Raw genomic sequence first — 72,089 nt, 5'->3', positions numbered from 1 at the left:
GTTAATGGGCCCCTGCCACCCTAGAAAATTATTCACCTCCACCATTAGGAGCTGGCTGTGCACCTGAATGAATTCAGATCTCTTGGCTGCAAGCAATAGAAACAATTAAGAGGAAGAGAGGGGGAGAAAGAGCCTAATTATAGTGGTAGTTTGCAGAATCAAAAGAAGAACTAAGCCACCAAGCCTCAGAAAGGATAGGGACCAGAGTGGTTCCTGTGATCTTTGGTTCAGGGTTGTATGGGCTGTTATTTTTTTTTTAGAAATTAAAAATTTATATATATATATATATATTTTTATATATGTATTTATTTGTATGTATATATATAAATAATAAATCAAGCATTAATCTCCCCTCTACCAAGATTTAGCAACAGTTATAATTCATTTTGCTAAATTTGCCTCTGGTGGAGTTTTTTATTTTATTATTTTGTTCTTGTTTTTGTTCTTTCTCTGTTTGGCTAAATAAATGAAACAAATACAACTTAACTTCCCAGGCTCCAGTCTCATTGCCCTCTCCACTGCAAACCACACTGAGTTTGTGCATCCTCCCAGAGTTCTGGACTTATGTGTATCTCCTTAACCAATGGCAGACAGTCTCTGTCTTGGCCCTGCTGTCAACATAACTGATCTCCTTAGAGTCATGTTCCTGGGAGAGTGTCTGATGGGAGTGACTTCTGTCACATGCCTACCCTCAGGGCCCCATTTTGATTTTCATGGACATCTCACAGACCTGCCACAATTTTGCCTTCGTGGATCCCTTTCTCCACAAAAAGAATACTGAAAATTATATTTTATAATTGTGTTGGTGTAAAGATGGTTATAATCCAGCCTGGTTCATAGTCATTTTTTTCTTCTGATTTTCACAGAAATCAAAACATTTCCCTGGGCTCCTAAAGTATTGTAGGCCCTAGGCACAGTGCCTGTTGTGCCTAATGGAGAAATCGGCCATGCCCATTCTTGAGGTCGTTCGGGGAAAAGACAAGGCCTGTGATTGGCATTCCTAATAGAATCACATGAATGGCAGCTTCCCTGACATAGTGACAATGAAAAGATACAATCTGGAGTTTTCCACCATAAGCCCTTTAGTGTTCACGGTGGCTGGAGTCCAAGGTCCAGGTGCAGACACAGCCCTGCTATGCCACAGGCTCAAATCTTTCCTTAGAAATTCCTCCATGTCCATCTCTTGAGTAGATTCCAGCCTGGGTCAAGCTCCTGGAGGGGCTCATCTTTCCACCTGTGACTCTCAAACAGTCTTGGTCCCACGTGGTTGCTCTAAGGATTCATCCCTGGTGCTCTGGCTGCAGAATCCCCTTCTCCCTGTTTGCCTTTGGAAATTTCTTCACTGCTCACTAAGAGAGAAGAACTGTGGCTATGTGCTCTTTTCCAGGCCCTCTGTTGGGTCTCTCAGAGCTCTGAGATGAGTGAGGCCACACTGGCACACCGAAGGATATCGCAGTCTCAAGTGGAAACAGACACTTATTGGTGTACCTGCGGCACAGTGTAATGAGGACTGGGGGCGAGCTAGAAGCCATCCTTGGTTCTTCCTGTCACAGAGAAGGAGTTCTACACCCTTTTGCTCCTTCCAGCCAGCTCTGCCTCAACTCATCTTTGGGAGGCCATTTCCCTAGGACTCAGCCTATATCCCTTGACTTCTTATTCATCAAGTAATAACCTATATCTTATCAATTCTATGATGCATGTATTTTAAAAGCCATTTAACATATCTGAAAATGGGTTATTATTGATTGCCTCTTACAAACACTATTGGCCTGGTGACAGTTGTGACATAGTTGTCACTGCCTTCACATACATGAACTTGGTCTGAAAACTCTTTATTGATACTTTCTGATAAGATCGGGAGAGTGTCTGCAAGTAACTTGCAGAATGGGGCTCAGCAACCTGGAAGAATACCCAAGAAAGTGTAACTCTTAACCAGTAATATTGTATATAATTTTTTATGTATGCCAAGAGTGATAAAAATAAACCTAAAAGAGGTTTTTAGTAATTAGAAAAAAAATTTCTAAGGCATAAGGAAATACTGTGTCATGATTTAATTGGTAACATTTTTTTTCTTTCTTAATAGTGCATAAAATGATAATGTCTTTAATCAATGGTGACTTAGAGTTGATAAAATAAGTCATATCTACAAACCTCACAGGGGCTCCATAAGGATCACCCTATTTTCAACACATAGCACAGTGCCTGGCCTGGAGTAGATGCTCAATATATATGTACTGACTGTCTGGCATTATTATTTTAAATAATATGTACACAAGAAGGAAGAGAGGGAAAACAATATGCTGGTAATAGACCTAGAATATTTTCCTATTTCTCATGCTATGGCTGATACAGATATCATATGGCATTTTTTCAGAAAGGGATTGGAAAACTTTTTCTGTAAAGGGTCAGATAGTAAGTATTTTAGGTTTTATGGGCCATGTTCAACTCTGCTGTTTTAGCACGAAAGCAGCCATAGACGATACGCAAACAAATTGGTGTAGCTGTGTGCCAATAAAACTCTATTTACAAAAACAGGCAGCTGGCAGGATTTCACCCGTGGCCGTAGTTTACCAACTGCTCTAAAGCAGTGGTTTTCAAACTTGAATATGTACAGTAACAACCCAGCGAACTTGCTAAATTTTGGATTCCTGAACCCATCTCCACATGGCTCTATTAGAGATGGTGATCTTCTTTTTGAGAAACACTTCTATAACATCTTGAAGAATTAGGTGCTCTTAGAAGGTACCTGCAATTCTTCTAGAAAATGTCCCTAGAGTATGAGGCAAGAGCCTGACCAAGCAGAGGTCAGAATCTCTTGATGTCTTATTTACCCTGGCATGAGTTTGTATCTCATTTATTTGGATGGTGTCTGGGGCAGCCATATATTACTAGAAGTTAAATTAAATGGGAGGGCTAGACAATCTTTTTAAGAAGACAGATGTCTCATCACCCATCCAGGATAAAGAATAGATGGCCCTCAAATGAAATTATACCCCTTTAGTTTTATGGTCAAGAAGAGATTCCTCTCTCTAATGAGCAACAAGAGTCCCAGTGGCCAGGACTGGGCACAGGCTGGGCTTGTGCCCAGAGAAGAAACCACTGCAGGCCAAGTCTTGTCCGCCGATGCCAGAGTCTGATGTGGCTGCCACATGTGCATAACCGTGCAGACCTACATCAGGAAAACATATTGGATTCAAAGAACTTAGTCAGGCTTCTCTTCAATGAGCCTATTAGAATGGCCCTTTCAAAAGAATGACTTATTTTTTAGAAAATGAGGCCCTCTTAGATTTGTTTATTTGTTTAAGAGACAAGTAAATGGTTTTGAAATATCTGTGAGATTTTAATCTGGTTAAGTGTCTTCAAATATGTCTTGCCTGGGGATATAAACCTCTTCAGTACTACATACAGGAAAAAAAAATTGCACAGAATGAACAATCATTTGATAATATAATGATGATAATAATTTATCTGCTGGACACAAGGCAAAGACCTTCCATGCATTGATTCATTCAGTTCTTACAGCAACCCTCAAGGTAGGTTCTACAATTACCGCCATTTTTGCAGAGGAGGACCAGAGGCTCTGAGAGTTTAGGTAGCTACCCAACGTCACTAGCTAGGAGGCATCAGAGCCATGATCGAAGCTGAGGTATTCTGATTCTTGATCCAGAACTCTTCATTTCTACTTGATGGAACATTTTACTGGGATAGCATAGCAAGGAGTGGACACACCATAAGTCAAGAGGAGAAAAACAGGATTCACCGACTGACTGAGTTTGGGAGCATGCCCAACTTATCCTGAAGGACATGGCCACTAGGATGAGAGTGAATAAAATCTGGCTTCTGTTAGCAAGGAAGAAGGAGGAATGGCTGGTGGGTAGATAACCAACAGGGTTGCTAAAGGCAGGAAACTGTGGTATCCACTTTTTCAAATTAAAATATCGGGCATCATGCCTATTAGAATGAAAACAAAAAAACCTGAATACCAAGTGCTGTGAGGATGTGGAGCGACTGGAACTCTCGTACACTGCTGGTGGGAATGCAAAATTGGTACAGCCACTCTGGTAAATGGTTTGGCAGTTTCTTAGAAAGTTATACACTTGCCATGACACCCAGGAATCCCACTAATAAGTTTTTACCCAAGAGTAATGAAATATATATGTTAACACAAAAACCTGTATGTGAATGTTTATATAGCAATTTATTAATAATCATGCCATATTAGAAACAACCCAAATGTCCTTTACTGGTACATGGATAAACAAGCTGTGGCACATCCATACAATGAAATATTGTTCAGTAATAAGAAGGAAAGAACAACTGATATACACAATGACATAGATGAATCTCAAATGCATTCTGATAAGTGACAGAAGCCAGATGCAACAGGCGAAGCACTGTGTGATTCCAACTATGTGACAACTGGGAAAAGTCAAAATTATAGGAATAGAAAACAGATCAGTGGTTTCCAGGGGCTGGAGGTAGGGTTGCATTGTCTATAAAGGGACATGAGGGAATTTTGGGGGGTAATGGGACTGTTTTATATCTCGATTGTGGTGGTGGTTACACAACTATACATTTGTCAAATTTCATAGAATGGTATACAAAAAAGGTAAATTTTACTATATATAAAATACATCTTAATAAACTTGACTAACGTGAAGGAAGTCTCAGGCAGCAGTTGGGGTACAAGATGAACGACTGTCTCTGGGCTGTAATCTGAAGGAGATGTCCAGTTGAGAAGAGCAGACTAGGAGGGCTCCATGATATACAGCAGGTCTGAGATGCGCTTACCCATCAGGCCTCACGCCTGCATCCTGGAGTCCTGGGCCTACGGTAGCAAAATGAAGTCTGTACCCCACATGTGGTTGGTTGAAGCCTAGTCAAGGCTGGTTCAGCCCTGAAAAGGGCTGAGTCTGCAGATGGACGAAGTGAAAAAGTCCAGCTGAAACAGTTTGGGGAAGACAAAACCTGACAGCAGATGTTCTGACTAACGACCTCTATGTCCCAGACTCCTCAACGTGAGATACAAGCCACGCCATGAAATAAGAAACAGGTTGTACTGGTGACTCACGCAAAGGAGTGTTCAAGCAGGAGCTCTCCCTGTTGGGTCAATATTTCTGCAAGCCAACCAAGTGTGACCATTTCTAACAAGAAAATGCCTTTGGACAATGAACTATATCCATATGCGCACCATTCAGAGCGCTTGCTTCATCTCTCTCAGTTAAACACTTCCAATTTCCCCTTCCCTGGAAACTGGCAAGGATCTATTTTCTCTTTGTTCCACGTATAAGGAGAGGGATTTTGGAGGCTGAGTGTGGTATTAGTGGGATTTGATGTCGGCCTCCCCATGATTCAAAACCCAGACTTCTGTCCCCATTACTGCAGGGCCTTGGGCAAAACCTCTAACCTGGGTTTCCCCCAAATGCATAATGAGAAGAAGGGTCTTTACTTATTTATGATGGACTCTGTTACTTGGATGAGAGATGTTCCAATGTAAGTGTTATTACAAGGTCCAATTTACTGTCCAGAAAGAAGCAATCCTGATAGAAATCTTTCATTTAATTAAAATTGATTTTAAAATTGCCTGATCAATAGTGAGTTAAAAATTCATCCTGACTCAGTGGGAGGGGAGAGGTCTCTGAGCAGTCCTGAGAGGAACGGTTGCGGCTCAAGAGCCGGGCTGGGCCTTGCTGGCCCTGCTTGGCTGGCTGAAATCTAATGGCTTCCTCTGTGGTCCTGATGGCCAAACCTCCCTGAAAGAAGAAAGACTTGTGGAATACTCACTCTCATTTTTTGCATTTTGAGGAGGAAAGCCTTGAAAATGTAACTGGCCATGCTAACTAAGCGTGGGCCATTTAATTTACTAGGAACCGATAAAAACAGATACTCACTTTTTGACACATTTCCTTGAAAGCTCCTGCTACAGCTACTGAGGGTCTTTTCCCCGTGTCCAGTCACTCTGGCTGGAAAAACTGGAGCTGTGTCCCACCCTCCCAGACCCTCCGCTCCCACATGCAATCATCCGCTGAACTCTATCAGTTCAACCTCTGCATCTTCTGCCCTTTTCTATCCCCACTGCTCCCGCCCTGGGTCAAACTCCCTTCACCTCACCTGGACCATTTTAACAGCCATCTCACTGGTCTCCCTGGCTCTAGTTGCCCACCTGTCTAATCCATTCTCCATGCTCTTACTTGAGAGATCTCCTTAAGGCATAGGTCATCTTGGGTCACTGCTGCTCAAAAATCTTTGATGATGCCCATTTTAATACAGAATTAAGTCCAAATGCCCCAGTGGGCATTCAAAAGGCATCCATCATCAGACAACTTCCAAGCTAGTAATGTCCACTACATGTCTCCATGCAGAGGGCCCTCTCTATTCCCTCCTTCCACACTTCCATACTCAGCATTCTGAGAACACATGCTACTCTTCTGGCCTCCTCGCTATGCTCACACCAGTTCCCCTGAGTGCGACCTGCATTCATTCACTTGACAAATGCTCATTTGGACAATGCCTTGTGCTCGCCCGTGTGGTAGGCAGAGATGCGAGTTGGAGGGAAGGGTGTGTCTGACAGATGGGGTCTCTGCTCTCTTGAAGTTGACATTCCGGTGAGGAGGTAAGCTCTTTAAAAAAGCCAAGAGATAAAGAAATGAAGAAATAAAGATTGTGGTATGTGTTATGAAATACGTCAGTGGAGCCCTGTGGTGAAAATGACGCAGGCTGGGGTGGGGGATCCAACTGTGAAGCCAGGTATGGTCTTTCAGAGTGAGAGCCATTTAAACTGAGGCATGAGGATGAGGAAGGGGTGGATGTGAGGTGTGAGAAGAGTGGATACGGCGGACAGTGATTGTAAGAAACTGAAGTGAGAGAGACATCGATACACTCAAGGAAAGCCAGTGCATTTGGAACATAGGGAGACGTTTTTTGGTAAAAATGTCAAGAGATGAAGGTGGAATGCCAGGCGCCAGGTCATGTGCGACTATGTAGGCCATGTGAGGGGTCTGAATCATACCCCAAATGTGTTAGTTTCCTAGGACTTCCCTAACAAAGTGCCACAAACTGAGCAGTTTAAAACAATAGAAATTTATTACCTCACAGTCCTGGAGGCAGCAGCCTGCAGTCAAGGGATTGGCAGGCCCTCCAAAGCCTCTAGAAGAGGATCCTTCCTTGCATCTTCCTGCTTCTGGTAGCCCCAGGAGTTTCTTGGCTTCTTGTAGCATAACACCAATCTCTTCCTCCATCTTCGCATGGCTGTATTCCCTCTGCGTCTGTGTTTGTGTCCAAAATTCCTTTTCTTATAGAAACACAAGTTATATTGGACTAAGGCTCACCCTAATGACCTCATCTTAACTTGATTAAATCTGCAAAGAACCTATTTTTAGATAAGTTGATGTCACATTCACAGGTACTAGGAGTTAGGACTTCAACATATCTTTTTTTTGGAAGATACGATTCAACCCATACTAACCAATTGACTGATAGGAGAAGCTTTTAAAGGATTTAAAGAGTGGGCAACATTGCCTATTTTACTTAAAAAATAATCCCTTTGGTTTCTGGGGGAAAATGGAGCAGAGGGGCCAGGTGGAAGTCAGAGATCAGTCTTCCAGGTGTGAGATGATGGTGGCAGCTGAGCGTGAGATAAGTGGGTGTATTCAGATGTGTTTTGGCCCAGAACAGACAGGGCTAGCCGTCCACATTCGGAAGGTAATTTACACTCTGCATTCTCTATGTTGCCTTGCAAGCCATTCCTTTGCTTTTTGCTTTCATAGCCTTTAGCTTACAACTTTCTCTGGCCTGTATCTAGTTTCACTCTGTTTTAGAATGATATACGGGCAGGACTGTCAGGAATGGAGACACATGATATACAGGAGGGCTTTTGGGTAAATGAGAAAGAGGGAAGAGCTTACACACACAGCTATATTGAAGAAGGACTGAAGAAAAGAGTTTAGAGACGGTCCTGGGCCAAGCCCAAGGACTCCTCTCTGAGCATTGTGGAAAGGGGCTGCAGGCAAGAACTAGAGGGTCTGGAGCTCCATAGAAACCTGGGCAGGAGCCCAGGTCATGTAGGGTTCAGCGGACACAGTGCTACTCAAAGTGGGGAAGAGAGATGTCTTGGCCCCTCTCTTGTTTATAGCATAGCCTGCCTGTAGAGTATGTAGGATTCCACAGATGTGTTAGTATCACAAGTATTTGTGGCTTTGGGGTCATCACGAGAAGGCAAATGTCTAATAGATTCCAGCAATCCTAGGGCAGACAGTGGCCAGAGTGGTTGTGGTAAGACACTAGCCTAAGCACAATCATGGAATCCTGATGAGCAATCAGGTCAGAATTATGAGAGAGATCTGCCTGTGGGATTATGCAAGAAACTTGCAGATGCCCAGAGAAGATCTGGGATTGTCTAGTGGATGTTTGTCATTTTCTGTGTCCAGTACATGAACCCCGTCCTGTGTTGGGGGATTCCCCACGATATGGGACTTGAGGAAAGGCAGAGCTGCCTCTGACTAGAGAGCCACAAAGGACGGAGACCCACTGTCCCTGCTTCCTTTGAGACTAGGACCTGGGTGTATGACCTAGGCTCAGCCAATCAGACATACTGCTTCAAGACTTTGCCTTGGGAACTGGGGAAGCAAAGAAGCAATGACAGTGGAGAAACTATCTCGGGGTGGGTGGTGATGGCAACAGCAGCAGCAGAAGCACCCATTTCCAAGAGCAGTGGTGGCAGCATTGCAATGCTCTGTGTTTGGAGGAGATGCTGGTGGGGTCACAGTAGAGTATCACTGTAGGGTAGACTGAAAAATTGCCCCCCAAAGATAGCCACATCAAATCCCTAGGACCTGTGGACGTTGCCTTATATGGCAAAACATGTGATTAAGGATCTCAAGAAAAGGCGTTTCTCCTGTATTATCCATGTGAGACCTAAATGCAATCAGAGGCACCCTTATAAGAGAGAGGCAGAGGGTGTTTTGAGAGAGACACAGAGGAGAAGGCAATGTGCTCAGGAAGCAGAGACTGGAGAGATATGGCCACAAGCCAAGGAGTGCCTGGAGCCGCCAGAAGTTGGAAGAGGCAAGGAAAAGATTCTCCTCCAACACCTTTGGAAACAGTGTGGCCTCATAACACACCTTGATTTTGGACTTACAGCCTCCAGAACTATGACAGAATAAATTTCTGTTGTTTTAAGCCACAAAGTAGTGTGTTAAAGCAGCCCAACTTCCCAGCAATTCTGTGACTGTTTTTTTCTTTTTCTGCTGAAATCAGAGGCAGTTTCTGTTGCTTGCCACTAAAAACCCAGATTGCTGGAGTCGATCTTTGTTGAGGGAGGGGTGACAATGTTCAGAGAGAAGTAACGATGTCCCACAACATGATCTGATTTGGACCCACCAGTTGCTGAGGCCTGGAGAAAGCCAGATTGTATTTGCTGTAGTGCCTCTGTCTTCTTCACCGGCCACTGATGGAATGCTTTGTGCACAGCACCCCAGGGAGGTCCAGAGTATAGAACTTTGTTTAACCTTAGCCATCAGAAGGGACATTAATTTTCTCCGATGTGGGAAAATAAAGAGAAAGGAAGCTACAGAGAAAAAAAATGGGAAAGAGAACAGATTGAAGGAACTCATCCTGAGAGATTTCAGTCTTTTAGACTGCTGAGTAGTTCCGTAGAATGTGAATGTCGTAAGTTTGGGACCAGAATGGCAAATGAGTGGCTCACGTACAGCCACTTACCTCTTACCTATACCTGTGGCAGACATGATTAATCAATTCTTGCACCCCTTCCCTCAGCCTGGACAGAGGCCTCACAATCCGTCTAAAACGGTGATCTGGACAGCAGTTCTCAATTGTTTGGATGTGGAATAGGATATAAAATCTATTGGAAGGCTCTGGTTTGTAGGCTTGAGGACAGAGGAACAAAACAGCATAGGGAGAGCAATGAAAGCTGAAGGCAAGAATTACTCAGCATCTGTGAGGGCCTGAGGGCCACATCAGGGCATTGTAGTGAATCTAGTGGGCACATAGTTACAACTTTCTCCAGCATGCTGATGGGCCAGAAATTAAGTCCACATGTGGTCCGTTGGTTTGGGTAGGAGGGTGACATGGAAGGACTGAGAAGTAAGGGACACTTAAAGTCCTCTTGATATAGTTCACCGTGAGTTGCCTGGACTTCCATGGAGTGAATGGAGAAGGAGAAAGTTTAGTAGGGGTTTACTGAGGCAATGATGAGAGAATGTGCAGGGTGAGTAGAGGAGAGATGAGAAAAGGTGGAGTGCAAGAGGATACTGCAGTCAGAGAATGGATTTCAAAATAAGCTATCAGAGGCAGGGCAGTTCTGAGAGCTGGCCGCACCACAGTCATGGCCATTTGGAGGATGACTGAGGTGGGATGGGCAATGGAAGATGCTGGACTTAGGAGGTCAAGGAGAGGCGAGAGCAGTTTGTTGCATGAGTTTGCAAGCGGACTTTGAGATAGAATTTGTGTTTAAGAAATTTCAGTGTGTATTCAAAATTCAGCATTGAATATTAAAACATTGCATATATCATTTGAGGGCTTTGCTGAGCATCAATTTTTTTATTCCTTGCATTCACTTGACCCTGTTTATTGTGATAATTGAAGTATAACTGAGGTGTTAATTTGGTTGTGTTCTCATTGAATTTTCCTCTCCCCCAGATCCGAGAAGGTAACCATGCCTCTATGCACCTTTGCTGCTCTTGTGTTATTGGGCAAAACCGGAAGATTCCTGAAGGTCCTCTTCCAAACCTACCCGCTCACACAGCCATTTAGCCTCTTTGATTTTTGTTTCAGAAAGTTATGACTCATTGAGGTGGCTGTGTTAGAGAGAGGAAAGAATGAAGTATGATTGAGGGTCCCAACAGAAAACAACACACTCAGAAGAGGTGAATATAGAGCTTCTCCAGGAGATTTTTGTACTGCAAAAACTCCTTGTATATCCCTAGGGGTCTTCTGGAGGAGAAAGAGTCTTTATAATGTTTAAGATCAAATTTACCACAATCTTACCAGCATGGGGGTTAAGAATCAAAATTACTCTGAATTTAGAAAAACAAAGTAGCTACATTTCCTGCATGCTCAGGATCCTAGAGTGAAATTCAGATTCATTACTCTAATAAATGAATTCAAATGGACAGAGTATGTCTTAACAGATAATTCAGACTGAGCCAAGCGCAGGGAGGCTAAAGCATAACTCACTCGTGTCTGACACCCTCCAATGACTCCTGCAAATGTGAATGGCAGAGTCTGCAGGTTTGGGTGCCCCCAACTAAGTGGGAATGGGTCTTCAAGGGGCATGGTCTGCCTGAGTCTCATAGGACAGTGAGACTATAAGTTATTTGCTGAGGAAAGTGTCCACACTGGTCTCAGATTCATCCAGAAATCAGACTACCTCAGATGGAGACCCTCCCATCAGGCTGGTATTTTGTTAATCATCTGACATGCTCTTGATTCTGTCTTCCCTGGTTTGAACAGAGGCAATGGCAGCCTCAAGTCCCTGTGCCTTTGGCTAAAGTCGGGCATGGGAGTCTGGAGAGCTCATTGTCTGCCCCTCAAGCTGGGAGTCTATTGCGTGGCTTCTGGACTGAGTTTGGAGTCCTCTACTGAGATGTGAGTGTGGTCTGAGGGTGTGAGCAGGAAGAACTGTGATTGTGCACTGCGACAGCCAAGAGGAGGTCATCATGATAGAAGAACTGGGCTGTGCCACCAGAGTATGTGGGTGCAAGACCCTGCCCCAGCGCTCGCCAGCTGTGTGATATTGGTCACGTCACTTAAGTTTTCTGAGCTTCTCCATCCATGGGAGATATGTGAAGGGGCTTGCCTGAGTTTATGTAGAGAATAAATGAGGCAGTCTAACTTGGCTCTGCCTGATTTATTATTCACTCATAGAAAAATACTTATCGAACAACTATTATGAGCAGGTTATTGTGTCAGATATGGGGGATATCTACTCCTAGTGAGTCATCAGGGAAGAGAGCTTAAACAAATAATCACAAGTGTGGTTATAAAGGAGAAGCAAAGGGGTCTACTGGAGGCACCTAGAAGGGAGAACAATAAATGAGGCTCAAAATAGAATAATATAAGATCCACTTTATAGCTATTATTATCTAAAATGCATAAAAATTTTATGTACAAAGCTATTAACGACAGTATTATTCATATTAGCAAGAAGTTGGAAACAAACCTAAGTGCCCAACCACAGGGGAAGGGTTAAATAAATTATGTCAAATTGTTGTGGAATAGAATAGAGTCATTTAAAATGATGTTTATTATGTTTATGTTATGGGGAAAATGTATAGTAAATCTGTAAAAAAAAATACAGGTTGTTTATGCAGTGTGATCTCACATATATTTGGGAGGATGAGAAGGAAAGAACCTGAGTTATTTCTGAGTGGTGGAGGAAATTATGGGTTATTACTTTTTCTTATTTCTTTTATTTTCACACATTTTCTAAATTATCTAGAAAACCAAGGCAAAGATAATAAATAAAATCTCATGAAATACTCACATATTTGTTGGATACCTGCTCTAGTGCCATGACCATCCGTGCGGCACTAACAGATACAGGAGGGAATCCTAAGACATGTTCAGGACTAACCTAGAAGGACCCTATAATCCTCTTGAAACACAAAGATAAGCAAATGCTGTAATAGGAAACAGGATGGCGCTAAAGCATAATAATTCAGGCAAATCATTGCGAGTTTGAATACTAACAACTTGTCTTCAATGAGCACTTACTACCTGCCAGATACTGCTGTAAGTACTTTACATGTGTCATCACCTTGTATGGTGGGGACCAACATTACCCCACTTTACAGATGTGATAATTGAGGCTGAGAGAGTTAAGTAACAAATAAGCAGTGGAGTGGGATTCCAACACATGTTTGTTTGATATCAAAGTTCATGCTCTTCATTATGACACTGCAGTGCCTGTGAACAGCTTTCTAGAGAAGAAAAAAGTTGAAGTAGGATTTATAGAGACACACAGGAACTACTGCAGGGGATGGAACATGGGGGGTCCATAAGAAGGTATTTTCTGGACATTTATTGGGTTCTACTCTGAGCTAGCTGCAAGGAGAGATGTATGGCATCATCTCTGCCCACTGGGTACGTTCATTCAGTGAATGTTTGCTGAGCTCCTGCCGCATGCCACGCACTGTGTGCAAGGAGGGTCATGGCCCCTGATCTTAGGGAACTTGCAGGCTAATGGGCAATATTGACACTAAATATTAAACAAAGAAATCTATGAAGGAAAGGAACATTCTAGTTGGGAAAAGTGAAATGACCATGAAAATGTCAATAACACACACGTGTATCAAATGATGACAGCAAACAGAGGCTGGGAACTGACTCTGGGGCCCAGGTTAAAGGCTGACTTTCAACTTGACTGAGGACATTTGGGTTCCACTTATAAGCAACCTTCAGAGCAGATCAAAATATTGTTAATATGAACTGGGACTTAAAACTTTCCCACTAGACAGTTTGCTTAGCTTCATCTGAGTCTCTATTTCCTCGTCTTTTTTAGGTGCGCAGGTCCATGTGGGGATCCGAACCTGCAAACCCCGGGCCACCAAAGTGTAGTGCACGAACTTAACCATTACGCCACCAGGCCAGCCCCTCTATTTCCTAGTCTTTAAAATGAGGATAACAGTACTTTTGTTGTGGGGTTGTCCCATGAATGAGAGGGGATACAGCACATGAAGAACTCAGCACAATGCCTGCCTTATAGAAGGTGTTCAACAGTGTTGGCTATTATTATTGCTTGAGGAGTCAAGGAGCAAAAGGAAAGATGAGATAGAGGGATGGGAGGTATTGCAACTTAGAAATCTATCTTTGCTCTCCTCTTTGTTGATATGAATGAGCTCTTTCATGTTGGTCTTTGGTTCCTATGGGGATGATAAGTGGTGGATCCATTCCCCACAACCAACACTGCAGTGAGTTGGTATCCATTGAGAAGACTTGGTGCTCGTCGTTATGTTTTATTATTATTTTACTGTATGTTTACGAACTTTTATCCCATTCATGTATTCTCTGCCCTTCTCATATTCCACAATTGTCTTTGCAAATGAAAGCACACAGGTAACCACAAATTCATAAATATTGCTGTAGCCAGAGCATCATTCCTTGTCCTGGCCTGACTTGGGTAAGGAGATAATGGGGACTACACACCTCGAGGCATTGTCTGCCTTTCAAGGGGCACCAGGATCCTGTTTCAGCTTGGACAAGCATAAGGCCTGACATAGCAGGCATTCAACAAACGTTGTCTATATGGTTTGATCACAACTAGATAAAACAAATAAACCAAAATAGCTTCCATAGCAAAAAGACTAGAAAGAAATGTGGCAAAATTATTATCTACAGTTCATCATGTCTAAGAATTGCTTTATAACTATCCTTATATTTTTTTTTTCTGAACTTTCTAAGATGAACCTGTTTTATATTCATCATGTGGAAAAATCCCTTTATGTATAAAACAAACTTTTGTTAATTGAAAGAAAGTGTAATTGTCTTCCACTGCCCAGAGAAAAATGCGAGAGCTCCCTGGAAGAGGTGAGTAGAGAGAAGAGGAGGTACCTGATGATTTTTGGTTCTCGGAGTTTGATTTCTTGGTTTAACCTTTTGAGAATATTGCATCAACCTCTGTGACCTATATCCTAAAGCCCTGTTCACCTCCCACCAGCAGAGGGACTTCAGGAGCAAATGACAGAGGCTACTAGGCAGGTTAATAAAATCCTAAGTGTGAAAATGTTTTTGGACCACGAATGCCATGCAGGTGTTGGGGTTGTTGGATTTCTTCCCATGCCCTCCTTCCTGCTCTCCCTAAAGAAGGTGGGTTTCTAACGGGCATCACTCTCTGTTCCCGTGCATTCTTTTGGGTTCTCTACTAGGAAGGAGGAAGCATCTGTAACAGAGGGCAGCCGGAGAGATGTTGCACCGGGGATGTTGCCAGGGGTCAGAGCAAAGCAGCTGAGCTGACTCAGCCTCTGATAAGACATCCCCTATCAGCCCATTTACTTCTCCTACAGACTGCCCCCCCGGGGCCACAGTCCTGACTCCAGGCCTCTCGTGAAACCCTAGGTGGGGGGGGGGGCAGGTTTACTCAGTACCCCTGTGGGAGATCAAAATTTGGCCACCCTGAAACATATCTCTCTACCTTGATTGTTTTCTCTGAGGGACATTTGACCTCCCCCACTAACTGCCTAAGGAATTTGACATGGTGGCTCCTTCCTGGAACAGATCTTCTATCATGATGGCTATAAAGATAATGTAAAATAGATGTTACAATGGGAGGGGCACCAAGCCCCTTTTATCAAAAACTCTGTCTCTCCCTGACCACATTATCTATAGATGACCCCGAAAAGAATTGTCCTCCTGCCCTCTGAAGTGCCAGGCCACTACCCACCCCCAACACGCTCCTCACCTTTAGCTGCAATACTTAAGCAAGCAGCTTAGACAGAGGGACGAGTTGCTCATTTCTGAGTTTCTCCCATGTATACATGTTATTAAACTTGGTATTATTTTCTCCTGCTAACCTGTCTTGTTGATTATTTGGCCAGCCAGAAGAACCTTAAGGGAAAGGGCAGAGGGAGATTCTCCCTCTTCCCCCGACACCCCCAAACCTCAGCCTGATCCTCTCCTCCCCCATCCCCACCACATAATTCTTCATGGTGGGAAAGCAGGTTGTGTTTATTTAGATAAAGATATATCATTATAATAGAATTACTAATTATGTCCAACAACTTTTTCCTTAAACAAAACATTCCACGGTTGGGACTGGAAGGCATTTGTGAGAGGAGGAGGAGGGGGGAGGAGGAGAGGGGAAGGCCTGTTTTTCTTTCTGCATGATTGATGATGGCGTGATAATCTTGGCCTGCTCACAAGTTGCTCTTTCCCGTGGATAACTGGATCCTGCTTTGCCAGCTCTAATTTGAAGCAAATTTTGCTCTAACCAATCTCCTCCTCCGCATTAATGTTTATTACAAGTGGTCAGAGCACATACAGATGCCTCCAACACCCCGGCCCCGGCCCCAGGGTGAGCTGCAGGTTATCGCGAGGGAGGTGGAGTGCCTACCTCCGCTTTGCCTTCACAGAGCATGCGTGAAACGGGAGGCTGGGCGGGAAATCTGTTGCCCTAATGAAGTCTGCAGACAATGCTGATTTGGAAGTTATTGGGAGTGCAGATGTCACATAAGGACACAGCAACACCAAGATTCTTACTGAAATTTGGGGGGGGATGTGAGGATAAGAGGCTGATTACTTAGGAAGCAGGAAGCACTGCAAAGCATTGTTAGCTTTTCCTCTTGTCTCCTGCCTACCTCTTCCTTTAACTCTCTCCACTGGGGAGGTTATCCTTACCGTCTTTCCCTACTCAATTTAGCTAACTGTCTTAGCTTGGATTGCCCTGGAAGCAAATCCCAAGACGTGAATGTGCGTGCAGGCAGTTGATTGGGGAAGAGGTCCCAGGAACAGGGCTAATGGAGTGGGGAGTGAGAAGGGAAGACAAGGAAGTCAAATAGGATCCATCGATGAACAGGTTACTGTTGTGGGCAGCTGGGCTCAGGCTCACTAGAAATCTCTGAGAGGTTGTCTATCTCCTGCCTCCGAGCACCTAGGATTGAGGACTCTGGGGAATTCATCCACTAACTTCCATCCATCACTGGCAGAGGGCTGTTCCTGAGGTATCAACTCCTTGGCACCCCTGTCCTGTCCCGCACATGAGGACACTCCTGCAGTGGGAAGATGGAGTGTACATCCTTGTCCCTATTCCTGGCACTAAGCACAACTAAAAATCCCAGACATCACATATAAAACAAATATGAGAATATTCTGAAATGAGGAGTGAATGTTGACTGACTAGGACCTGAGGATTTGAAGAGTGATGTGGTGGTGAGTTCCTGTGAGTTTTCTTCACATATCCTCAGCATGGCACTGAAGAAGCTGGAAACCTGGAAACGTCAACACCTGCTCTTCCTGCCAGAGGACGAGGAAAGAGGCAGCCTGTGAAGACAGAAAACTTTCAGACAAGAACTGCTCTACTTCAGTCAAGCACCACAGAAAAAGCTGTGACTACACCCCGTCCATGCCAACTAAGGCTGAGTGGGGGACCTAGACTTCCATCCGTGGGAGGCTGTCATGAGGTGCCCCAGCGCCCGCACTGGAGTGATGACAGGGGAGACCAATAGGAAGCTGGTACTTTCATCCCTGCCAGGCGATAATGGTGCCACACCCCTCTGCTGCAATCTCAGTGGAGACCCCATCGGGAGTCAGAACTCCCACCCCTGCCCGGCGTAATGAGGGGCTCCTGAACTTCTACTGCCACTGGGCAGAAGTAAAAAGCCAGAAAAAGCCCCAGACCAAAATGGCTTACTGACGTTTTTTAATTAAAATTTTTAGTCAGATAATGTCACGTTCACATGCAGTTATAAAAATAATACAGAGAGATCCTTTGTGAAATGTGTGCAGTTTCCCCCAACGGTAACATTTGCAAAGCTATGGTATGATATCACAGCCAGGAGCTTGATATTGATACAATCTATTGATCTTATTCAGATTTCTCCAGTTTTACTTAGACCCGGTGGTGTACGTGTGCATGTGTGTATGAGCATGCATGTGTGTTAAGATTTATACAAATTAACCCCTCTGTAGGTCTGTGGGTCCATCACTACACTTAAGATACAAACAGTTCCAACATCACAAGGATCCCTCGTGTTGTCCTTTTATAACCATATCGCCTCTCTCCTGCTCCCCAGAAACTCCCTCCCTCCCAGCCCTAACTCGTGGCAACCACTAATGTGCCCTCCACTTAGACAATGTCATCATTTCAAAAACGCTAAATAAAGGGAATCAATCATACAGTAAGCAACCTTTGGGGATTGGCTGTTTTCACTCAGCATTCCTCCCTGGAGTTGTTGCATGTATCAATAGTTCATTTCTTTTTTATTCCTGAGCAGTATTTCATAGCATGCAGGTATTACATGTTTAACTATTCTCTGTTGAAGGGCGTTTAGATGGATTCCAGTTTTTGGCTATTATAAATAAAGCTGCTATGGGCATTCATGTACAGCTTTTTGTGTGAACACAAGTTTTCAGGGAAAAGGAAGTGAGAAGTGGCATAAATGAGAATGCTTGAAAAAAACTGCCTGACCCTAGAGCCAGCTATATCTGAAGCCATCTACACCCCCTTAAACTTCTTGGTTATTAGGGGGGTTTACATCACTTGTTTTATATTGCTAAATAGTATACTAACACATCAGATATTAGTAGTGGGTCATTTTATATGTCTATGCCCTCAACACTACAACAAATTACTTTTTCAAGAGGAGGAAGTTGTTTGCCCTTAGAAGCCACAGCAGAATTTCATCAACATAAGTCTGTTATATCTAACAGAGGAGGGAGGGTTCTATTACATTGTTTACTCCATTATATAGTTAGCTTCTGAAAACATTTGGCCCTAAGTAAATACTTAATATATATTTGGTCTCAGGCTGAAGGTTCTTGGTGTTCTCTGAAGTCTGTTGTGCCCAGCAGGGTTCAGGAAACCTGAGGCAAGTCCACAGTGGCCTCTGGGCCATGGAGGGTCTGCTGATGGCCATGATGTTTTGTGCCACCCTGGTCCTGGTGACACAGGGCCAGATGGTGGCAGTACTGTAAGGGACCTTAGACCAGATCAGCTTTCCATCTATTGCTATGTGAGATGGAAGTGTTGACGACCACAGTAAAATTCATCATTATTACGAGCCAACTTCATTTAGGGAAAGACAAACTGGCACATGGAGTTTCTGCCCTTTGGAAGAAAGACAACACATTTTTGAGAAGCTCAAGATAATTGAAAGCAAATTTGCAGTCAATTTCAACAGAAGACAGTTTGGAGACCATAGTATCAGATATATGAAAACTGGAGGCCATCGATGAAGAGCCAGAAACATACAATTCTCTACTTGAGTATAGAGTAGACATTTTCCAAGAAAGTTCAAAAGAAGATGAATCTCAACATTTAGAACAAAAACATATAAATTGGACTATATCAAAATTAAAAACTTTTGTGTATCAAAGAACACTATCAGCAGGGTGAAAAGGCAACCCATGGAATGGGAGAAAATATTGGCCAATCAAATATCTGCTAAGGGGTTACTATCCAGAACATATAAGGAACTGCAGCTCAACAACAAACAATACAATTAAAAAGCAGGCAATGACTTGAATAGTCGTTTCTCCAAATATACAAATGACCAATAAGCACATGAAAAGATACCCAACATCACTAATCATTAGAGAAATGCAAATCAAAGCCACAATGAGATACCACTTCACACTCCCCTCGACCCCCCAAAAAACCCCTAAATAACAAATGTTGATGAGGATGCGAAACCATTGGACTCCTTGTGTGCTATTGGTGGAAATGTAAAATGGTGCAGCTGCTATGAAAATCAGTATGGAGGTTCCTCAAAAAATTAAACATAGAATTATCATATGATCCAGCAATTCCACTTCTCAGTATATACCCAAAAGAATTGAAAGTAGGGACTTGAGCAGATATTTGCACACTCATGTTCGTAGCAATATTAGTCACCGTAGCCAAAAGATGGAGGCAAACCAAGTGTCCATCAATAGATGAATGGATAAACAAAATGCAGTATACACACACAATCGAATATTATTCAGCCTTAAAAAGGAAGGAAATTCTGACACATGCTATAACAAAGACAAACCTTGAAGACATTATACTAAGTAAAATGAGCCAGTCACAAAAGGACAAATAGTGTATGACTCCACTTATATGAGGTCCCTAGAGTGGTCAAATTGGTAGAGACAGAAAGTAGAATGATGGTTGGCAGGGGCTGGAGGGAGGAGGAAATGGGGAGCTATCGTTTAATGAGTATAGAGCTTCAGTTTGGGAAGATGAAAAAGTTCTGTGGATGAATAGCAGTGATGGCTGCACAACCATGTGAATGCACTTAAAGCCACTGAACTGTACATTTAAAAATGGTTAAAATTGATGTTGTGTGTGGTTTACTACAATAAGCAAATTGATAAAAAAAGCAAGCTGACATTTCCAGAAAGATCTAGTCTTTACAAGATAAATCAGAGTACACCCAAAATCAAGCAGCTGCCACCATGACATCTTTCAAAATCCATCAAAAGAATGAAGATCAGTTTCAGGCAGCTCAAAAAGATGCTTTGAAGAAAAATTCCCATCCTCAGTGATGTTTAAAGCTCCTTTCATGAGAAGCTGAAGGAATGAAAGGGAGAGTGAGAAAACGTATTAAACAGAAGAGAAGACTATTAGAAAATTCTAAAGAAAGTCAGGCCAAGTCTCTGGGTGGACATGGGTGGAATATGAGAGATTGGGCTGCTGCTTCTAGAAGAGACAGCGTGGATGTCAGGAACTTAAAATTCATCAGAAAACAGAGACCATGTAGAATATGACTCAAGAAAAGAGTTTTGAATGCAATGATTGATGTGACTGAGTTAAATATTTATTTAAAAACTCCTGAAGAATAAAGAAATGAAATATACACTAAGTTAACTGAAGAAGATACAATAAATGATGCACTTAAAAATCATATGAAGTCTCCAAACTGATAGAACTTTAACTGTAGTAAACAAAGTGAAAAACAAAAACAAAAACAAAAAACAGCTAGAAAGGAGAGGCAACAGCTCCAGTGGAAACTTCAAGTTCTCTTAGAACTGCATCAAGGGAAAAAAAAAAAAAAACACAAAACAGGAATTCTCACCCAAGAGCTGATTTAGAGAGAATTTACCCTGTAAGGTAGAAAGGAATCCTTCAAAAGCAGATGACAAGATCAGCAATCAGCAAGTGATGAGCTGGAAACCTATAAAATACAAGCTAAAATTCTTTCAGAAAAATTTGAAAGAATCACTGGCTATTCTGGAAGCCAGCTTATTTCCCGTGAGAGAAAAGCTCATGCTAATGAGAGCTCTGTTGGCTGAAAGACATCTTCATAACTTAAGAAAAGAGAATGCATCCTGGAGACAAAAAAAAAATATTGAGGAAGATTTAAAGCTTTTGAAAAGTATCTTTATGTCCTTGATGTTGCAAATGGGGCATTTGGCAGAGGCCCCTAGGACCACGAGGGAATCCTCTGGATGACCACATCCCTGAGGAAGAAAGAGCATTAGGCTGTGATGGGGTGGGATTCAGAGTCTGGTGCCTGATGTGGGATGGATGCTACCTTCCCAGATCAAGGGCCTGGAGAAAGAGCCTTCTATCAGGTCGACTCCATCCTGACACAGCATCTCCTCCTCAAGAGCACGAGAGAGCGTGTCCTGGTGCTTTGGATTCATCCGTCCCACTAGAACAGAGTCCCACTGGCCCAGGCTCTGGTCTTTCACCTTGTCCCCTTGTCAGACATTAGATGTACCAGAGGGGCCACAGGGGAGAGCTCCTGAGAAGAGAACTCTCTGTCCTTCCCTGTTCTAGGGGAGGAAGAAACTGCCTAGGGTTCTTGCTCACCGAGGTACTCCCCTGGCTCTGCATATCCTCCACTGGTGGCAAGAAAGGCCTCTGTACCAAACATGTCCACACAGCCTGAAAGCCGAAGTGAATCACCTCCGAGTTGATCCTGCTCTCTAATGAGCTGACTTCTGAAAATCCAGGACCACAGCAAGTTGCTTTTCTTTCCCAAATAAAATAATTTTATTTTTTTCTTTTAGTTTTGTTGTTTTTAAATAATTATTCAATGGCTCAAATGGAAACCTGGTAGGATTATAATTCTAAAATAATGTCCTCTAACTGTGGATTATTTAAATACGACTCTTATAAGTAGTTGCTTTCATTTTATTCTATTTGTAGGTAGTTTTATTACAGTACCTTTGTTGTTAACAAGTCCACTAAAATAATCCAGAAATACAGCAAAAATTTTGTCCTTCTTTTATTATAATTTTTTTCTCTTTTGGTTTTGTTGCTATATTTATGTGATTAAACAATATCTCAAATGGAGACTTGGTAAGATTATGGCTTTTAGGGTAGTGTTTTACAAATGTACATTATATACACGTGAATCTTGGAATTGGAAGGACCTCAGGGGCCAAGCTGCCAAGTCATGTCCCTCGTCTTGTGTCACCTCCATCCTCAGCACTTCCCAGCCGTGTCCGGTGACGGCTGGAGCTGATGACAATGGACAGGTTAGAACTCTTCTTGCTTTCAGGGCAAAGCCATGTGGCCCAGGAGGTACAAGTGTCCATTGAGGTCCAGACTGTCATGGTTTGACCTTGGGAACCCGACCTCTCTTGGGCTCAGTTTCCCCTTCCCACTGCCCCTGGCAGAGCTGCTGTGAGACATAACAAGGTCATGGGCATCTAGCTGTCCTTCAGTCCAGAACCAGGTACAGGAAACAGAGACAGACCCTGGGGAATCTAAGAGTTGTCAGGCAGCACTTCCTACTCCTGCTCCTTCTCTGCTTCCTCTCGCATCCTCCTCATCCTCATTACCACCACCATCATCACTTTCTTTTTCGTCCCCACTTCTCTCTGGCTGCACCTACTTCCTTCTTTTCTCCTGTTTAACACACACCCTGGACAAGTGGCAGCCGCATCCCCTGGGGGTTGCTGGATGTCTGTCCAGCCCACTCCTGGGTCAGATCTGGTGTGGTCTTCTCAGGCCACCTTTCTAGGCCTGGAATCTGGATCTCAAACCCCAGAAGTGCCTGGTGCCAAGTTCCTACCTAAATCTAACTGCTTCTAGATGCCTTTGTCCAGACTGCCGTCATCTCCCGTGAAACTCGACCATGGCATCCTGCCGCGTATCCCTGCCTGTCTCACCTTCACAGCAGTGAAGCCAGAGTAAACCTTCAGAAACGTAACAGAGATCAGGAGACCTTGCTGTTCAAAGACTTTCACGCCTCCAGATCACGCTGAGACTCAAATATAAACTCCCAATAGGGTCCATGAGGATGTGCACACGCTGGTCTTTGCTTGTCTCTGCCTGTGCCCCTCCAGTCTAGCTACTGACCTTCTTTCTGTTCCAATCACATGTCAAGCTCATGCCTGCCTCGAAGACTTTGCACTGCTCGTTTCCTCTGCCTAGACTGCTTTCCCCCAGATTTGTGTGCGGCTGCCTCCTTCTTAGCATTTAGATATCAGCTCAGCTCCTATCTCTATAAGAGGCTGTTTCTGACCACCCCAGCTCTGTGACTGCCTTCCATCCTATTCCCTGGCCCTCTTCATGGCTTCCTAGCACTCATCCTCTCTGAAATCCTTTTAGGTCCACATTTTTCTAATTTGTATCATTTCACCCCCTTTGTGGTAATCTTCTAGATGAAGATTGTTTATTTTAGAAGAAAGACAAAATTCTTGCTGTGTTTCTGGAACCTTTTAGTGGACTTATTAACAACAAAAATACTGTGTATTGTCTGTATGCCCTCTGAAATGGAAGAGACAAGAGTTTATCTTATTCACCACTGACCCTTTCCTCTGTCTAGCACATGACAGTTACTCGCTAAAGATTTGGAGAAGGGAGGAATAGATACAGTGAATCCAGTGGGAAGACCTCCTGAGATCTCAGACCTGTCCAAACATCTGAGTATGGCTCCCCTGGGCCTCCCAATGCAGGTTCCACACACATGTTCCACACACACCTCCTGGGAGCCCCACCTTGGATCCTGGTCTTCATTGCCACACGTTCCCTGAGGACCTCTGGCTTTGTCCTAGAGATTGCTCCATCCCTGTACATGTGTGGGTTTCAGGCTGGTCCCTGTCTGACCACTCCATGAATCCTAAGTCTTCACATTAATGTGAATCACAGAGACAGCCAGGGCATCCCAGGAAAAGCAGAGGGAGATGCTAAGGAAGGAGACACGGTAGGGTGGCCACTGGCCTCCCCTACCGCAGTGTTGAGCAGCAAAGGGTTGGGAGCTATTGTGTTGAAGGGAAAGCCACTGGACCTCAGGGACCCAGGTCATTTTATTGGAAAGCCCCTAGAGCGGAGACAGGAACATGCAGCTCCTACATGGGTGTAACTAACACTTGTGGGGTACTCACGTTACAGAGCACAGAGTGCTATGTCTACTCCACACCATCTTCCAGTTTATCCCATTTCACCCTCCTTATGGCCACCCTCTAGGACAGCCATTGCATTCAGAGAAGAGGAAACTGAGGCTCTAACAAGTTCTGAATCACACAATATAGGGGAATGGCTGACAGCTCAGGCTCTGAGCCAGAGTGCCGGGAAACTAATCTCACCCCTGACGCGTCCCGGCTGAGTAACTTGGGACTCGTTACTTAATGCCTCGGTGCCTAGACTTTCCCATCTGTGAAATAGACGAAGGATGCTGAGCGACTTCAATGAAATGAATGCATGGAAAGCGCTGAGCACATAGTAAACCCACCATATAAGTTGCTGTTTTAATTGTCACCCACAAAGTAAATGACGTACCCGACACTGAATCTGAGACCCCTGCTCCCAAATCTATTCACTTTCCACTCTTTGAAAAACTGTTTTGTCTTTGTTTTACCTGTGTTTTGTTTGCTGATTGCTTCTAAATTTGCCCTTGACTTTTTGTTTTAGGGTCTGCTTCTGGGGGAACCAAACTAAGGCACAGTCCATCTTCTCTGAGCTTAGCCAGTGGAAGAGCGTGCTTTCCTAAAGGGCTAGGGATGAGGTGAGATAGTGTCAGAACTCCCGACAAGCTCTGCTTAATTGCAGCAACAACACTCAAGTCCCTGTTCCCAGTGAGGCTGGCTATTCCCGGGGAAATTTGACTCAATTCTACAAACGCTTTTCTCCTACTCATTGAGACACCTACCACCAAAACATCTGGTCAATTAAATTTAAAACATTAGTCAAACCAGTTGTTGGCATTATATGGTCAGACATCTGGACAAATGAAATTTTAATTGAATGTTTTGATGTCATGTGGTCTCCGTTTCAAAGCCAGTACCCAAATAGAAGTTACGTACCTTTACTTTCCATGCCAAATTGCGTGGGCTGGGTTTGCTAGATCAATTTACTTTTAGAAAATTTACTAAACTCTAATGCTATAGATTCAGTGATGGTACATCTTGGATTTTCCACAATAGCCCTGATTTAAAAAAAAACTCCCTTGCTTTGCATGCCCTGATTTTTTGTTAGGCAATGCGGTCCATAGCTGCAGAAGTCTTGAATAGAATGCAGGAAGCCTACATTGACATTTTGGATCTGGTTGCATTTGCTCTGAAATAGCCAATGACACATCTAACAGCTTTTTCCTCAGATTTCCCATTGATAAAATGGAGGCGTCACTTTTGCATTTTCTACCACAAGAGGAGGGCATTCTGTGTAAATCTACATTTTATATATATATGAGCATACATGTTTACATACATGTGTGAGCCCACATGTGCACACACTATTATAATGAATCCTCATGAATCCTTGCTCGCCAACCTCTCATGTGGATGAACAGTAACAGTGCCTTGGATTCCGGTTCTAGCAGTGGACACACAGAGAAGTGGACACATAGGAGATTTGTTCTGGAGGCCACATTGACTGTGCCTATGGACAGGTGGGCTAAGGGGGTTGGCAGATTCTGAGGAGGTATTCCCACTGCTGCTAAGGGCAATGATGGAAAGAAACTCTTGGTCAACTTCTCAAATTCCAATAGAGCAATCCAGATTCTTCTGACATTTCTCTATTTTTCACCCCAAGAGCCCACACGAGCACTGGTAAAATCTCTCTTGACTAGTCTTGCTTCCCTGACCCATTAAAAACCTTTATCTTGGCACAAGAAATCTCTGGCACAAGGTCATGTAATGCTTCAAAAATATATATCCCCTAACAAACAGCAGCAAAAAACAAAAACAAAACCCCTCTCCGGACATCTGTTCTGATGCTGCAGCCAAGAGCGGGGTCCACATGGTGCCAGCGTGGCAGCTCGGCCGCATGTTGCAGTCGGAGTGTGTGTGGTGCCAGCGCTAATGATCCGGGCTTCCTGGGGAGGGCCGCACTGCCAGCCTCCTAATTAGGATCTACTCCGAGCCGCCTGGGCTGGGGCCGTCAGGCCTTTTCTACTGCCCTCTTCTCTCTCCCTTGTCTTCTTCCTACACAGCAATTAAGCATTGTGAGCATTTTTCATCGCGGGCCATTTAAAACAAAGGGGAAAGTAAAGCTGGCTCCTCTGGAGGTGCTGGACAAAAGCAAGAGCAGCAAGCCGGTGGGCAAGCCCCCTCCTTGGGAGGGTGCCAACCTCCTTTAACACCTCATCTGTCAGGAGCCGGTGGAAGACCCTGCCCAGAGTGTGGCCCAGAGATCCAGCCACTGCTACAGGAGGCTCAGCCCAGGCTGTTTCTGTCCCTTTGTCCCTGGGAGTCATCAGCAGGAGGTGACCTCCAGAACTGATCCTTGCTGGTCAGCCAGATGTGGCAAACACCCACGGATGGAATGGAGGGGAGTGGGTCAGGCTGTGGCGTGTCAGGGAGGAGGATGTTCCTCTGATAGCCTAAACCTACTCATGGAGGAAGTTTGGACAGTCATGAATTTTCCATAAGGGCATTAATTCTGGCAGGGTGGGGAGGGGACAGGCTTTCAGAAAAAGAGTATGGGGTGGGGAGGTCACTTGGAGGAGCTTCCAAAAGGTGAGAGGTGAGAGTAGCTCTGGGCCGCAGCTCAGAAGACTTGAATCAGCAAAGAAAGACTGGAAGCTGACTTGAGGCAGAGGTGGTGTCTGCCCTGCTTACTGTTGTGGGCTCAGTGGCTATCACGGAGCCTGGCACACAGAAAGTATTCAATAAATAAGTTAGTCAATGGAATGGGCATCACCACAATGGCCACCTTCTAGGGATGTGGTGAGGATTAAATGAGATAGTGGGCCTCAAGTGCACAGCATCCAGCCTGCACAAGTCACTACAGCTACTGCCACCCAAGTTAAGCACTAGAGCAGGAGTCCACAAATGTCTTCTGTGAAGGCCCAGTTAGTAAGTATTTTAGGCTTCGCAGGCCGTGCAGTCTCTGCCACAATTATTGAATTCTACTGTTCTAGTGTGCAAGTGGCCACAGGCAATATACAAATAAATGGACATTGCTGTGTTCCAATAAAAATTTATTTATAAAACAGGCTGTGGATTGGATTTGGCCTGTAGACCATAGTTTGCTGACTCTTATCCTATGAAATGCAAAAGTTAAGGATGTTCCTCTCCACAGAGAGAGCACAGATAAAAGGGAAGTTCTTTATAACTACGAGGAGCAGCTCTGGCCCAAGTGAAGCGGGTCAATTCAAATGCAGCTAACAGAGCCCCTCGTCCGGGAGACTGATGACATGAAGGATGCGTGGAGCATCTTCCAGTCTCCTCCCCCACTTCCTGAGCGTCTGCCAGAAACAGAATCTACACATACGTAGTCTTGACTGATCCACATGGGCTCTATGAGTGAGCAGCGTTCTTATTCATGTGTAGAGACAGCAGAGGGTAGAATAATTAGAAGCCTGTATTGGCCCTTGATGTTCCCTGATTTGTATATTCATACCTCTGGTGGTGTTTAATGTCCCAGCTAACTCTAGTGAAAACTGGAAGTTGGGAGACTTTGAAATGAGGTTAGATCCATGTGTACCCACTCAACAAACATTGCCTCCTACCTACGAGGTGCCAGGCATTGTGCCCGGTGATGGAAGTAAGGATGGGGATAAGATCTTATCTCACACTGGGAAGAGCTCTTGGTCTAGTTGGGGAGACAGGCATGAACAGGGAATTAATTGCAACACCACGCAACTAATGAGGTGGTACACACTAGACTTACTAGTGTCCACAAGGGAGGGAGTGGTCATCTGGACTTCGGTTAAGAAGGAGTCAAGAACTATTTCCAAAGAGGTGATGTTTGAGCTCCCTGATGGGGGACGATTGCACTCACATGCACACACTGCCTTTAGAATTTATTTTTTCTCTGCAAGAAGGACACACTCTGGGGAAATACTGAGAGAACAGTTTTCCTTGGTTCTCCCACTGGGGATTTTTGAAGATAAAGGAGAAAATGCCAGAGAAACGTCTTTTCTCTCACTTTAGGTTGTTAGTCTGGCTCTAGGCAGGCCTGGCATGAAGAAGTGGGGAGAGTGAAACTCTACGAGTAGAAAGTGACACTCCTCTTGTCTCATGACTTTTCCGTTGATTTGTAAGTCCACTCTTCCATGTTGGGAAAGAAATTCAGATATCAAGCAAAATATGCAACGGGATTTTTGCTGCCACCTTAAAGGCAGGTGCCTGCTTCATGATGGGAAATAAAGATTGTGTGATTGAGGGCTTATATTTAGAAAATTTACCCTCTGCCCCTCCTGCAGTTCCTGCCCCACTAAACTGATAATAACAGGCACCATGTGATGAGTGTCCACCATGGGTCACTTTCCTCTCAGCCATTTGCTTATGTGAGCCATTTGATCTCCACCATAATCCTAGGAAGCTCAATTAGCTCAGGTTTATAGAGGAGGCACCTTAGGTTAAGGAAGATGGAGTAACTCGCTCAAGGTCAAACAAGTAGTCATGTAATTACCCAAAGATCTGCCTGAATTCAACTTCTATGTCTCTTCTCCAATATTCTTCTGCCTAGAACATTCTTCAACCCATTTTTCTCCTAAAAACCTGAGCCCCTTTAGACCTTAGTTTGAACATTTCCTCAACTCTGAAGCCATTCCCAATTCTCCCATACCTCCTTTGTAGAGTTCCAGTACCATTTTGTTTTGTCATCATCACAGCATTGGGACCATCATATCATTCCTATTTCTTTGCCTCTCTATTTCTCATCATAGACTGTGAGCATCCTGAAGGTTTCATCGATATATGATCTCTCTTTATATTCCTGGGCCTTGTATAGAGATGGTGCCTTGAATATGGAGCCAACGAACAAATGACAAGAACAGAATATTTTGGGATGTGTGTATTCAGACCAGACCTTTCAAATGCAGAAATAACAACCTTTAAAACCATCTGCTAATGGAGACTGGATGCTGAATCTAGAATAAAGGAATATTCTTCTCTTGTTTATGCAGTCTGAGTGGTGGCTGGAGCGATGGACTGGTTGTGGCTGGCTGTGCTGTCCAGGCTCTCAGAAATCTCTGAAGTCCATCCTAAATGTTTAAATGAAGTAAAGTGGTTGGCTTTATAAGTAATAGAAGTCAATTGTGTTTGCAGCATCTAATGCAGGAACGGTATTAGATGGTTGAGATGGGGCCAGCACGGAGAATTGCTGAGTGGGCAGGAGGCCTGGTTCTCAGCCTCCCTCTGCATCCATTTGTGATAATCCGAGTCTGGCTTTCAACCAGTCACTCTCCTAACGAGACTTGCACAAGACAGCCTTTGCCCCGAGCACAGACATATCTTGAATCAGGAGTTCACTTATACAGACTTTTAAAATCACCCACACATCTACACGCACTCACTCACATTCTTTCTAAATACATTTTTTATCTTCATTGTTACCAACACTCTCCTCACAGGCTGGCAAACATTCAGACAGAAACTGAAATATTTAGATGGATGGGGGCGGCTTAACTCCCCTGCAAAATGGACTTTCAGCTGAAAGACAGAAGGAAGCAGATATTCTGCCTGGATCTCATGAAATCTGAGTTATTGATAAGAGCTTGCCTTTTGGCTTCAGGGTAGGGCCCGAGGGTAGAAATAATAGTCACATTTGTTCTGTCTTTCACAGGAGAACCCTTATCCTCTCCCAGCAGGAGGCAAGGCAGTGATCAGTGTTAGGATAATAATAATGAAGACATTAAAAATAAAGATTAACATTTATCATCTCAATACATTGTTCTGAGCATTTACGGCATTATGCAATGTAGCTATCATGATAATCCTAAAAGATTGGTGTTTTTATTTTCTCCATTTTATAGACGAAGAAACTGAGACTTGAGGATCTCACAGTTTGCTCAAGATCACAGTCAACAAGAAGCCCAGCCTGGAATCGGGTTCACATATATCTGCCCCCAGAGCCTGAGTTCTTAAATGCTATGTTTTACAGAACAGAGAAATCGGGTCAAATCTATTTGAATGAGATGCTGAGGAACCTCGTGGGAGCAACACCCTTCCATAGAAATAGAATACCAGGTTCAGCAAGCTTTGTGCCATAAAACCCTTAGAAGTTATGAGTTGGGGGAATTATTTGAGGGTGCATTCCTGGTGTCATAGATTTGTCTCCAGGCTCATTTTTCTGTAATCGTGTGTCACGAACCTATGATGAGGACGAATGGAAAGAATTGTTTTACTAGAAAATGCCAGGAGACGCAGAGGACCCAGCAAAGTGACTGTGGGGCTCCCCTGGAAGAAGTTGATAATAAAACTTCTGATTTTCTGGGACCCAGGAAATCAGAGTGGGATCTCATGGGGCTAGGGGTAGATGGAAGGGCCCCGGGAAAGACATCATTGTGTCCGGCAGAAGTGACTGTGCTGTGCTGTTGACAGAAGCATTGCAGTTCAGTGGGAAGCAGCAGTCACTGAGGACCACGAAGAAATTATGTGGGGTGGAGGACAGAGCTACAGAAGAGGAATATATTTGCAGATATCAGTAGCTGATGGGTCCTTTAATTAGCACATGGAAAACACTTTCTTCTGGGATCCCCAAAATGCTTTGGAGGGGTGTCTTCTTTTCAGGAGACATGGGTTTTCTCATATCAGGTTACACTGGTTCGTATGAAATTTTCCCAAATATCTCACTTGCCTCTTCGGCTGGAGTGTAAACATGGTCACAAACTTTTCCCCTCCTTTCTGTTAAGCCCTTGCAGTGTGAGGTTGCTGTGCTCCCACTGAGAGGTGGAGCCAATTTGCCATCTCTTTAGTCTGGGTGTGGCTTGCTTTGGCCAATGAGATGTTAGTATACATAAGTCGAGCGGAAACTTGAAAGACTTATAAGGTCTTACACTGAGGTTCCTCATCTAAAAGTTACTTACATAGGGGCCGGCCTGGTGGCGCAAGCGGTTAAGTGCACGCGCTCTGCTGCGGCAGCCCGGGGTTCGCCAGTTCGGATCCCGGACGCGCACCAACACACTGCTTGGCAAGCCATGCTGTGGCGGCCTCCCATATAAACTGGAGGAAGATGGGCATGGATGTTAGCCCAGGGCCAGTCTTCCTCAGCAAAAAAAGAGGAGGATTGGCAGATGTTAGCACAGGGCTGATCTTCCTCACACACACACACAAAAATTACTTACATATAATAGAGTTGTCAGGACTAAAGATAATGCAGAGAAAGCATTTAGCAGGTGAGCATTGGAGATTACTCTCTTGTGCTTGGAAAGCTGAAACCACCGAGTATGAGCCTGAGCTAACCTGCTGAAGAACAAGAGGCCATGTAAAGGAGAACCCAGGCTATCTAGCCAACAGCCTGGTTGAGATGGAGCCAGAGGCCATGTGTGAGGCCATCCTAGGTCAAGAATCTGCTGGCCTATCCCCAAGCTGATCCTAGACTGGCAGCCCAATGACAGAGCTATGAGATAAATTAAATGGTTGTTTTAAGCCAGTAAATAGTGGAATGGTTTATTACACAGCAAAAGTTAACCCATACATCCTTTAAACAACTGCAGAATCCAGGAATGCAAGTATTACAAGCTCATTAGTCAGATGAGGAAACTAAATATCTCAGAGGATTAAGTGTCTTTCCCAAGGTGCCAGAGCCAGTTAATGGCAGAATAATGACTAGAACTCAGCGCAGTTCACAAGGGCTCTTCTAACCCATGCAGTTACTTTGAAGGAGTTATTCCAGTGAATTTCTAGATAATAATTATAAAAAAAAAAATCACTTCTTATTCCCTACAATTTCAGGGTTGCTAAATAAATAGAAAAGCAAATCCAGGCAGCTTTTCCCAGATCCCCCCACCTCTAATGCCATCACCACCACACATTCATCTCTCTAACCTGGTCATCCCCTAGGGATGTGATCTTGTATGGATTCCTTGCAAACAGAGGAGAGTAGCACATACTTCAAAACATGTGCAGAGCCATTATTATCCTTAACCTGGTCTCAAAACTTATGCAGAGGGAAAAGTAGCCCCTTCTTCTAGATGAACCAATGAAAATATATACTGCCATCATGCCATCTTCATAACTAGGGCAACTATAGGATTTAAACTACAAATGGAAACTTTTATGAGAATAAAAGGGATGCTACCAATAACTACACCAAGACTATCTAAGCAAGTTGAGGTGTATGGTCCCTCTTTCTCTAACAAATATGGAGAGAGCACTTTGCAGGTGGCAAAACCTTTTTAGATAATTTGTTTCATTTTACATAAAAATCCTAGAGATCATCTAGTTCATCTTAACGTCCCCATTTTACTGAAGGAACTTTCATCTTCAGAAAAGTGAAGTGACTTTTCTAAGGTTCTTGACACTAAGTAGGCATTCAATAAATGTTTGTTGGATTGGATGGGTGGTTCGATGGATGGATGGATGGATGGATGGATGCGTATAGGGGAATAAACACAAGAAAAGGGAGCAGCAAGCCTAATCACATCAAATTTCATGATGTTTTCAGGGAAGTGTGACTAAAACATAGTTAGATGGAGGATTATGAAACTAGGCTCCCCAGGACAGAAATGTTCTCCATGATGTGAGTAGATGTTCTGGGGTCATCATTCAAGGCCAAGGTCTTAGCCTCAGGTTCCTAATCTATAAAAATGGAATAAGCCTTCATATAATAGAGGTGTGAGGACTACAGATAATGCAAATAATGCGTTCAGCACAGCAAGTGACACAAAGAAGAAGAGGAAAAATAATAGCAAGTATGTATCGATTATTTATCACATTCCAGGCATCATGCAAATGCAGTGCATGGATTAATCTCATTCAGTCTCCCCCATGTCCCTCTAAGTCAGGTACAATTTATTATTCCCATTTCCTCGATGAAGAAATTGAGGCTTAGGGAGGAAAGGTTCTTGCCCAAGGTCGCTCCACCACCAAAAGGAAAAGTGATGCAGAGTCTCTACTGTTAATTACGGGGCTGTGCAGTCTCCTGCCCCGAGAAGGGCAACCATCGTTAATTTTACTATTGTGCTTTTTTAAAGGAAACACTCCTCACTGTATCTGCAGCATTTTTAATTTGAGTGAGTCTCAACTTTTTTCAGCCATGTGATCCTTAACAAAATCAAAACTAAATCGTATTTGAAAAGCCTAACATGTAAAACACAGTCAAAGCAGAATTGCTCTGATTGCACCAGCTATGGGGCGCTGGAGCCCTCCCTTCCTGTGGCAGCTGGGTAAAACCTTTTGCCCTCTGTTGAGCACAGTTGGAAAATATTGGTCTAAAGCACAGTTGAGTGGATTTGCTGCTGGGCACATCTAGTCTTACTGTCTCCAGGGACCCTGGCCTGTTGAATGATCTGAATGCACATTTAAGCTCAGATGAAGAGGCCCAGGAGGATCACGGAGGGTGGGGCAGGATGAAACGGAGCAATCATCTTTTTGAGTCTTTGTAGGTAAGGTCTAGGCAATATCCTAGACTACAGTAGGGTTCCTGGCTAGTCTAAGAAAGACTTCCAAGAAAACTCATTCTTACAAAGCCAGGACTTCTAAAGATAGTGCTGGCTCAATGGCAGTGAGGAATGACCTCCTCTTCCATCCTCCTCCCCCCAGCTCCAATTAAGTCTTTTTCCTTCCTCTCCACCTGTACCTGGGGTTCTCTCCAGGCTGGTGGCAAATGTGTGCATTAATCACACATGGATCAGCCAGTGCCCTGGGATGGTGGGGAGTGGCTGATTTATGAACCAGCCAAAAGTGTGGGGAGGCTGGGAGTGGGCAAGGCAGGCTCAGCTCAAGGAGCATATGGGGGCCCTTCTCTAGGACCAGACCCATATGCTCCACTGCAGATCCATATGCTGTGTGGGCTGGTCCCTCCCTTTCCCAATGTTGAGACTGCCTATCCAGTGTACTATGCAGGGAGCTGGATCAGCCACATGCCCTCCTGGCCTTTGAACACGCTCTCTCTAACAGCATGAGACCTTTGGGGTGAGGTCTTGGACCTCTTCTTGTAGACAAGAAGAGAGCTACAATTATGGCCTTGTCCATATGAGTTATTGTCATTTGCTTACTTTGGGACAGTCCGCAAAAGACGGGTAAGACCAGATAATTTTTTTTTTATTTACTAAAAGAGAAAATTGAGACATAATAGTAGAATCACAACACTATTACTATCAATAATAATAATAATAACTAATATCTATTGCATGAACATCAGGTACCAAGCTCTGTTCTAATCATTTTTATATGTATTAACTAAGGCATGGAAACATAGTTGCCCAAGATAATAGATTGAATGATAGCATTAGGAGTTGATCTCAGACCTATATTTGCTAATACTCCCTTTGAAATGTCCATTCACCATTCATTCATTCATTCACTCAATGAGTATTTACTGAGCTCTTACCACGTGTCAGGCCCTATAGGAGGTGCTTAGGATACAACAGAGAATAAAATTGTATATCATAAAACATGATACTGTCTCACATGGAAGACACATTTTAGTGGGGCAAGCCAGACAACAGCAAAACTTTAAAAAGAAATTAAGAAAATTTTTAGTTACAAATTGCAGTAACTTCAATGAAGGAAGTAAGCAAAGGGCGTGGACAAGAGTGGCAGGGTACCCGTGACAGCGAGGGTGTCAGGGAAGGCTGAAGCCTTTGGGATAAGATGGGGTTAATGCAGAAGAAGGAGCTCCCTGCTAAGAGGGCAATATGTGCAAAGGCCCTGGGGAGGGAATGAGCCTGGCATGTTTGAGATACCAGTCTAGAAGGGTAGAGCCAACCAGGGGTGGCAGAGAGAGGGAAAAGATGGGATGGAGAGGGAGGGTTTTGGCAGATCACGAAGGGCTTATGGTGCACGTTGAGATGTGCACTGGGGAGTCATTGCAGGGTCTTAAGGAGCTTAGCAACACTCACTAGTTGTTAATATTGGTGAGTAATAGTTTAGCCTGCTCATTAATAGTTAATATGTGACCCTCACACATGCCACCACTTGGAATCCCTTAGTGCCTTCCCCATGCTCAGATATTTCCCAGCAGTGGAGGCCAGCTCAGGGAACAGTTGTCTGAACAGGGACATGCGCTTAACTGGTCTCTATAGGGAGCAGGCACTAGGTGCCCAGCATCATACTGGAAACACGGTAGCATTCACGCGACGTGGGTACATCCTTAAATTTAAAAACCACTACTGATTCTTTAAGACTGCGTTTGCCTTTTAGTAAGCTCTAAAATGATATCGTTACTCCACCCCATTAAGTTTTACTATACTATTTTAGCATTATATTTTGCACATTATATTCCTTTGCACATCTTTTTCTTTGAAGATATCAATAGCTTTGGAATATTTTATTACTTTCTTTTATCATTTCAGAGTTTATAAACTTTCCATTCCAGCAGGCCTGACCTCAGGGATAAGATCTAGTAGCTTGCAAAGATTAGATTTTATTTAACAAGGTTTATGTAGAGATTTATGTGCACAATACAGCTCTAAGTGCTTTACAGGAATTAACGCATTTCATCCCATAACAAGCCTATATGATGGATGGACACTGTTATTATCATTTCCATTTCACAGATGAGAAAATTGAAGGACAGAGAGATTAAGTAAGGTCATACAGCCCTGAACATCTGTCCCCAGTATCTATGCTATTAGCCATTTCATTCTGGTGGAAATTTCCTTGTCTAGAAGAAAACTACAGAGCTCCGAGCCTTCTCCTTCCACTTGACCACTGAGTAAGGTTCTAACTCGTGCTGGTCTTCTCTCGTCCTTCATTTCCAAGGAGCCTCCTGTCAGGCAGGGTGGGGTATGAGGTTTGGAACCCAGTGTCAGGAGAGAAGCGCAAAGGGAGAGGGGAGAGCTTGGGGAGGAGTTTGCCAGGGTTGGAGGAGGTTGCTGGGAGAGCCACATCACTGCTTCAATGTGTGGCTGAGGGATGTGTGTGAGGACTGAGGGATGAGAGAATAAAAGGAGAATTTTAAGAAGCATGGTTGAAAATTATGTGACTTTTGTGTGTGTGTGTGTGTGTGTGTGTGTGAGGAAGACTGGCCCTGGGCTAACATCCGTGCCCATCTTTCTGTACTTTATATGGGACGCCACCACAGCATGGCTTGGCAAGAGGTGCGTTGGGGCTCACCCGGGATCTGAACCTGCGAACCCCGGGCCACTGAAGCAGAGTGCGTGCGCTTAACCGCTGCGCTGCTGGCTGGCCTCCTTATGTGTCTTTTCGATGAGAAGTTGGAGAGGAAAAGGCAAAAGGCTTGCAGGTTCTGTGTTCTCTTTTGGTTGTTGTACTGCGTGCTCGGCTGGGTACAGCTCCAGACTGCCCCCGAGAACCACGGTCTTACAACTCTTATAACAGCAAGGCAGCCAAACACAGTGGGATTTTATTTTCACTCTCTCTCCTGCTCTTGTCATTTCCTCGGCTCTTCCTTTCCTCTTTCTCTCCTTTCCTCCATCCTTCTATTCTTCTTTCCTTTCAAGATCCTTTTTTTTTTTTTTTTTTTGCTGAGGAAGATTTGCCTTGAGCTAACATCCACTGCCAATCTTCCTCTTTTTGTATGTGAGCCGCCATCACAGAATGGCCACTGTCAGATGAGTGGTGTAGGTCTGAACCTGGGAACTGAACCTGGGCCGCTGAAGTGGAGCATGCCAAACTTAACCACTAGGCCACCAAGGCTGGCCCTCAAGATCCAGTTTTGGAGCACCCATTCCGTGCCAGACCTTGTCCATAGCCCCTGACCCTCAGAAGTCCGCAGTCTTGACATCATCAAGGAGAACATCTAGATGATGACATACACTTCTGTAGTGACGTGAGGGCATTTACCTCCTGTAGCCTCCTGGGTGCCTGTTACTCTCCCGCCTGGTCCATCAGCAAACCCTGTGCTTTATCGTGCCTATGATTTGAGGATCTGGCTTGTTTCATGTGGCATCTCTCCTACAGGGTTCTTGTTCACTCCTTTCTCAGGCTTGGGTGAAACACAGGTTGAGAAAGTACTCATAGGGTTTACCAACTTCTTGAACATTTGTGAGTGCCGCCAGACCTGGTGTGAGAAGGATCAGCAAACTTTTTCTGTAGAGGACCAGATGTTACATATTTTAGCCTTTGCTGGTCATTCAATTTCTGTCATAACTACTCCACTTGCCATTGTTGCACACAAGCAGCCACAGACAATATATAAACAAATGTGCACAGCTGTGTTCTAAGAAAACTTTATTTACAAAAGCAGGTGATGGGTGGATTTGGCCTGCAGGCTGTAGTTTGCTGATCTGTAGTAAGACTTTGATTCTTCCAAGCAGAGACACCATCCCTGTGGGTGTTGTGACTCAACAAGAGGATCACTGGATGCCTGCAGGGCTGGTGTGTGAGGTGGTGGTGTCTTCAAACTTCCCATCAGCAGGGTTTTTCCAATATTGGTGGTCATGAGGTAAGAGATGTTGTTGCTCTAACCAGAACTGGGACACAATCACTCTTACCATCACGGGCATCCAGTGCATCAAGGGAGCCAAGGAAAGTGTGATACTTATAAAGGAGTTTGGGAACAATGCTGGATGTGAAAAGAGACTTATGTACAAATAATTCTTCAACGTGTTAGGTATTTTGTGAATCTTGATTGAATAAATGTTGATGATGGTAATGCTGGCTGATCTCTCTTCTCCTGTTCACTTCTTTGGGAAAGAGAAAGAGAAGTGAAAACAGGGGCATCCTGGAGGCCAGAGCTGAATAAGATGGATGGGCGGTCATTCAAAGAGCAGATGAGTGACTGCCAAGTCTCTCCTGGGAACGTAGAGACCCAACTAAGGGAAATGCTTCCTGTGAGCAATATGACACAGAGATGGCCTATGTGCTGAGTCCAGATGCTTTTATTTAATGCCTATGAATGCCATCAGCTAGGGCGTGTATCTCTAGTCTCCTAGCACCCCCATTCCCTTATTGTTCTTCCCTGTGTGCTCTGAGTTTGTACTCCATGCTGATGCCCTTTGAAACTTTCGGCACACCCTCTCTCTGGTGTGTTTTCTCTCCAAATGGCCAGCACTGGCAGCTGTTTCTCAGTGGACTGCCTTCGGTCTCCTGGAGCCCCTTGGCCCACACTGATGTGAGCCTGAAGTGCCTTGGAACTTGCACCCTCCAGGTGGCCCTTAACCAATGACTAATGGGTGCAGAAGCAGAAAGCTCTGGTGCCCAGGCTGGGGGTGACAACTGTGAGGGGTCGCTTATGCTCCAGAGTCTGCTGGGGGATCAGGCTGCGGGACTGGGCCTGGACTCGCACCCTTGTTTGGCTTCACTCCTTCTCTGTCCTGCACCCCCTTCCCTTCCCAGTTTCCCCTGGGAGGGCTGCCTTCAAAATCACATGTATACACACCCTCATCTTAGGGTCGGCCTCTGGAGACCTCACCCAAGACTCACTCCCTGAGCAGCTCTGTGAAGAGCCCCTACAGAGAGTGTGAACCCAGACAGCCGCCTGGGCGAAGAAAGGAAAGGGTGCCTTGGTGAGGGGAAAGGAAAAAGAAAGCACGGTAGACTTAGAATTGCAAGTCCCCACCATTTGTCTCCACGCGGTACACTCAATGACTTTGTAAAATAAGGACGGGTAGGTGAGAGAATGCCCCTCATGTGCCTGCAAGTTCACCTTACTGGACTCTTGCATCAGCCCACCTCTCTTCTTCCCTAGCCTGAGGGCCCAGGGGTGGTGGGCGAGTAGTGCCACCCACACGGTTCTTTCACTGTCTGGTGTCACAGACTAGTAAGTGCTATGTCACCTTACCTTCTTCTCTTCTTGGAATTTTCCCAGTTCTGTTCACTATGAAACAGTTAGTCTATCATCATACTCAAAAGTAGGTGGAAGTTGCACACCGATTCAAAAGGGTTACTAAAAAATTCATCCCTTTTTAATAAGGGGGGAGATAGAGAAATGTGGATAAATATTTATATTTTTAACATTGCATTTTATTGCTATAGAGCACGTGTTTTGTGGGGTGAATGATATTTGTGTGTTAGAAATGGTTCTGTAGTGCTGAGCTGGGTTATAGAATTTAAAGAGAATTTCTGGAATCCCATTCTGTGAACGCTTTATCCGCCCAATAGCCCTAATCTATTGTTGCCTTGAAAGGGGTACAGTACCCGGTGTTGTGCTTGTACTGCCTCACGAGAGCTCGGTGGTAATTTTTCAGGAATTGTGCAAACTAGTCAACGTCACATTGGTAGCGTGAAAATGGCCAGTTGGGGAATATTTACACAGAATGGAAATTGGAAAATGCTACAAATCAGGGCACGCCTTCCCCACCCCTCCCCAAGAGAGCCAACTGTTACACATTTACCAGCACACCACTGGCAGTGCCCAGCCCTCGTCTGCCCACCTGCTGTCGGCTGGTACCTGGTGCGCTGACTGGGCCAGCAGAAGGATGCCCAGGTATGCGTCTGAACCAAGATTGCTGCAAAGAGCTTTTATACTCTATCCATCGTGATCTGCATCATATTCATGAAGGCTTTCCTCCTGCCAGAAGGTCTGTTCTTGCATTAGAAAAGAATGTGTCTGGTCATCTTTCTGCATTGGGAAATACAAATTTCATGAGATAAACGAAACAATATTTGCAACTGGCATTTTTTTCCTCCCAGCGTATTTGAATATTTTGAAGCTGTGGTCTCACTATTTTGCTGAAAGGGAAGAGAAAGCCTAACTCCTGGCTTACATGTGAATGCTGAGACTCATGATAGACAGATTGAAAAATACCCTCCCTGCCAGGATATGAGCCTCATCCTGTGGTGAAGATGATAGGGGTGGCTTTAAATTAGGCTCTTATCAGTGTGCCTATGAATATATGTGAATGCAGCTAAGTAGCTTTCATATTCAGTCAACAGACATCAGGTTTATAATGTGGGCTAACAGCACAGTGGGAAAGACTAGCATGTAAACAACTAATGACGATAAAATAGTTTGGTAAACCCTGTGACCCTGTATTATATGCCTATTATATGAATGGGGCGTGGTGGGAGAAGGAAGTTGGGGTTTTAAGTTAAACCGATCTGTGTTTGAATCTCAGCTCTGCAGTCCTGTGTAACCTCAAGCAAGTCATTTAACTTCAGTTTTGTCATCTGCAAGATGGAGGTAGTCATACTCACGTTTCAGAGAAGGACTAGGTACTTCACTGGCAAAGAAGTGGGATGAAGTCATTCCAGGGAGAGGGGAGAGCTTATTTTGCAAAGCCATGGAGAAATACTATGGGATAGAAACATTAAAATTGGGCAGGTAATTAGGAGATAGAGTATTTGATTTTTTTTATTTTAAGAAATAAATGAATTTTTTATACCCTCTGAATCTCCAGGCTACACGCGGAGAAGAGCCAGATTCTAACTTCTCTAACTGTAAAATCCTTGTGCTTGTTCTCACTCACTCAGGCTTAAGTCCTTTGTGCAAAGTGGAAGTGGCCTCCATTCTCTCCTGTTCTCTCCATTTCCACTCCTTCAAGGTCCAGGCACAAGAACAAGGAAATGCCAAGGGAACACTAGATTCTTCCTTCTCTTGGGCAGATAAATGGTAGTGCTCCCAGAGGCAGGACTGGGTCTTGCTATGCATTCCTGACTTACCTTTTACAGCCAGTGCTTACGCAGAGTGAATACAATGATGGAAGCCACCCATCTGTGGCCCTAGATGGGAGACCAGGAGGGGACTGGATTATTTGAAGAGCTTTTCCCGAGTTCAGGGACTGGGTTCCAGAATCTCCAGTGGCTGGAGGGATGGGCCTGTGTGTTTATGAACAGCTCCCTGGGAGATTCAGACACATCCTTCATCTCCCCCTCTCCCTCCAACTCGCTTCTCCCATGCACTGAGCCCACTGGTATGGACTGTTCTGCAGGGAAACCTCACACTGTGGTATGTGGGGGTACCACCTTGAAGGGGCGAAACCTGAGGTCCTTCTTTAGACATTTTATTCATCATTTTAAACATAATCTATTCTCCCAAATGGAATATTTTCCCCTGGATATAAAAACACAAATAAGGCATTCAAAATAAGTGTTTTCCCTCTGAAAATTGCTTCATTTTTGGTTGAACTCTTTCATCTTTTCCTTTTAAAGTTTTTTATTTACTGTGCAACAGCACTATAGTGACAATCCCCAAATACAGCTGTTTTCATTTTTCCTGTTTACTCCAGACCCTGTCCACATGCAGACATCATTTTTATAGTTTTACTCATGGTGTACATACAATTTTGTATTCTACTTTTTTCGCTTAACATTATGTCATAAACAAATGTTGAGTTTCTTTGTCATATTGCTAATTAACATTTTTATTGGCTACATACTATTCCATCAAGTTGATGTAATGTTATCTGCTTAACCACTTCTCTGTTGTTGGATATTTGTGCTGTTTACAATTGTTTTTAATTATATATTAAACTAACACAGAAATAAAGCCAGTGCTGGTGGTCTAGTAGTTAAGATTCCATGCTCTCAACATCATGACCCTGGTTTGTTTCTGGTCAAGGAACCACACCACCCATCTGTTGGTTGTCACACTGTGGCGGCTGCATGTTGCTGTGATGCTGAAAGCTATGCCATCGGTATTTCAAATACCAGCAGAGTCACCCATGGTGGACAGGTTTCAGTGGAGCTTCCAGACTAAGACAGACTAGGAAGAAGGATCTGGCTACCCACTTTAGAAAAAATTGGCCATGAAAACCCTATGAATAGCAGCAGAGCATTGTATGATATAGCGCCGGAAGGTGAGAGGATGGTGCAAAAAGACGGGGCAGGGTTCCACTCTGCTGTCCACAGGGTCCATAGGAGTCGGAATTGACTGGATGGCACTAACAACAAAACACAGCAATAAACATGTTCACACACAGTGCTTTTACCACTTTTTTGTGTGTTTGTTTTTTAAAGGATTATGTTCTTTGAATAAAATTCTCAAACTTGGCAAAATGATCTAAAAATGTTTCTGGGTACAAGCTTACAGTGTGACCAGCCATGTTTACCAGCTTGATCAGACATTTGTCCCTGTTGGATTATTGCCTCTGTTAAGAGGTGTTATTTCTAACCGTGATTGAACTAGGAAGAAAATCAAAGAGGAACTTGAATGGGGCACATGCAGGGCCAGGCATATAAACATGCACACCAACCTCTCCACTGCAGGACAGAGGGGTGGCACTCACCAAGTACCTCCATTTAATGGATGTGAAAAGCCTGAGTGTAGCTTTGGGATAATCAAGGGGAGCCAGGAGGGTCCACTCACAAAGAAGCAGCATGAATGCCTGGATTTAGGAGTTTAGAGTGAGCTGACTAGAGCATTGGAAGCAGAGGCCCCTGTGCTGCCCAACTCTACAAGGCAACGTTCATGTCATATCCAAGGCAACTCAAAGGAGTTCATGGAGCAATGCACACTGGGAGGGCATCCCAGTCTTGAGAAGGGGCTGTCAGCCCCGTCAAAGCAGTTCTAGGCCAGCAGCTGGGAAGGCACCTGTCCTACGGGGCCAGGAAGCAGCAAGAGAAAACTGCAGACATTGTTTGACCCTCCAGCTGAGCTAGCTTCTCTGCACCCCTATCCTCCAGTGCCGAGCAGGAAAATGATTCCTTCCAAACCCAGTTAGGTTAGGAAGGAACTGCTAATTTTCTGCTGGCCTGTGGTCTCAGTGACTCTGGTCCTGTGAGAATTTGATTGCATGTGGCTGAACAGTCATGATGCTGGGACTTGGTCTAGAATTGTAGCTCATCTTGTGTGTATCTTACCTTCACTATCCTTCTTCCCCATACTTGTTCTTTCTGCACTGCTCAAGTGCTCGAGTTTCTCTAACCTTAAAAGATTAAACAACAACAACAACAACAAACACCATGACCCTGCTTCTCTGTTTCTTTGACTTTACCCTTGAATTGTCAACATTTAGATTATTTTTTTCAATTTGTGTTCCATGAGACTGGGCAAAAATAAACAATTAAAATTCCCTTTTGACAGAGAGATGGCCAATTAGATAGTAGAAAGAGGGGCAAATTCTGTTTATTTCTTATAGCAAAAATCTCAGACTATCTTTTTCTTCGATCTCTTCTTTCCCAAGTCATAAGGGTCTCATGTGCTGTTTCCTGTCTTCTCTCTCTGATCTGATAGCAGCCATCTACTAAGCAGAACAGCACCATGTGGGTGCCATGTGACAGTGGACGAGAACATGTATTATTTACTAACTCAGTCCTGCTTCCACAAGCAGTTCTCAAGCAGAGTTGACATTTGTTTTCAAACTGTTTTGTGAATCAATAGAACACATTTCCTTCTGATCTTTTAAATTTAGGAAATTTAGCTGAAAGAAACATTTTTAAATAGAGTGATTTCTTCATGTCTATGCATAAAGATAGCAATTTTTTCAGGAAAATTTCTTTGAACATTATCTGAAATTTTATTTCCAGATCCCATTTCATTTAAAAAAATTATTTTTAAAAAGTTGCAAAATACTAGAAACTTCCTGTATACCCTTCATGTAGCTTCTCCTAACATTAACATCTTTCATAACCATAGCGCAATTATCAAAACCAGAAAATTAACATTGATACAATATTACTAGATCAACTACAGACTTTATTTGAACTTCAGGAATTTTTCCACTAATGTCCTTTCTCTGTTCCAGGATCCCGTGTTATGTCTACTTGTCACGTCTCCTTGGTCTCCTCCAATCTGTGATAATTTCTTAGTCTTTCTTGTCTTTCATGACCTTGAAATTTTTGAAAAGTATTGATCAATTATTTTGTAGAATGGCCTTCAATTTGGGTTTGTCTAATTTTTTCCCCTCATGATCAGATTGAGGTTAGACATTTGGGGCATGAATATCACAGAAGTGATGTTCTGTCCTTGTCTGTATCAGCGGTACGTGATGTTGATATATCTTATGACCAGCGATGTGGGCCTTGATCACTTGGTTAAGATGGCGACCGCCAAGCTTCTTCACTGTAAAGTTACTATTTTTCCATTTGTAATTAATAAACATCTTGGTGGCGAGGATAAGAACCCCATTTCTTTTCTTTTTTATTTTTTTTTGTGAGGAAGATCAGCCCTGAGCTAACATCCGTACTAATCCTCCTCTTTTTGCTGAGGAAGACCAGCTCTGAGCTAACATCTATTGCCAATCCTCCTTTTTTTTTCCCCCAAAGCCCCAGTAGATAGTTGTATGTCATAGTTGCACATCCTTCTAGTTGCTGTATGTGGGACGCGGCCTCAGCATGGCCGGAGAAGCGGTGCGTCAGTGCGCGCCCGGGGTTCTGAACCCGGGCCGCCAGTAGCGGAGAGCGCACACTTAACCGCTAAGCCACAGGGCCGGGCCCCCATTTCATTTTGTTTTCTACTAAGTAAGATCAAAATCTTTCTTCTTCCTCTTTTCCTTGTCTTTTGAATCTTACCTACATCCAGTTGATGGATTGATCATGTGTGACAATTAGGAGCAAAGTCATCTGAAGTTACCCCTGGGGAGCATCCTGAAAGAAATCTAAGAATGAGGAAGAAAAACTTTGTTTCCACAGTACTTCTTAACCTCTTTGAGCATCAATATCCTTGAGCATAAAATAGAAATAATATTGTCCCTCATGGGGGTATGGTGAAGCTTAACATCAGACACTGCCTAGACATTTCCTAGCACAGTGCCTGACATAGAATCAGCCCATCGCATGGGAATTTTCCTCATTATTTTAGGAAAGCACATGCTCAGATTCCAGACTCTACTCTTTACTTCTGCTGTGCCTGCGGATTCTTTGTCTCTGTCAGCCTCTTGCCAGCTATAGGACCTAAAATGTGAACTACTCAGAGAGGGCATTGTTGCTTGCCTCTACAACACGCAGCACCGATTCAAACCTGTTTTAAATTCACAGTGGTGAAAAATGGGTTTGCATCCTACTGTGAATTTAAATACTTACAGCCCAGGAATAAATGGATCACATGGCTCATTTATCTTGCAGCCATTAATTAATGGTGGTTAATTGTAGTTACGAGCTGTTGAATTCTAGGCTCTTGCACCCATACATTTTCTTTAATGCATGCAGAGAACCCTGGAGGCAGTCAGTTAGAGACTGAAAGAAAGACTGTCCCAGAGGGCAGAGGCTCACAACCCCTTCCTGATCCCCCGGCCTTTCAGAGAGGGTCCATTACTGCACCGACTTCACAGGCTGGTCCAGGATGGGAGGGCTGGAGTCCCACAATGCGCTGCTTCCTGGGTCACTCTTCACTTCCTACTGGGAGGAAACTGTTTAGCAGAACCCTTTTTGTATTGCCTACAAATGAGAAGTAAATGAATTTACAACAAAGGGCAAAGAACTTTATAAAAAATCTGGAAACTTGAAAGAGATTGTGATGACATATAGAATCAGATCTTTGGCTAGAATGAAAATTATGCTTTGGAGTATTTCTACTGTGCTGTTTGCTGAGGAGGCTGCTGAGGGGGTGGGGAGGAGCTTGGAATGGATGAATTTGGATGTTTCTGAAGGGAGGAATTCTCATGACCACGTCTTAGACTCTTTCAAGTGAAACTTCTGGAGACATCTCTGGCCTCACAGCTCAATGGTTATCACTGGGTTTAGAAATGTGATAGGCAGAACTCTAAGATGGTTCTCAAGATTCCTACTCCTCTGTGCATAGGCCTTATATAATCTTGTCCCCATAAGAGTGGTGTGCCTGACCTAATCAGATGAGCCCTTCAAAAAAGGGGCTAAAGGTCAGAAACAAAGTCAGAGAGATTTGAAGCTGCAGCAAATGCTCTTCTTGTTGTCCTCAAGGGAGCAAATGACCAAATTATGGAGGGGACCATATGGCAAGGACCTGTGAGTGGCCTCCAGGAGCTGAAGTGGTCTCTGACTGGCAGCTAGCAAGAAGACAGGGACATCAGGCCTACAACTTCATGGAACTGGACAACCTCAGGGAGCTTGGAATTGAACTTTCCCCAGCTGAACCTCCAGAAAAGGACATACCTCGACAGCACTTTGATTTCTAGCCTTGGATAGACAACTCAGCTAAAATGTGCCAGACTTCTGATCCATGGAGACTATGAGATAATAAATTTGTGTTTTTCTAAGCCACTAAGTTTGTGATAGTTTGTTATATAGCAGCAGATAATGAATTCATGGAATTTATGCCGTTTCCTCATCTTACCTGGGTTATTATCACAGCCTTTATTTTTTCCATTTACAGTCTTTCCTCGTCCGCAGCACAGAGTGTGTGCTGATGGATTCATCTTCTTGAAAACTTAAATTATGTCATCCTATGTTTCAAAATGCTCCGTGGCTTTGAAGTGCCTACAACATAAAGGGTGTCCTTGTTAATCTGACCGTGGTTCCAAAGTGCCCTCTGAGCCTAATTTCACACTGAGTCTGTGCATTTACCCTACATTCCAGCCTAAAGAAATTGCTCATTGCCGCCTCCCACAATTTCTACCTGCACTGTGCCCTTGCCCAGGCTGCTTCCTCTGCTGAGTGCAGTGATTCCCAAGGCCAGGTGCCCAAGTTCCTGTTCTTCCAGTCCCAGCTGCCCTCGGCTGCCCTCAAGCATCACTCTTCCTTTGAACCTCCCAGCGCCATATTATGCCCCCAACAGTCAGGACCTACATTCCTATAGTCTGCGAGCTCCTTGAGTAGCTGTCATGGAGGAAGCTCTGTGAATGAATGAATGTTTGCTCATGCTCTGTCCTCAAGGTTACCACAGTTCCTATTTTCTTGACACCTGTAGACAGCTCTCTGAGAAGCTCAAATTTTCAGTTTCTCCAACAGGCAAAAGTTCATTTCTGCCTCAGGACTTTGCAGTTTTGGTTCCCTCTGCGTGGAAAGTTCTTGCCTTAGATTCTCACAGGACTGGTGCCTTCTCGTTATGTAGAGATCGGCCTAAAGGAGACCTTCTCTGGGCGCTCTGCTGCTGGCAGCTTCTCTTTCTCTCCCACCACTCTGTCCAATTGCCCTGTTTTATTAACTTCAATGCATTTGTTGTTACCTGAAATTATCTTCCTTATTGACATGAGCTTGTTCATTTCCTGTCTCCTCCTAAAGGTCAGGAACTTCCTTGTCTCATTCATTGTTTTACTTACAGTATCTGGCATGTTGTAAGCTCTCATCCAACAACGGCTAAGTGGAAGAATCCAGAAACATGTCACGTAGCGAACATTTTTGCAGGTCCTCATCTGAGCTTATCAAGTTTCTCACAGGCCTTTTCTGCCTGAGTTCAGTTTGTAATTCTTCATCCCTGATCCATAATCATGATTCCCCAACCCCCAAAGACACACTTTTGTTGGAAGAGGATGTAGCAACATTTAACAATTTAATAAAGACATTTATAATGTACTTATTGTCTTCGATGCATATTTCCTACAATTTGCATCCATATGTACACTATGGTAGAAACTGTCAAATGCTGCCATCACCCCTTCATAAAGGAGGCGTTCATACTCCTAGGATGAGCATACTGCTTGAGACTTGGCTCCTGCTGGCTTATAGCTGAGTCCTTCTTTAGAATTTCCCTTGGTTAAAGGGAGCTGCCTTGCCCTAGGTTATGCCCCCTCCACAGGGAGGACATCTTACATCCAATAACTGATCAATGAGGGGGTACAAAGACCTTGCCTAAATAGGAAACAATCAGAAGGACTATCCCAGATCCAGACCTCCTTGTTGAGATCAACTGAGGCTTCTGTTGTGACTGCATCATGATCCACCTTCTGCCCACTTCTGCTTCCTAAGTTCTCCCAATGGTGTTGTCCTAAGAGCATTCCCTAATCTCTTGCGTGCAAATCCTCATCTCAAAGTCTATTTCCCAGGGAACTCAACCTAAGGTTGTTGGGGCCAGAAAAGGTGAAGGAAGTAGACTCCGAAATGGAATTTTGGAGCTGGATTGTCTACTACCCAGCTGGCAATGACCCCATCAATGATGGAAGGTGGAGTACTAACTGCCTTGGCAGGAGGGAGTGGTGCAATTGTTAAAATGTACCAGTGGTGAACTGGAATGGGATACTGGTAGAGGATAATGCACTGGTGAATGCAATACCTCTAGATATTCAAGGGAGGTAATATCTAGAAGTACAATGGAGTGGGATGGCTGTTGCTGCATGATCAATGTATTAGAAAGAAGCATTGGAGCCTGAGGATGATTAGTCACCAACATAATATGAAGTGTGAAAGTCAGAGGGCCTCCTTGGCAACATATAGGGAAGTCTCATCTCCTGCAGCTGCAGGGCAGAAAAGGCTGAAAACTGGGTCCAGAACACAATTATAAGGGTTGTAGATTTCCAAAGAAGTTTACATCCTCAACTCTAGCATATCTGCCATGCCAAGTCAGAGCCCTGGTTGGAAAAATCTGTAGAGACTTGGGATAAGAACAACTGTGTAGACACAGTTGAAAACCTGGAAACTCCAGAGCTGCTGGAACCCTCTGGGCCCACAGAAGTGGCCCACTCCTCCCTTTTAAAGGCCGGCACTTCCATATGCTTGAAGATAATTCAGAGACCTCTTTGTTTTGCAAGAAAACATATTTTCTTGGGACATACCCCCATCTCTCCTCCTTGCCATCAGACCAATAACTATGTTCAAATTATAACGTAACCTGGACAGGGAAGTTCTGAGCCTGCTAAGGAAGGACACACCAGAGGGGCTGCAGGATGCAGCCAAAATATACCAGCAGGATCTCAGAGAATATGTGTGGGGCTATATCCTAAGGGTGCTGGACCAAGCTGAAGAAAACTTAAAGTTAGATATGGGAGATTTTATTGAGATAAAAGCACACTTTCATGACGCAGGATTTAACATCTTGCCAAGGAATCCAGGAGAGGATTCTAATACACTGCTGAAATGGCTCTTAGAAAGATGGAGAAAATCATGGCCCCTATTAATTGAACCAGAAATGCTAGAACTTCCATGGCAGGTAAAGGAAGAAGAGATCTAAGCGCTCAGAGAAGTGGGCATTCTATAGAGAGTATACTAAATAATGTTGGGAAAGTCATCAGCCAATTATGTTCCGTGGGAAGGTTCCAAAGGACAGTCCATTTACCAAAACGACAGATATGTGCAGGTGAGGGGAGCACTAGTATTGCTGAGAAGCGCCATGGTGTTTTTCTTCTGTGGATCAGGGATGATGAAAGCAGACACTGTTATGGTACCTGAGCCCCTACTAGCAATGGGGATGGTAAGATCCCAAGTTAACTTAAGCCATTTGGAAGTGTTTCACCCTAAGAAACAAGGTAAGTAAAATTATAAATGATGGCAAAGTTAGAGTAAGCCAGAGGAGCCTGGTCTTCAGGGAGCTATGGGATGGTTGATAGAACACAATGACTCTAGGGACCAGACAGATGGACAGCCGACAAGTATAATGTTCAATCTATACAATCAAAAGTAATCAAGAATAGACTACCAAAAGGCTGAGAGCAAGCACCTCAATTAAAAGCTATGATCATTGCCTAGTTTCTGGAAATGAACTAGTTTTAGATACTGAACCCATTGATTGAGGCCAGGTCTCCAGGTGGAATTTCCATGCAACCCCATGGCAAGTGTCAGTGGTGAAGATTCCTCCAATTCTTCCCTGAAGGTATCTATAGGCATTTACTTGAGTTACGATACACAGGGAAGAAGGAATACACCGACATTTCAAAAATACTTGGATACAGAATGTGAGTTAACATTGAGACCAGAGACTCAAAGCATTATTATGCCTCTCTGCCTGTTAGAGGTGGGACATATAGGACCCAGGTAATAAATAGCGTCCTGGCCTATGCTTAGCTCACAGTGGGTCCATAGTGACCACAAACCTATCCAGGGCCCATTCCTGAGATCCCTGAGTGTATAACTGGTATGGACATACTGGGTAGCTGGCAGAACCTCATGTTGTTTCCGAGGCTTCTGGTGAAGGACAAGTGGGAGCCTCTTAAAGTTACCCCCACTCCCTGGCCAAGATAGTGAATAAAGGAACCTATTGTACCTTGGCAGGAATGGCTTACATTAATGACACTCTCTTCTTTTTGCCCCCCTGGGCTCAGAACCAACCAACCCCTCTCTTAGGCCGTACCAGGCTAGGGGTGTGAGCCCTCGAGCGGTGCACGTCATGGTCCAGCAGAGCTCCCTGGGCTGGTAGTTTTCTAGACTTTGTGCTGAATGAATCATGTTTTCCAGTCTTTCGAGGAACAGTGCATGCAATGCAACTGGGATTTCCCCTGTGGCAACTCTCTTCACTGACTTAGAGAATGTTTGCCCTATATGGGATGTGGGAACTGACCTAGCCAACTTCCTTTTTTTCTAGGTGAGAAGCTACATCAAGAACAGAGAAGTGACTTTGGCCAGACTCCACAAGGACTTGCAGACAGGCAGGTGGGAAAGAGCTTTCTCTATTAGCTCACTCTTTCCCTGGATCGTCACTTTTTTTTTTTTTCTCTTTTCACACATTATTTACACAAAGTCACCCAAATGGTGACTCTACTTTTCACAAGTCATTTACCCAGTGTTGGAAGATTGCTGTTTGTCTTAATTGTTGTTTTGATGTTGTTTTTAATCTCTTTGAAACAAAAAACCATTTCTGTGATCTCAGATTTCTTCCCCGGAACATCCCCCATGACTGTCATTATTTTATATTCCTTTATAATGTAGGACCCTCTAAAGGCTTTTAATTTAGAACTTAATATATTCTTGGCGCTGTGCTAGGTGTTTTACACTTTCATTTTCATTTACTTCCCACAAATACATAAGTCAGGAATTACAGCTATTTTACAGGCAAAGGAACCAATGCTCAGAGAGGTAAGAGGTTTGCATAGGGTCACACAGCTATAAATGGCAAGCTGGGAGCTCAAACACATATCCACCTCATTCCGTCCTCATCCACTGCCCACCATTCTTCCTGCTTGTCCCATCTTCTTTTCTAGATTGAAGATTCCAAGGACAGAGATTGCATATCTCAGAGGTCCCATTCCCTCCACCCCTACTTGCTACCAACAGAGAGTCTCATATATTCAGTAAAGGTTTGTTGAATGAATTCTTGCATGAATGAATTATGCTGTAAATACACAAGTGAAGGCACAACGGACCTCAAGGGAGCTTCAAAATTGAAAGGAGAGAGAGGCAAAGAAATCAAAGCAGAATCAAACAACACAGATCCGAACAGAGCGGGGCACAGGATACAAAAGGAATCAAAGTGAAAATACCCAGCAGCAGGAGGATGGGAAAAAGAGGCCCCTAAGAAGAAAACAAGGTGAGAAGAAGTGGGCGGCTTCTCAAGGGAGGGGCAATTATGCTAAATTCCGAAGGAGCGGTGAGAGCCAGCCAGTGAAAGGCAAGCGCGTTTCCAGGCGGATGCGACTTCAGAGGCAAAGGTTAGATGTAGAGAGAGGGCTGAAGACAAGAGACCAATGGGGAGCTGGTCAGGGTGACCGGTGTGGAGAAAGCTCAAGGGAGAACGGATGGACCAGGCTCCAGGGCATGGAAGGTGTGGACTTTATCTAAGGGTGATAGAGCATTACTGAAGGATTTTAAACGTGGAAAAGACCTGAGTGGATATCAATTTTGGTTAGATCATCTGACTTCTGTATGGGAAAGAGAGTAGATTGGAGTAAGATGGGAGCATATGACTTTGGCCTCAAGAAATAGTTGTTCTACACTCAGACCATATTCCACACCTGGGTGTATAACGACAGGAAATGAATGCACATGCGCGGAAGTGTTCACAGCCACAGCTCTAATCATAATAGTGCCAAACAGGACACAACCCAAACGCCCATCCTTGGTAGAATGAACTGTGGTATATTCAGACAATGAAACGCTGTGCAGCAATGAGAAAGAGAAAAGTATTGCTACACACACCACATGGATGGGTCTCAGATTCATATTGTTGACAACAGAAGCTACTCGAAAAAGTACTCCACTTGTGTGTAATTCAGAGAGGCAAAACGAATCCATGGAGATTAGCTAGACTGCCTGTTACCACTGGAGTGGATGTTGACTGGGAAAGGGCGAGAGGAAGGCCTCTGGGGTGATGGCTATGCTTGTACCATGATCTTGTGGGGGTTACACAGGTGTAAAAATGTGTAAAACTCCATCGAGATGCTCGCTGAAGATGCATGCACTTCATTACTGTATGTGTTACTTTTCAAAAATACTTATCCCTGTGGAATTCCTGCTGTATTTACTCCTAGGCACGGTGGCACTGTAGAAAACAGGAGAACTATATCGGTAACTCAAAACCATATAGAATTTCCCTGGGTTTGTTCTTCCTAGTCTGTGAGCGGTGATGCTCAGATTAAAAGCAAATTTAGCATTTAGTGAAAATGAATGAGAATGCTACATACATCTGGCAGCTTTTGCTATTCCTTGGAAAATCTCACTGTAATCTCTGTGTGTGTGTGTGTGTGTGTGTGTGTGTGTGTGTGTGTACTATAGCTATACATCTGGGGCATCTCCTTTGAGTTCTTTTGAAACTTCCTCAGAGGGCAGGGCATTTTTGCAGCTGGGTGTGCCCTAGATAATCGCCTAGTGCCTGGGTTCGTAGATGCTGTGGGGGATGCTCAAGTCCCAGCTGAAAATTATTGCCCTGTGTTCTGACCCTGCCCTGCCTCGTTCTTCCTCCTCAGCTCCCAGTGAGCTTCTCCCAGCTCAGACTGAGTGAGCACCCAGCTCCCCAGAGATGGGCAGCATCTTGCTGCGACGTGAGTCTAATTGTTTCTAGATTGAGTATTTCCCTGGGACAGTGGTTCCAGCCAGTGTTCCCTGAATTAACATGCTCACTGAAGGATTGAAGATGGTGATTAGGCCCGACAGCATCAGTTTCGGTGGGACAGTCACAGCGCCACAGAGCTGCACGGGACGGCGAGGAGATTTATTTGTGTGGAAAGGAGGCATATGGCCAGGATCATCCGCTCCCTTTCCTCTGTAATTAAAACATCTGAGAGCACCGAAGGTCTGGGAAATGAGAAGAAAACGGTGAACATGTCTTCCAGCCCAGCTCTGAATATTCCAGCTGTGGGGCTGTGACATCAGAGCGTACAGACCACCTGGCCTGGGCTGATCCAGGAATTGCCAACAACGGAAAGGCCAGTTTGCTTGTAAACATGGCCTCAGGGGTCTTGTCTTTGGTGCTTCATTTTATTTTATTGTTGTCTGAGAGGGCACAGGATGAATTTCTTTCTGGAGATGTTTTGTAGAGTGTTTTACCAAAAAAATGGCTAAATGACAGGAAAAGTGGAGGCCTCAGTTTGGAGGCTGGTATAGGCTATGACATTTTTTGGTTGTGAGATGAGTTTTACATGGGGCAGTAGAAGTTGTTTTTCCCTAGTGTGGAAGAAGACCTTGGTTTCCCTTGATTCTTCCTGGTTCAGGATATCCTTCATCTAATGCCTATACCTCAAATGGGTCTGATCAGCCTAGCTTCAGGCTCCTCAGCAAACAAGTCAATCTTGGAGGAACTGAGGATGTCCTCTGCTTTACTTAGAAGGGACTGAAGTGTGACAGTTTAGGAGAAGAGCATTGTTAGGAAGACTGAATTAAGTGGAACTAGAGACCTGTTCTTTCTCTGGGGATTCACTTATTCTCTTACCCATCTCCCCACCTCTCTGTCCACTCGTTACTCCACCCACCCATCCATTCAAGGAATGAGTCTTAATTGAGCACCATCTAAGCACCAGGTTCTACCCTTGGTGCTGGGAAACAGGAATGAGAGCCCTCAAATAGTTCACCTGGTCTTGAACGAGACATTTATAGACACAAAGACAATTCAACAAGGCACTTGATAAGTAGCTGGATGTTCCATGTCTTGTGAGCACACAGAGGAGAACATGAGCCGCTGCTTCCTCCATTCTGATCCCTGAGTCAAATAATACCCATTAGCTGAGTCTCTGTTCTGTATATCACACAGGGAACCAGTGCCATAAGTGGGAAAGTAAAGAAAGCCCGTTGTATAGGTCAGGTAACCAAGACGCTCAGTGACAAAGTGGTCAAGTTGGCATTTGGATTCTCAAGTGCCTAAGTTAAATGCATGTGTGTTTCTGTGTCACTGAGCTGCCTGCCTTAAGGATTTCACTATAACTGCTGTGAAGTAAGCAGCCGTCTGCAAACCCTGAGACAGCATAAACCCCCTGTGGCTCTTCTTGCCCAGGATGTGGGCCCAGACACCCATCACAGGCACTGCCTCGGTTCCTTTTATCAGAATCCAGTTTCCTGCATTCTACCTAGCTCATGCCAGCCTCTCTCCATACTGGGCAGGATTCTTTCCCCTCTGTCCAGACTCCACTGGATTATAAGTAAATTGAAGGCATAGGCTGTGTCTTCTTCATTTCTTAATCTTCTTAATCTGTTTATCATTGCTGAGCATAGGACCTGGAGCACAATTTCCACATCTGCAAAATGGAGCTAATACTAGGATCTATTTCCCAGGGTTGTTGTCGGGATCAAATGAGCTAGGACATGTAAAACACCTGAAGAGTACCTGGCCTGTTGTCAGAGTCCATTGAGTGCTAGCTTGCACCATATCACAGTTAATGTGCACAACATTCCTATGGGAAAGGCAAACTAAGGCTGAGGAGACTGAATGAATTGCCAAATGGCGCATAGACAGAAGGAGCCAGAGTTGAGATCTGAACCCAGGCCATCTAGCGCCAGAGTCCGAGTTCTTAATAGATCCATTGCACTTAGCTCTTAATGAAAGTCTGTCCTGAATGGTCCACACATCCAGAATCACAAGGATGCTGCATATGTGAGTGAGTCAACTGCTTTATGGATTATCCCCACCGTAGCCTCTTACTATCAGTGTGTTCATTTATCCCACACATGTGGGGTCATCTTGTTCCAGGCAGCAGAGCAGACAGACAATGAAAGAACAATAATGGTCAAGACATGGTCCCTGTCTTTATGATGATTTCAGCCCTGTGCCTGCTTGAAATAAGCCCTATTTGTAGAATGCCTTTGGGAAGCGAGTCCTCGACAGGTAGCGTTCCTTTGTCTGGTTATATAAAGCCCTTCCTGTCTCCTCCAAAATGATCACTCCCCAGCACAGCTAAGTTTCCTGCATCCCTTAAGAGAGACCCTGCCTGCTTATGTAACAGAGGCTCACATCTTGGGAATCCTGGGAATAGTCTGAGGGAGCCCTGTTCACATGGAGCGATAAGCCACACAATCAACACCGAGCCTAAATTTGTCCCCAAGATTCAATTAAGACCAATCCAGTTCCTGATTAAAGAATCTGACATCCATCCAGGCATAAATATTTATGCCTGATAGGCTTTCTCCTTAACAGCAAAACAATCTGCAGTGACAACATTAGAAAGATGAATACATTCCTGGTGAAGACTCTATTATCAGTACTAATAATAACTTAACAGTTTCAGCATGTGTCATGATGAGATGTATGCAAATGGGGGGCTCCTCTGTCAGAAGCACTTGGAAGTGGACCGGCAGGTCTGTCACATGCCTTGGTGGCAGCCGGTGAGACCTCATTTCACATATGACGGTGCCGTGTTCTCATTTGCTGCTATAATTCTTTGTGCTCATGTATCACCCTTCACTCAAAGATCACAAATCAGCTTGGCAGACTCTGCCAGTGCCTCCATGAAACCAAAACATCTGGAGGAGAAGTGAAAAACCCAGTCTTTCAGCAAGTCAGCCAGCCAGACATTTTTCACCATATATTTGTTTAGTGCCTACTGTCTTAGACGGATGTTTCATCTACACGCTGTCAAACATGCAGATGAAAGACAGATTCTTTTTCATAATTCATGTAGAAGTTTGGGTACCCAGAAAACACAATGCTTCTTAGAACATCTGTGACATCTGTTATTAGTTTAAATGTTTTGGTTTTCACGCGGGCACTTTTTCTTGGAACCAGGCTCAGCTCGTGCCAGAAGGTTGGTGATGTCTGGTTTCTGACCTCGTGTTTCTAACCCCCAGGATTTCCAAAGGTATAGATAACTGAAGGTAATGCATCCCCCAAACTATAAACATTAAATCTAAATTTGGATTTATGGATAAAAGACATTGTGAGCACGAATAGCTTACTACAGTACCCATAGTCCTATTACTTGCCAATGGGATGTAATGACAAATTGCATGTCAACAACAGAAATGAGGGAAAGGTGTCATTTATATGTCAGGACTAACAAGGAGTTCCTGCCAGATATGGTTTAGAGGAGAATGGATTAAAGGATGAACCTACCCAAGCAGTTGGTTCCCACATGTAAAGCAAGAGTTTGCCTAAGCAGGACCTGGAAAAGAAACAAGTAGAATGACATTATCGGTTAACAAGGGACAGGAAGACCATGGATATCTTGGGAGGCACATCTGGGCCCACCAATCATTCTAGGGGGTCATGCCAGGCACTATAAACTTACTCTTGGCAAGGAGGCTGGACAAAGAACATTGCTACTGCTGGTGCTAACTCCCAATTGTGTAATGGTGCCTGTCAAAGAGGGTGGGGGATGTGCAATTAACTTTTGGCCATTTCCAAATAAAGGAGGGGAACTGTTGGGCCTAATGGCAAAATGATGAAACTTGTCTATCTTGGGCCCCATTTCTACGTGTACCAGGCTACTGGATTTCTGAACTGCCCATATTAAAGGAAAGTGTATCTAAACTGTTCTCTAGTTGAAAGAGTCAGATAGGGATCTACACCATCTGCCAAAATCTATCTCAGCTCCAATTCTGGTTTTCTGGAAGAACAAAGAGAGAAAATTCTTCCAGCATCTGAGAGGATAGAGCATGTCAAAAGAATATTTGAATAATCAGAGCAAACATCTCCACGTTAAATAGTTATTAAAAGAAGAGAAAAGTTAGAATTTGCATCTTCAACGATATTCCTGAGGATATTACATCTAAAAAGTATGAGGAAGCAGGAAACAATATAAGACTAGTAAAGAATGGATGCAGATAAAGCATAAGATTGATGAATTTAAGACTACAATTGAGTCACTAGCTCATTAGATACTCAGAGCATTGTCCAATAGATAATTCTGCAATGGTAACAATGTTCTGTGTCAAATGTCAGCAACCTTTTTATGTAAAGGGGCCGATAGTAAATGTTTCAGTCTTTGACGGCCACATACAGTCCCTTGTGTAATCTTCATTTTTTTTTACAAACCTTTAAAAATATTTAGGGGCTGGCCCTGTGGCATAGGGGTTAAGTTTGGCATGTTCTGCTTTGGCGGCCCAGGTTCACAGGTTCAGATCCTGGGCTCAGACATACACTACTCGTCAGTCACTCTGTGGTGGAGACCCACATATAAAGTAGAGGAGGATTGACACAGGTGTTAGCTCAGAGCTAATCTTCCTCAAGAAAAGATGAGGAAGATTGGCAGCAGATGTTAGCTCAGGGCCAATCTTTCTCACACACACACAAAAGAAATTAAAAACATTCTTAGCCCATAGGATGTACAAAAGCAATCCATGGATATCACTTAACATCCACTAGGATGTCTATAATTAAAAAAATAAAAGGAGGGCCGGCCCCGTGGCTTAGCAGTTAGGTGTGCACGCTCCGCTACTGGCGGCCCCGGGGTTCAGATCCCGGGCACGCACCGACGCACCGCTTCTCCGGCTATGCTGAGGCCGCGTCCCACATACAGCAGCTAGAAGGATGTGCAACTATGACATACAGCTATCTACTGGGGCTTTGGGGAAAAAAAAGGAGGAGGATTGGCAATAGATGTTAGCTCAGAGCCGGTCTTCCACAGCAAAAAGAGGGGGATTAGCACAGATGTTAGCTCAGGGCTGATCTTCCTCAAAAAAAATAAATAAATAACATAAAATAAAAAATAAAAGGAAAATAATCAGTATTGGCAGGAACGTGGAGAAAATGGAACTCTTATACACTACTGGTGGGAATGTAAAATGGTGCGGTCTCTGTGGAAAAGAATTTGGCCATTCCTCAAGAACTTTAACATAGAATTATCATATCACCCAGCAATTCTACTCCTGGGTATATACCCTCTAAAATCGAAAACAGGTGCTCAAACAAAAACTTGTACATGGAGGCCAGCCTGGTAGCGTAGTGGTTAAGTGTGCACTCTGCTTCAGTGGCCCAGGGTTTGCAGGTTTGGATCCTGGGTTTGGACCTACACCACTCATCATGCTGTGGTGGTGACCCACATACAAAATAGAGGAAGATTGGCACAGATGTAGCTCAGGGCCAGGGAATAGGAAATCATGGGATTAAAGAACTGAAAGAAAACAACTAAAAACTATTTAGTATAAATAATTCTTTTACTATGGTTATAATATAATGTACATGTAAAAATAAAGAAATAAGGTAAAATTCTTTCATGTTAATAATCTAAAAATTTCAGATGGATCAAACTTGGATATAAATGAGAAGAAAAGAAAGTAAACTCGTCCAGATTGTCTCAAAAGTGTACATGTTTGATGTGGACTTATTTAGGTCACAAGAAACTGCTTCTCCAGTGCATTTTATAATATGCTCCTGATAGTGGCTTCCTCCATGAACCAACTTTTCACACCAATTGTATGATGGTGTTAGAGGCAACTTTTTTAGGAGGTACCAGCAGAGGTGGCAGCTTTCTCCTTGAATTTGGGGATGTCTATTCTAGAAGGTCTCTATGTATCTTTTCCTCATGAGTTTCTGGCTTCTAGTGACAGTTGCCACACTTTCACAAACTAAAGCACTCTGATTTTATGAGATACCTCGGTAGCAATTATGTGGCTTTGATAATTTCTCATGCATAGCATTAGTAGATCAGTTTAATTCTAAAATTATATATGTTTCCATATATCTTTGGGGGAAAGTTAAAAGCATCATAGATATTAAATGAGCTTTGGTTGTTAATGGGTGGCTCCATTCAATTGATAAAGAAAGCCCCAGGGCCTTGTAAATAGAGAGACCAAAACTTTGTCTAATCCAAAGACTGAAGGAAGAGAAATTTTAACCACAGCAGATTTGTCATTGTGTAAGGTGCACATCTGGTACAGCTCTGAAATTTCATTTATTATCTCATCTTTTAGCCTCCTCCTTTTAGCCTAACAAAAAGAAAGCATTTAAGGAAAATGAGAGTAGATGTATCAGTTATTACAATAAATATGAATGGTTTAAGTTCTTTTATTAAAAGATAAATTAAGTTAAAGAATAATCCAACTTTATGCAGCTTACAAGAGTTATATCTAAATATTCATTGACAAATATTAAACCTAAAAGTATTAGAAAAGATTCTAGGCGTGTGCAAATGAATAGAAAGCAGGGATAGAGAATTATCATCACCCAAAGTATAATTTAAAGAACAATCCAATAAATAAGATAAAGGATAGTTTATGTTGATAAAATGTGTTATCCTAAATGATGCTATAATAATCTTGATTCATTATATTTCATATATATTATATAAAATGATATAAAGAAAAATGTTTAAAAAAAACTAAGACATTTTAAATATAATTACATGAGAGATGAAACAAAACACTTTCATTCTTTCACGAAGATCGTGAAGATAAAAATCAATGTATGGGATTTTGTATTAAAATTTATCAGGCTGAGTATATGAATATTTAACACTAAGTTCCACAACAAGGAAAACATCTTTCTCATGTTCATAGAAATTTGTTAAAATTGAACATGTTCTTGGCCATGAAGAAATTCTCAATAAATTCTAATGAGTAGAAGTTAAACAGTTCATGTTCTCTAACCAGAGTACAATAAATTCTAGAAATTGAAAGAATAAGTTTAAATAAAAACCACTTGGAAATTGTGGGAAAAGAAAAATCTCTTCTCAATTAATCATATCAATATTAAAAACTAACATTATTAGCTATCTAGAAAATAATGGACTTAGTACATATCAAATCTCATGAGGTATGGTCAAACATAGTAGGCAACAAAATCATAGCATTAGTATTCAGTAATAAAGAATTAAAGCAAAGTATTCAACTTGAGAAGTTATTCAAAGATTAGCAAAATCACCATAAAAATAGCACAAGAAAAGAAATTAAAAAAAAGATTTCTGAAAAAACAAATCTAAGAAACAATAAAATTTTTAGACTGTGTGCAAGCCTAATCCAGAAGAGTCAAACACAAATATGCAAAATCATAATTGAGATTTATATAATAGGGCAACTACATATAGATTTTAAAAGAGAGTATACTGTGTATATTTTTCTTAATAAATTTTTAATTAAAATAACAATTGAGGTAGGGGATATGAAGAGCAATATTGCCCGAGGAAGAGGAATAATTAAATGAAATGGACACTTATCCAGTGGCAAGATAAAAAATGTTTTAAAAGTATTTCTATCAAATAGGGATTTTGGTCCAGAATGTATTATGGTAAGGTCTTTCAAGCTCATTGAACAGTGTTGCAATTATTTGGTCTCCTGAAATATGAATTTTTGAAAACATGACACTTGAGCTATAAACCCTGCATGCCTACTGCTAGTCCTGGCATACAGTAGGCTCTCAGTAAGTAGTTGTTGAATGAATGAATGAGTTGATGGAGACCTACCTGATATTGGTCATTCAGATAACCAAAATATATTTCTCATATATATTTGGTCTTCATCCACAGTTCCTGGTTCACAGCTCCCAAAATCCTTGGAATTTCATAACTGTTGAGAGTGACAAAGGTGTCTTTTGTTATGTTAACGAAGGTGACTTTTGGACATCACCCAAGGTTGGGGTTGGTTGCCAGGAGACCCAGCCATGTGATCAGAGGATTGGAACTTTCAGTCCCACCCCCAGATTTCTGGGGAAGGGAGGGGAGCTTGAGGTTGAATCAACTGCCAATGGCCAATGACTTAGTTAATCATGACTATGTAATGAAGCCTCCATAAAAACCCAAAAGGAAAGTTAGCTCATGGGCCCTTTTTCAGAGAACCAGGGCACTTCTAGGTGCCACCATACGGGGCCCCAATCTCCATGAGGACAGAGAGGCTCCTTTAGTAGGGACCTTGTCCTATGTATCTCTTCATCTGGCTGTTGATTTGTATCCTTTAATATCCTTTGTAATATATAGGTAGTCTAGTGAGTAAACGGGTTTTCTTAAGTTCTGTGAGCCATTCTAGCAAATTAATTGAACCCAAAGAGGGGCTCGTTGGAACCTCCAGTTTGTAGCAGTCACACAGAAGCACAGGTAACAACCTGGGCTTGTGACTAGCATCTGAAATGGAGGGCGGTCTTGTGGGACTGAGCCCTTTACCTGTGGAATCTGATTCTATCTCCCCGTAGATAATGTCAGAATTGAGTTGAATCCTCAGACACCCTGCTGGTATCTGAGAACTGCTTGTTGGCATGGGGAAGCAAGACACACACACACACATTGGAATTGAGTCCAGGAACCCTTTGCACCTACCATGATACATATTAATTCAGAAAGATTCTTGGGGAGCTGTTGCCAATCTTTGCACCAATGGCATTGCACTTTCTTCTATATTCCTCCTTTCTCTGTTCATGCTGTCCCTTCTACCTGTACAACTCTCTTTGGAAGGGTAAGTTCTGCTTGTTCTTTGTGACTGAGTTGAGGCATCACTTCCTTCAGAAAGCCCACTTTCCCACACCTCCTCCGCACAAGCCCCACCAGGTGTTCTCTCTCTACATTTTCATAGTATCTTCTACATGTAACCACCTTTGTACTTACTGTATTACACAGATACTATTGGTGAATCTACTTGTCTCTCCAATAAGACACACATTCTTGAAGGACTATGACTATGTCATATCAGTCTTCAAATTCCTAGCAGCAAAGATAAAATCTGGAAACTTGGAAGGACTCAAAAATATTGAACTTCACTAAAGTGATGGGCCCTATTTGTTATGACAACCACCCCCATTCTACTATATTTTGAAAAATTCTGTATACCAGAAGAAACTACATTTGTTATAAAATAGTAATCATGCTCTTCATTCTTATTAACTGAAATATACATAACTATTAAAGTTTTTAATAAGTATAAGGGAATCAGGAATTCCAATGGACTTGATATAGTTCCTCCTATGCAAAACTGTAGCAGGTGAGTGTACAAATGTTGCAATGTTTTTTGAAATATTGACCCAAGGCAATATAGCTTGGCAGATAAACTTGCAGGCTCTAGATTTAGAGTTGCTGGTGATCCATGCAATCAGAAGAATTACTTATTAGCAGATTAACTATCAGTAGAGTACTTACCCTCCAGGCAAGGATGTTATCCTAAGGGATCTAGTGAGGAAGAGCAAATTGTGAGGTACTTCCAAGGCTTGAGGATGGAGCTGTCTTGGGGCATTAAGCCTGAGTCCATGGCCTGGCTTCACATGTTCAGATGCTAAGATGTGCTTTCTGCATGTTCCCACATCCCAAGAGAAACCTTCTAGGCACAGACAGTGCCTGAATCCCTTTCCTAAAGAGACTTTCTCCTCCTTCAAAGCTCCTGATCCATTGAGCTGCATATATCCCATTGTTTTGGAAAGGACAAGTCACAAAAAAGGCTTAGATTCCAGCAGATGTTGTGAACTTCTAGGGAATGAGTTCTTTCCATCTGGAGCAGACCTCCAGGTCCCAGCTTCTCTGATCCTTCTCCTGTGCTTCTTTTCTCCCCAGTCCCAGAGATCTCTTGGGTAGCTGACCTTATAGACGAAACACACTAAATTCATTAAGTTATTTCTGTGGGACAGCCACGTTGTTAGGCAATTTTTATGTTATTATATTTGCCCCTTGCAATTATATAGGGATGATAATCTCCATTTTAGATCGGAGGAAACAATACATACCGAAGATTGCACAGATAGAAGCAGAACTGGAGTGGGAAGATATACGGACAATATGCTCATTTTGCTGATACTTGAAACCCATGAAAGGGTTTGGAAAGGGGAGTAACAGGATTGGAGTTTGTTTAGAAGGGTGATTCTGGTGGAATATGGAGGATGGACTGGTGGAAGCAAGTGTCACGGTTCAGATGAGAGACAACGACCAAGTGAACTAAGTTAGTGGCAGTAAGACAAGAGATAAGAGATATCTGAAGGAGGAGGACATAGATCGAGGCCCCACCTTCTTGGAGGAGGTAGTGATTCTTTGGTCATGCATTTTAATAGTGCCGGCCTTGGACACGGTGACTTGGACGAAACCCTGCCCTCTACAACTTCCTTGCTGTGTGACCTTAGGCAAGTTGTAAATTTCTCTGAATCACAATTTCCTCACCTGTAAAAATAAAGATAATAATAATCCTTGCTTCTTAATGATGTTGTGAAGATTAAATGAGTTGATATATGTAAAGTTTTTACACAATAAATCATTAGTAAATCTTTGCTATCGTAATTATTTTATTATTAGCAGAAGCACTGAAGAGGAGTTGAGTTGGTGGCAACCACAGAGAAGGAAGGTCAGAACTTGAGAGGATGCTTAATGTTTTCTTCTCTGAGGCAAGAGTGATGGGAGACAAGGAAGACTAAAATGCAAAGACAGTACGGTAGAGAGGGATGAACTGTAAGACAAGAGCACACTGCGTATTCTGGCTGGAGTGAGGCAATCAGTAGGCATTCTAGGTGCTCCTTCCTGGCCACTGGTTTGGAATCTTCCAGACTCCTGTGTCTTGCTTTCCTCTTCTCCTACCTTTTGGAGACCTGATGTCTAAGTTTTCAGAAAGTTTCTCCTTCTGCACCCAAGGCTGTTTCTCCTCCTCTGCCAATCCCCACCAGATTCACCCCTCAGTTCCTATGGACTCTTGCAGCCCCATCCATCTAGTTTTCTTTGTTCAACATCTTCCCAACATTCAACCCAAGAATGTTAGTAAGCATCAAGTATATTCCAGGCAGGAAGAAAGCATGCATGCTCCCAGCTGCATGGAGCTCATCCTCTCTCTGAAAAGAGACATCACACCTTCCTCTCTAGGCTCAATGATGCTTGGTGTTTAAACAGCTGCCAGAGCCACTGACTCAGTGGGAGATTTTAGAATGAGGGAAGGGAAATGAAGAGTAGAAATTTCCATTCCTAGACTTAACAAGATTTTATTACTGCACACTACATTCTAGGTACCCTGCTAGGAAGCAGAGATCTGGAGATGAGGTGGAGGAGTCTCATGCGAAGCTTACATTTCAGTGGGAGAAACAGACACAATATTAGTAAATAGATTAATAAAGTAATTGCAAATTGTGAAGCATATACAAGGCTGAGAGAATAAAAGTGATCAGGGCTGCAATCTGCTCTCCATACACCGGTGGTTGTAAGAGTATGGCCAGATGCAAATATTTACTGTTCAGGTCTTCTGACCAGAGAATAGTTGGGAAACACTAAATTGATGAACTCTAGCATTTTTTAAAATAAAACTTCTACTTTGAAATAATTTGAGTTTTACAGAAAAGTGGCAAAGACAAAGGACAGGGAGTTCCTGTACGCCCTTCACCTCATTTCCTCTGATGGTAACATCTTATAGCCATGGTACTTTTGTCAAAACTAAGAAATTAACATTGATATGTTACTAAGAACTGAACTCCAGACTTTATTTGGATTCCACCAGCTTTTCCACTGTTGTCCATTTTTCTGTTCCAAGATCCGGTCAGGGAATACCACACTGCGTTTGTCTAGCATCTTTTGGGTCCTTAAGTATTCATGCCTCCATGAATTTATTTAGCACAGAGATATGAAAGCAAATACAGAGAGCAAAGTGTTGCTTGCATAGGTGGTCCACATATACATATGCACAAAGGATCAAAGAAATCCTTAGGAGACTGGCTAGCCCTCACTGTCTGGACCACTGATGTCAGCCAAGCCTTTTGCAGTTTTTTATTCATCTCCCCTGGGCATCTGGGACAGATCCTGCATTCCCACAGAAGCCTCTCTCCAAATTAAATTCTTTAAACAAAACTAGACCTGGAATGCGGCATTTATAAATTACCTATGAGGGCCTGTAAACATCAGATTGCTTTTTTTAAATTTAATTGCCCTTTTAAATTTTTAATTCAGAGACAGAGCTGGCAGGGGAGTCATGCACGAGGTGCACAGGCTGCCTCCAGAACTGTTTCCTGTCCATCAAACGGACAGCCCGCCCAGAAAGATTAACCCAGATTCCCCCAAAGAAATCTGTGTCAAATTGATGCTGAGTTGGTCTGGCATCTGAGGAGAATCTTGACATGACAAGATTAACCCTCTCAGTGCCCCAGGGCTCTGGGAGAAAGACTTTCAAAGGTTCACCTATGCATCGCTCAGTGAAAGGCAAAATAGCGCAGTTCTCTGCGTTGGGGAGCACCGCCCAGGAGGAAGTCGGAATGAGTGACGAGGAGGTGGCATTACTCAGGGGAGATTTCCCACCTGATTGCACTGGATTTGTCACTGATATTTTATCACACCGAATGCTTGCTGTGAATTTGCCATAGAGGAAAGCTCTTGCTGACTGGCTACAGACCTTGCAGTCCACAGCAGCCAGCTCTGACACACACCTGCTGCCAGATGAGTAATCCAGTGTTCCGGATCTTCGGCCCACCACCGGACTTCTATTTAATGTTAATGAACCTCCTTCCCTCCTGGACTTCTGAATCTTGATTCATGCCCCTGGGAACGTTTTCACTCCAATGAGTGCCTCCTCTCCTAACTCTTGCAGAACCACTAAGATCTTCCTCTCATTCTTAATTGTTAACTGACTCCCTCTTCTCCATGCCACATGAATTGTGTTTATCTTCTTAGGGCTCCTCTAGAAGCAAAGTGAACGATACCAACTGCTTGTTGCTAAAGAGTCTTAGGAAGAGGGAGGCTTGAGACAGAGGATGCACAGAGAAGACGGCCTAGAGCCCAGGAACTCGCTATCTTTTGGCTGTCAAACCAAAGTTCTCACATCGTCCCTTTTTACTTTGAGGTAGGCATTGAAGGTCCAGGATGCGGTCCCCAGAACTCAGCCAAGAAAAGCCACTCTAAGACTGAATCCTGATGGTGCGGTGACAAAGGCAGTCCTGGCTCAGGCCACTCCGCTGAGCTTTGTTTGCTTGTTTGAGTCAGATTTATGGTTTGTGCAGAACTGGAATGGCCTCCAGCCACTTACTCATTTGTCAGTCTACATATGTGATAAAATCTCTCTGCCAGTTTCTGCCAAGCAAAGAGTGGATGATGAAGTCAGCTTTGAGCTGAACATCAGACTTTAAGAAATATGTGGCATCTTTAGCTGCCATTGCAATAGTGGTTGGCATTTCAGGAATTCACTATGATGTAACTATGAAGGTATCACGCATGAAGAGAAGCATCCAGGATTGCCCTGGGTTCCAAGCTGGGCACCCAAGGAGCATATGTGGGCCCTGGATGTAGTTTTTTGGCCACATGAAGTGAATATGAATGGCTTTGGGTGGGACACAGACTCTCCAATACACCATGGGCCCCACCTCTGCCCATTGTCCGCTGCCCAATCTGTTTCACATACTTGCCTCACATATGGCAGGTTGAATAGTGGCTCCCTAAAAGATATGTCCGAGTCCTAACCCCTGGAACCTGTGTATGTAGCCTTATTTGGAAAATGGGTCTTTGCAGATGTAATTAAGGATCTCAAGATGACATCATCCTGGATTTAGTGTAGGCCCAAAATCCAATGGCGGGTGTCCTTATAAGAGAAAGGCAGAGGGAGATAGACAAAGAGACACACAGAGAAGAGAGCCACATGAAGGTGCAGCCAGAGATTGGAGTTATGCAGCCACAACCAAGAAAGGCCTGGGGCCACCAGTAGCTGGAAGAGGCAAGGAAAGATGCTCCACTAGAGCATTTGGAGGGAACATGGCCCTGCCAGCACCTTGATTTTGGATTCTTGGTCTCCAGAACTGTTAGAGGATAAATTGATGTTTTAAGCCAATTGCTGTTGTGTTAATTTATTATGGCAGCCATTGGAAACTAATACACCCCTCTAGTCATAACATATCCCTATGTTTTTGTTTGTTTTTCAATCTCTGTATGTTTGCACCTGTGTATGTGTGTCTCTGTTTGTATGATTTGTGTAAGTACAGTAGTCCCCTGTTATTCGCGGTTTCACTTTCCATGGTTTCAGTAACCTGCGGTCAACCGTGGTCCGAAAATATTAAATGGAAAAGTCCAGAAAAGTCCAGAAATAAACAATTCATAAGTTTTAAATTGAGTGCCCTTCTGAGTAGCATGATCAAATCTTGCACCATCCCACTCCATCCAGCCCAAGATGTGAATCATCCCTTTATCCAGCGGATCCACACTGTTTACCCGCCGGTTAGTCACTTAGTAGCCATCTGGGTTATCATATCCACTGTCGTGGTATTGCTTGTGTTCAAGTAATCCTTATTTTACTTAATAATGTCCCTAAACCGCAAGAGTAGTGATGCTGGTAATTTGGATATGCCAAAGAGAAGTCATAAAGTGCTTCCTTTAAATTAAAAGGTAAAAGTTCTCCACTTAATAAGGAAAGAAAAAAAATCATCTGCTGAGGTTTCTAAGATCTATGATAATTTTTATTACAGTATTTTGTTATAATTGTTCTATTTTATTATTAGTTATTGTTGTTAATCTCTTACTGTGCCTAATTTATAAATTAAACTTTATCATCGGTATATATGTAAAGGAAAAAACATAGCATATATAGGGTTTGGTACTATCTGAAGTTTCAGGCATCCACTGGGGTTCTTGGGACGTATCTCCGGTGGATAAAGGGGGAACTACTTTATGTGTTTAAAGGCCGTTTAGACTCACTCAACTGCCAGGCATTATTCTCCCGTACTCATCTCCTCCTTCTCTGACTGTCTCTTTGTTGTGGGCTTTTCTAAATCCTGTGCTGTCTGTAGGTTTTATCCATCTTGCACCCTTTCTCTCTTGTTCTGGTGACAGAAGCCACTATTGTGATAACAGGGGACAAATGACCCAGGCTAGGTCAATCCTAGCCCTCCACATCCCACAGCCACAGCGATCAGTTCAAAGAGAGTATGTGATTCATTTCAGTCATTCTCTGGAAACTTCTAACTTGAATTGACAGGAGAAGACTTTTCCTTTCTAATCATGGAACTGTTGGTTTGTGAACACTGAGATGTGCCCTGACATATGAAGGAGGCTGTCTGTGCAGGGGGAAGAAGCAAGAGGCTGACATGCAGAGAGATGCAGGGATGGGTGAGAGGAGGAGGTAAATTTCTGGTGGTATTGCTGTGTTAGTTCACATTGGCTTTCTCCAATCACTTGTAACTGAAAACTCCTTGAGGAATAGTATACCTGTCTTCTTCATCCCCAGCCCTAAATATCTGGGCATACCAGGTTTCCTTCTTTGGCTTGTTTTTCTCAACAGGAGAAATTTGAGGGGCTATCTCTTCCTGGGTGATTTTGCTCTGGATCTCACCTCTGCGCCTCAGACACACACAGCTCTGCCTACTGGATGCCCCAGTCTAACCGAACATGAGCAAAGCTGAACTTCTCTTTTCCTCCCCATCTTCTGTGGTTGCCTGTGTTGGTAAATGGCACCCCCAGCTACATCCTTGCTCAAGCCAGGGTTATTTTCATCTTTTCTTTCACCACCTCTTCACCCACATCCAGACATTTCCAATTTTACCTAATACATTTCAAATTACCTTTCAAGACTCAGCTCAAAATTCATCCACTCCAAAGGTTTTCCACGGGACACCTACCTCATGCTACCATTCTAGAATAAGTACTCCCACTCTGCTTCCATAGAACGTGCATATTTCTGTCTCAAATTTATGTAAGTGGTTTTCTGAGGGGTTTCCCTGCCCTTTCAGATCTAGAAAAGATTAGCAGAAGTCTCCATTTCTGAGAATTCGTGGAGGCATTATATTTGCATGGCTGTCTCTTGCTTCGAGTAATTAATTAACTCAACCACAAAGATTTTTTGAGAGCCTACCATATGTTGTGTTCTCTCCTAGGGACTGTGGATACAGTGGTGAGCAAAATCAGACACAGTTTTTATTCCCTTATGACTTATCCTCTATAGCAGGTGTGGAGGACCATCCAGAGATACACCATCCAGATTCCTCCAAGGAAGAAGAGCAGTGCAGTCGGCACAGAACCTCCAGCTCAGCGTCCATCTCAGCTGCAGGGAGCTGCTTCGCCCAAGATCACACCCTTCCTGGGGCAGCCTGCCTCTGGCTCTATTTTTTCTGGAGCCCCTTGCAGGGTTGGCTGAGGCTTTATTGGGCCTGCATCACAATTTCACTTCTTCCTCTGCCCAATCTTGCTCCTTCCCCTGCCTTTCAGAGTTGTTGATGTCTATTTCCTAATAAACATCTTGTACCCCAAACTCCATCTTAGCGTCTGCTTCCAGAGAATCCAACCTGTGCAATGGGTCAGAGAGCAAATAAGCAATGATTATACAAAGAAATGTGAAATTGTTATTGTGGTGAGTGTTCCAAAGGAAAGTTCACTGGATTTTTGTTCCCAGCTCTGCACTTGGATATTGTCCCTCTATCTCCCACCTGGATAGTGGACTAAACATGGGACTCAGATCCTTTCTTTTATTTCCATGCACCCTTATACCCAGACACATAGACAGAGCCACAAACGTTCACCAAAACTCATTCCAACAGAGTCTTACACAGGTAGAAGATTTTTCCGAAGATTTGGCAAAATGGAAGAGTTGTACCATGGGAAAAATGCACTTAAATGGTTTAAAATGGGAAATTTGATATCCCAGTTCTTTATAAAGTCATCCCACTATTTCTTCCAATCGGGGCTCAGCTTCCTACTATATCACAGGCACTCTTTGATTCTGTGGCGCCAACACTGCGAATTATCATGCCAAGCAGAATCACTTTCTTGCCCTCATTTTTCCTCCTCAGTCCCTTAAAACTATATCCCTTCTTTTGTTTGCATAAAGATAAGTTTCTTAAAAAAAAAAAAAAAAAACTCCTTGAACTGTACTCTTAAGATCTGTGCAGTTTACTGTATTTAAATTATAATTTCTCCATTAAAAAGAAACTGTGCCCCTTCAGGCCCGTAGGGACAAGAAGCGGCTGTGCTATCTGCTGTTAACCGTACCTCCTTTCACTGCACTGTGGTCTAGCAAGGTTTTTGAGGCTCCTCTTCATTATTTAGCATCTGATTATATTCCCGGGAAAGGTGGAATTCTCCTTTCTCAGTTGGTTCTGATGGCTGGTGGGGTGGGGTGAGTTGGTTCTTCTAGTAATATCTGTTTCCTACAGAGCATCTGTTGCTAGGCTGTGAGCTCCTCGAGTGTGTTCGGTCATCTCTATATCACCGACCCCTTGCATCGAGACTGAACCAGAGAAGGTGCTCAGTGGATACTAAGAACAAAATTGGTCGATTAATAAATGGATGAAGGACTGGGTCTTAAAAAATTGTGTAGGCCCCAGGACCATGAATGGAGACATAGCCTGGGATCCTTAAGCTGTGTCCTGGGTCTTGGGTGCCATTAGGATCCCATGAGCTGGGTCAGGGCATGAGACACCCTGAGAAGCTCTCAGAGTTTGACCCATATCGCCCGGTCTTCTGATGGTGCCCTTTGCTGCCTACAGCCCAAAGATTTACCGTCATCTTCAGACCTCTTCTTCACCAAACTCATAATCTCTACGCAGATTATTAACACTCCAAAAACATTCAGACAATTGCTCACTCATTACTTAATAAGTATTTATGAAGCTTAAACATGCAAAGAACTTTCACTACATTGTGTCTATGTTCGTACTGTGTTCGAACATGCAAAATGACCTTATCCTGTACCTTGTCTACAAATGGTCGTTTTAAAGAACATGGATGTTGAAGTTGTAGATCTGGGTTAAAATTCTAATTCTGCCACTTATGAGCTGGGTGACCTTGAGCAAGTCACTTAACTTCTCTGAACCTCACATTCCTCATCTGTAAAAAGGATAGTGGTGGCATGAATGATAACAATTTCACGTGGTTGTTGTGGGGATTAAATCAGGCAATGGATTTAAACACGTATCAGAGAGCCTGGCACTAGGTTTGCACGAGTTCAGAGTTCTGAGAGTGAGTGCCTCCTTAAATTTTGCATCCTAGGCTCCTGTCTTGCCTCACCCCAGACCAGACCCTGTCTGGCACATAGTAGTTGCCAATAAATAGCAATCTTCTCTCCTTATTCATTAAGGTCCACTCAATTCCTCTCTTTTCTATTTCTTCCAGCAGAGATAATTAACAGGAATTCTATTGTTATTAGTCCAAAGCCCCCCCAGAATCCACAAACTGGCTGAAGGGTCAAATCCAGCCACCTGGCCGTGTAAGTAAAGTTTTATCAGGACACAGCCATTTCCATGCAGTTACGTGTTTTCTGTGACTGCGTTTGCACAGGACAGCAGAGTTGTATAGTTGCAACAGAGACCATAAGGTTCACAAAGCCCAAAATATTTACTATCTAGCCCTTTACAGAAATAAGTCTGCCAACTCTGGTCTACAGTGATCCCCTCAAGGGCAGGAACCCTTTTTTTCTTGTTTCCTTCCTGTCTCTCCCTTTAACACCCCAACCCACTTCATAGGCGCTCTGCCAGTAGTTGTTGAATCGTGAAGCTTATTGCTTTGTGTTGTGTACTTATGAAAGTCTCCTGGCTTCAAGGTCTAGTTCTCCTTAGAGACGCACCTTTCATTTTATTCTAGAAAATTTCAAGTGCCTATAATTTTGCTTAAGTTGAACCTACTATAGGATATATTTATGCTCCTTTTATATAAGCAAAAGCAGCCTCGTCTCTCTTTTCTATTTTCCATGTTGGTGTGGACTTCGAATCTCTCAGCCACCCAGATCTAGTCACCAGCTTTGTTTTAGAGCCGCTTCCTGTGGACTTTGGACCTTTGCTTAAATCAGTACCTTTGAGTCATGATTTGGATGTGATAAAGGGAGAAATAACAGGGTCTGATGCAGGGAGGATGGACAGAGCAGCAGAAATGTGAGAAGCCTTCTTGTTGTGGTTTGCTGCCGCTCACCTGGCATGTTTGCTTCAAGGGAATCATTCCTCTACTTTCTGTTTCACTATGTGCTATGAATCTCACTGTCTATCTAAAGCCTTGTGTTGTGTCTGATACTGTAAGGCAGAATTTGCAAGTGGTGAGCTTTGTAATACCTGCATAGTTGAGCTTGGTTCTGGGTTGATTGTGGCTGTCATAGAGCTTCATCGGTCTGGTTTGGAGAATCAGTGAAGTCATGGGCCATGGTTCTGGGAGCTTTTGGCTTGTTTCTCACATGATATTGACTAGCTACATTTTGGTTAGCATTCACAAAAACTGTCACAAAACCAAACTGGTACATGTAGGTGTCCTCTTATGATATGATGGCTAGGGAAAATCTAAACATTACCTTTCTTTCTTGGTCTTCCTTCTTAGATTTTTTACGATTTTTGTTTG

The sequence above is a fragment of the Ceratotherium simum genome, chromosome 21 (assembly GCF_057802395.1).
Source record: "Ceratotherium simum simum isolate JZ-2026a chromosome 21, ASM5780239v1, whole genome shotgun sequence".
Classification (NCBI taxonomy): Eukaryota; Metazoa; Chordata; class Mammalia; order Perissodactyla; family Rhinocerotidae; genus Ceratotherium; species Ceratotherium simum.
Note: the sequence above shows the minus strand (reverse complement) of the source record.